The sequence below is a fragment of the Hydra viridissima genome, unplaced genomic scaffold (genome assembly GCF_058129835.1).
Source record: "Hydra viridissima isolate aposymbiotic clone 2 unplaced genomic scaffold, HvirCarnegie_v1 scaffold_6, whole genome shotgun sequence".
NCBI lineage: Eukaryota > Metazoa > Cnidaria > Hydrozoa > Anthoathecata > Hydridae > Hydra > Hydra viridissima.
The window spans coordinates 5,550,784-5,602,222 of NW_028324305.1; the positions used below are offsets into that span (position 1 = coordinate 5,550,784).

General features: G+C 28.5%; 2 protein-coding genes across 3 annotated transcripts; both read left to right on the forward strand.

Annotated features, from left to right (window-relative positions):
* The first annotated feature begins 4,720 nt into the window (after positions 1-4,720).
* Positions 4,721-34,974, forward strand: LOC145190505 (integrin alpha-9-like). Of its 2 annotated transcripts, none has more exons than XM_090090779.1 (35): positions 4,721-4,972; positions 7,209-7,354; positions 7,633-7,712; positions 8,949-9,075; positions 9,335-9,411; positions 9,815-9,869; positions 10,186-10,214; positions 11,032-11,086; positions 13,780-13,824; positions 14,437-14,477; positions 14,649-14,714; positions 14,865-14,923; positions 15,070-15,166; positions 15,248-15,365; positions 18,765-18,859; positions 19,288-19,405; positions 19,491-19,536; positions 19,628-19,729; positions 24,392-24,462; positions 24,694-24,839; positions 25,301-25,480; positions 25,653-25,717; positions 25,913-26,048; positions 26,239-26,301; positions 26,400-26,476; positions 28,005-28,091; positions 29,764-29,866; positions 30,018-30,125; positions 30,843-30,896; positions 31,265-31,318; positions 31,477-31,581; positions 31,659-31,772; positions 33,177-33,281; positions 33,435-33,560; positions 34,785-34,974. In XM_090090779.1, the coding sequence occupies exons 1-35, from the start codon at positions 4,818-4,820 to the stop codon at positions 34,878-34,880; spliced, it is 3,201 nt and encodes a 1,066-aa protein (XP_089946905.1). In that variant the 5' UTR covers positions 4,721-4,817; the 3' UTR covers positions 34,881-34,974. The 2 variants fall into 2 exon arrangements, with proteins under 2 accessions (XP_089946905.1, XP_089946906.1); XM_090090780.1 differs by having other exon boundaries at positions 31,265-31,315.
* An 11,228-nt stretch (positions 34,975-46,202) lies between these two features.
* On the forward strand, positions 46,203-48,469 carry LOC149886760 (uncharacterized). Its single transcript, XM_090089515.1, has 2 exons — positions 46,203-46,580; positions 48,255-48,469. Exons 1-2 carry the CDS (start codon positions 46,284-46,286, stop codon positions 48,405-48,407), a joined length of 450 nt encoding a protein of 149 aa, XP_089945641.1. The 5' UTR covers positions 46,203-46,283; the 3' UTR covers positions 48,408-48,469.
* The last annotated feature ends 2,970 nt before the right edge of the window (positions 48,470-51,439 follow it).

Below are 51,439 nucleotides of genomic sequence, written 5' to 3' on the forward strand. Positions count from 1 at the left end.
ATCAATCATTATCTATTATGTTCAATAATCTACAATAAAGAAATTTATAATAATAAATTTTTGTGAAATTATAAAGTTGAATATGTATTCGCTTTAATAAAAATGAACATACTGAACAACATATCTATGGTTTTGGAAATTGAGTAGAACTTAAAATAATAGAAATTGAAGCTGTAGATATAAAAAAACAACGTTTACTTTATTACAGAAATTGGAAAAAAATTTTCAAGATGTTATATCTGTCAAATTTCAAAAAAGTTATGTTAGCAAAAGTTATATCAATATTGAGTTATGAAACCCGCAGCGTTTTCGATTATTGAAAATCAGCGCTAAGTTTCCACTAAGGTTTTAGATCACTGGAAATAAAATGACGTTTTTCGTTAAACTTCCAGTGAACTTCCAGCGAAGTCGTAAAATTTGCGGAAAGCCCAGCGAACTCGGTGAATTTCTAGTGATCTTTTACATTTCCAGTGAACTTTCACTGGAAGTTCGCTGGGTTTTTTTGTAAGGGCAGCACTAACAAAACGAATTAAAAGTAAAAGTAAATCGTAAATGAATGGTAAGATGAAAGTGAAAACTACATGCCATAGCGGGAAGTCCCATATAATTACAGAAATTAAAAGGTTGTTAAATCAACGAGTTTTTGATATTTTTTGAAAACATGTTGACATTGTATGTTGCATGTTAAAGCATGTTTGTTGACATTTCCTCAACAAACAAAAAAACCTTTTAACTACTTTAGTTCCTAAGAAATTTAGCACCAAATTTTGAAATTGCTTAGAAATTGGCCTATAAAAACGTTAAAATCGATAACTCAAGAACGGTTTGACCAATTTCGACGGTCGACCCCGGAGAGGTTGTTGGAGAGGTATTAACAAATTGGAAAAATTTTTCGAGGTCCCCAGAGGACGTCATTTTTTTTAGTTTTTGTAAAAAATGAGCGATTTCTGTATCAAATATTTAGTCGGTAAAAATTGCATTGAAAAGTTCCCAAGTGTCCCCTAAATGCTGCCAAAAAGTCTTTCTAGTTCATGCTCCCATGTAGAAATGACAGCAATTTTGGTTGACCAAGTCCTAAAAATTCATACTTATAATTTTATATAACTTATATAACTTTTACATAACTTATAATTACACGACCTGGACAACCAAAATTGTTGCCATTTCTGCATGGGTGGATGAACCGGAAATTTTATTTAACATTTTTGAGATAATTTTAATCCCAGAGTTCAAAATAGATGTAAAGATAATCTTTACACTAAAAAAATGTTTAGGCAGATCAACTTTCATTGGGACTAATTCTGCCATTTTCTTTTCTATGTCTGCTTTTGTTCTAAGAACGACTTCCTCACATTGTTTAACAAACTCCAAAATGATTGGTCTGCAAAACCTCACACTTTGAGCCATTGAATTCCAGAAAATATTGTTGCTACTATCGTATGCTGCTCATTGGAGTGGTGTTGTTGTTGTAGCCAATAAGTAGGAATCCTGTTTACCATTTTGTGAAGTTTTCAGACTGTACTGTGATTGACTGGAACTTCCATCTAATCCCCAACTACTAGTCAGTACTAAATTTTCAAACTTCTTGTTTTCAGTATCCAAATGTTCCATAATTTCTGCACTTTTCATCTCAACAATACGTTTTGCTGTGTGTTTCATCAAACATTGCAATTTTACTTTAACTCTTATTTCACTAAATTCGATGTCTTTTTTGGGTGGTAAGCAATTACCCATCTCTATTGTAGCGGTTGATCAATTTGGAAAGCGATAAGGGTCTGCTTGCTAAAATGCTTCATACTGGTCTCTGGAAACATTCGTGCTAACAATATATTCCAAAGCTTCTCCAGCTGGCATCTGTGTAGTTCTTCTGTGAAGTGTTTTTGACAGTTTGTAGAATAATTCTTTTGAATTTCTTTGTTTTTTGAAAACTTTTGATAAAACTTTCATCAAACTAAGTTCTCTTTTTTTAAAAGTTTTTCTGCGTGCAGCAAAACCTTCTCCGCAGATTCATGTTTAAGATCACTTTCTTCTTCGTCTTTTCTGACATTCCGTCATTTGCTGTCATTATGTAGGTATGTGTGCAAAATTTTTAAACTGTTCAACTATTTAATTATTTTACATCATTGTAAAGAGCTTTAAATCAGTATTACGATGGTGAAAAATTCATAAAAAACTAATGATTCTACTAAAAGTTATACCCATTTAAGTGACAAAAATTCATTATAAGGAATGCTTAAGAAAACTGCAACCAACTTAAAAAATTAGCGTTCGGCTTACGGTGGTTTTATAATAGAACTTCATTGTTTAGTTTTTAGCGCATCACTTTGCCTCGGTTATATTTTTATTCAACTAATAACAGAATATGGTTTTTTTGTGTGTGTGTTTGTGTGTAAATCATGTTTTGAATATTTTTAAAAAATCACCAATATTTTAAATAAAGTTTCATTTTTCTAAAAAAACAATTTTTTAATGAATAAAAAGTCAAATATACAAAATGCTCATAATCGTGAATCCCCCAACCTCTACTACAGAAGAATATTTGGTACCTTTACTGCGTGCAAAATTAGAATATGAGCGTGTCATTATTTTTTAATAAAATTTTGTAGGTAGATAAAAAATAGATATATAAAATTGATTCAAAAGTTAGAAAAAAAAACTATCATCCCTTCAATGTCAATTCACTTCCAGAACGGGAATGAAGTTTTCAATAGCAATGAAATCACTAAAAACGTTAGTAACTGCAAGAAAAAAAACAAATTGCAATAAACTTACAACACTCTACTTTTAAAATATTATCTAAGTCAATATAAAATTCTAAAAAAAAAGACGAAAAAAATCCATCCTTACGACACCTACCTCGAGCATGCGGTCAAAAAATGGTCACAGAATTTATCTTTAAAATTGGTGCCGTAAATCGCAGATACGCACGTACCTACATTATGTAAGCATTCTTTCTTTGGCCGTCCACGCTTCTTAAACGTAGATGTCTCCGTTGATGTCGATATTTTTTTTTCGATGAAATCCTTCACATTGAATTCTCCATCAACCCAAGTTGAGTAATGGCTATATAACTATCTTTTTTGTTGTTAAAACCCCTCATATATGCAGAGTAACGTCCATATAACATCGCAATTTCGTTTGATAGCCTTTTTTGCCTTCATTAGTTTTTCACTACTTTCATCAACTTAGGTACTGGCTGCATTATAAGACTTGACATAGCGATAAGTTATATAGAAACAGGTGGTAAATTTATTTTTTCAAGTACTTTAAAATTCTTAATGGCTTGAAACATAGCTTTATATACAGGGTATCAACATTGGTATAAGTACTGTATTATAAGATTTAATATGGCAGAAAAAAGGCGCACAAAGGTGAATGAGAATGTTTGAGATTTTGATTACAGACACATAGATAATATCAGCAAAAAAATGGGCTATATGATATTTGATAATTTTTTTTAAAAAAGTCCATTAAAGTGGAAATTTAGTGACTTTGGAATAAGTTTTTGGGAAAATTGTTAGATTTTGAATTTCGAGTAAAATTTTTCAAAATTTTAGAAATGATTTTTAAAAAGTAGGTTTAAAGTCCTTTTCAACGATATATATATATATATATATATATATATATATATATATATATATATATATATATATATATATATATATATATATATATATATATATATATCGTTGAAAAGGACTTTAAGCCTACTTTTTAAAAATCATTTCTGAAATTTGTCTGGGAAGCGTCAACTTAAAAAGCTAAGGTCAAATTCGTATGTCGGAGTTTACAAAAGATCAGTTTTTAAAATGCTATTTTAAAAACTGATCTTTTGTTAACTCCGACATACTTAATTTCACCTTAAGTTTTGACGTTGATGCTTCATATCTTTATAACGGTATGTCCAAGAAACTTTACATTTTGGATTATCCTATTTTAAAGTGTTCTTAATCAAATAAAAATTTCAAATACAAATTTAGAAGACATGACTTTTCTGATTTTTGTCTGTGTAATTTCCCACTGTGCATGCAGCTAAAACAGACTTAAACAGACTAGAATAATGTCAGGATTCAAATTCAAATCAAAATGAAAAAAATAAGCGAAGCAAGAATAGTAGAAGAAAGATATAAAAAAAAAAATTTTTTTTTCTAAATGTATTTGTTAGGGTTATGATTTTCGTTTTTCTATAAAAGTATACTGGCAGAAAAAGAATTTCTCAATAAACTGACGCGGTGACGATCCTGAGCCAATATTTGAAATTAACCTAAAAATGTTTTAGGAACAATCTAAAAAAAAGTTTTACTTTAAAATGAAGCCTTTATTTTTTAAGGAAAGTAATAAGCTAAGCACTACGGTAATGAAATGGGATGGTCACATTTGAGGAGCGAGCGGTACTACCGCGTCCTGAACTGAAATACATGAAATGGCGTTACCAACCAATATATATATACGCAGACACACACACACACACACACACACACACACACACACACACACACACACACACACACACACACACACACACACATACACAGATTATAAATTTATATGTATAATATATAATATTATATATATATATATATATATATATATATATATATATATATATATATATATATATATATATATATATATATATATATATATATATATATATATATATATATATATATAATATAATACGGTATAATATAGTTAAGATTATACCATCAAATATTTTGTTGTTTAGCAATTTAGTTTAAATAGTGTTTCCGGTGTAATTGTAAATAGAACTCAATGCAAATATAACAATTTTTGGCAAGCATTGAATATCTAAAATGTGGAGAAATTTTTTTGGCATGGTTTTAGTTTGGGCATGCAAATATATTGTTTGTTTCAATTTGGACTATGAGTACACTGTTTCCAAACGTGGTCCTGCTAATAGCTATTTCGGATTCTCTGTTACTGAATATTTAGATGGAAGTAAACCATGGTAAGTTTCTAATAATATTAGCTGAATTTTAATGCATGTTTCTTTTTTTTCTTTTTCTTTTTTCGACATTCTAAATGCTTTAAAAGAAAGTCTTTTACTGCATATGGTATAATTGATTAAATTTAAACTGAATTTTATAAAGTTCTAGCTACTATTAGTTATTAGGTTACTATTATAATTACTATTACTATTCTATTCCACTATTCTAATTCTAGTTACTTGTCTACTGCTATTCATACTTCTACTTGATTTATTTATGCTTCTAGATTTGTAAAATCATAACAATTTTTTTATTTTTTTATTAATTTTTTTTAGCAATTTATTTTTTTCAATTTTTATTATTTTTTTATTTTTCATTAATTTTTTTCTAGTTTTTAAGTAAATGCATATTTATCCATTTCATTATAGATGAAATATACTTTAGTCCTATGGAATATAACCTATGGAATTTTATTTAGTATTTAAACTGTTTTGTATTACATGTTTGTCATTTAACAGCTAAACAAAAGAATTTCAAAAAATTATTTATCTGATAAAATCCAAGAATTAATATGTTAAATATCTTGTTATTGGTAAATTTATTAAAAATATCTTGTTATTGATAAATTAAAACTTGAGTTTTATCTGGTTTAAGATAACCTTAATTTTTTTATAAAAGTAAACATTTTAGTGAAGAGTAACAGCAACTGGAGTATTGTTATTTAAAGTGTTTAGTAAACTTAGGCAAAAATTGAAATAACTCAAACTTTATCTATCTTTATCTCTGTGAGTCAACTTGTTATCTCATTAATTAAACAGGTAAAGTTGCTTTTGAGAATTACTTTAAAAAGTTGCTTTGAAAAGTTACTTTGAAAAGTTGCTTTTAAATATTGAATTTAATGAATGTATATTTAAAACTGTTAAAGATCAATAGGATATGATGATCAATAAGGTATGATGACGCCTTTGTCTTAAAAAACTGAAATTGAAAAAAATCTGAAGGAGTTCTTTTTTGTTACATAAACAATAAATAGATTCTATCAAAGGACCGACTATCATACATCAGCATGATAATGCTATTGAATGGCATAAAAGAATATTAATCCAGTGGCCTGTCATGCCATATGCTCTGGCTTTTTACAGACCATGCATTTGTTATTGTACATATATAGACAGATTTGTGTTTTCATTCAGAAATTCAATCATAAACTTGCATTGTTCAGTGACCTGCTCAGAAAATAATTTACAATACATTAGATTTTTTCCAGAAGTGTGTTCAACCATGACCTTAAATGAAAGTTTCATTTTCAACAGTAATCGAATTTTAGACAAGATCAATTTCAAATTATGAAACAGCTTTGAGGTTGTTAGTATACTAGATGATGCTTTGCTACTGATGATGCTTTGCTACTGATGATGCTTGTTTAGAATGCTACTTGTTTTATGTCTTCTATTCAAAATCATTTTGATGTCGTTTTTTGAGAGTACATTTATAATCTTCTTAAGATTTAAAGACTTTAGTTTGAAAATAAAATCAGAGATATTATGATTTGTAAATGATTTAAAACAGATGACAAACTCTATCTATGCAAAATGGCTTGATTTTGATTCTAAACAACATTGGTGTGTAGACTTTACCAAACTATGCTGTTAATAGAACCAGACTTGCTGGTAGATCATTAGTTGAAATATATAAAGCATAGCATGTGGTTAGCAGTAGTTAACCAACCTAATTGAGAGAGTGCTTGTGGATTCTGTTTTGATAGTGGTACTGAATAAAGACCTTTCAAATCTGTATAATTTCAAATATATATATATATATATATATATATATATATATATATATATATATATATATATATATATATATATATATATATATATATATGTATATATATATATATATATATATATATATATATATATATATATATATATATATATATATATATATATATATATATATATATATGTATATATATATTCACCTTAATGATTATATGAAGTTGATGTCAATTAATGTCAATACACCCTGTACTGATTATTGGCCAAACATTGTGTCATTTTTCATTTCAATAAAATGTTTTCAAAATATCTGTTTTATCTATTAACAAAAAATGATAGAAAATTTACAAATATTAGCAATTTAACAATAATTAGTATATAGTAGTTATTGAATATGCTCAACCCTGTTAAGTTTAATGCTAAATGCTTTTTTGTGTATTTTAAAAAACTTTTTTTTTCCTTTTAATATCAGGATTGTTGTTGGTGCTCCTTTAGCAAATAGCAGTTACTTAAAAGGCTCAGATAGTTTGAAATCAGGAGCTGTTTATAAATGTGATGTAACTAGTCCAAGTAGTGACTGTAGTCAACCATCAGATCAAATTAGGTTTGATGAACTTGGTAAGTAAATTTTTGGAGAAAAGATTTGTTTTTAGAAAACAAAAAATTTTTTAAAAGACTTAAAAATGCTTGAGATCAATAAAGAGAAGTTAAAATCTACTAAAATTACTCTTTGTGTGAATGTTGTTAAAAGTTAACTTTTCATCCTTTTCCATCCTTTTTTATCCTTATTCTTTTGATTCCAAAAAGACTAGAAGAATTTCACATCTGCTCAAATGTTTTTAAATCTTGAATTCTTGTTAAATGCTGTTTAACTACTGAATACTATTTTGCTTTAGATAATACAGGCCGAGAAACAAAGTCTGGTCAATGGTTTGGGGTTTCCTTAGATACCAGTGGAGTTGGCCAGCCAATTATAGTTAGATATACTATTTTCATTATGTTGATCAACAAAAATATATTATTTCAGTGCTTGGAAGACTAAAGAAAAGACAGTAATTATGGAGGCCTGAAGTCCTACATTTTAGTTGGGTGGTGGAGGGTTCCAAGATGGCCCAAAAAACTCCAGTCCTTCATGCTTTTTATTAATTGCTAATTTGATAAATTCCAACTAAAACATTCTCATCCTTCTTATGTTATAAAAGTTTATATACTTTTAAAAAAGTATCTTAATAGTAAACCTGAGTAGGTCTATAAGCTTTAGTGAAAACTTTGTTAATAGTTGATTTATGAAATAATTAAAACCAAGCACTAGAAAATTTGATCATGCTTTTTCTAATTATCTCCTGTTGAAGAGATTCAACCCAACCTTATAAAGGTAGTTGATAGGTAAGAAACAGAATAAGGTTTATCATTTATGAACATACTTTGAATAGTTACAAAACAAATTCTTTTGTCTGATTTGCGGAAATTCAGATTTTGCTCATGAATCTGTTTTATTTGTGTTTCGGAACTTTATTAGACATATTTCTGTTATATGCTGGAGGCTTGAAGGCCACAACATATAGAGGTCCAAAATATCTTGAGTCTTTCCAAGCCCTGTTTATTATTACTATGAAAAGCTTTAGATACCTATGAAAAGTAATTTTGTCCCAGATACTCATTAACACATATATAATTGACTCAGGTTTTATCAGTATTATGATAGTATCTTACACCATTGTTAAGGTATTGTCTTAGCCATGTTTGATGGTATTAGGTTGGGAGTTTTTTTTTTGTTTTTAACAGTTCTACACAAATTGTTCCCATAAAAAAAATATATTTTAAGTACACTACTTATACTGTGTAACTTTTGGATCACATACTTTTAATTATGTGTGCAATTCATGTAGTATTTATGTGATGTATGCAACTTAACTTGTCTAGCTCTATTATGTATCTTAAACAGATTAAAGTATATGTATGTCACAATATATATAATTGTAAGTGGTCATTTACTAAGAATTGTATTTCTGGTTGGTTCTTTCTATTTACATAAAATAAGGAAAACAAAATATGAATCCAAACAAATATATATTTGTAATAGAGTAATATATAAATGAAAAGCCTTAAGTTTCTATATGTGCATTAACAATATATTTATTACAGAGAGCTTATTGTTAATTGTTGTCTAATAATTTTCTAGTTGTAATATAGTTGTAGTTTTTATTTACAGAGTTGCGCTCATAGGTATATCAATCACTTCAATGGCCGGTACAGGTTATTGGAAGGAAAATGTTGGAGAGTTGATGAGAAGTTTTCATCAATAGGTGCGATTAGTCCATGTCAAAAGAAAAATCAAGGTTGGTACTAATTATTAACTCTTTAAAATGTGAATATATTTTTTAACAAAATACATTAATGTTCTAAAAAGGTTTTCTTTGTAAAATTTAATTTTTTTTGATTTTTAAACTAGTTTTATTTTGTTAAATAAATTTTTTAAAACTACTGTTAAGTTAACTATAATTTTTCTTTTTTTAAATTATTTTTTGTCTAAAATGTGGTGTTAGGTTATGTTCATTACAACTAAACACTTCAGCTACAATTAGAGTTTATTTTTAGAGGAAAAAAGTTCACTTTTAAACTATGAAGTGTATGGTTGGTGTCAAGCTGGAGTCGGACTTAAAGCTTTGCCTGAGGTTAATTACAAATTATTTTGTGAAATAATAAAAATCTAAGAGAGTTCATTATTAAAAAAAAATAATAAAACTAAAAATAAAAATGAAGGAAATTAAATTAAAATGTAACAATTAAAATAAAATGTAACACTAGTTTTAACTTGGTCATTTTAGCATAGGTAAAGATAAACCCATAGTAAACATATTTTTTGGACCTTTTATCCATTATATTTTTAGTGCCATTTTAGCACTGATATTAAGAATAGTGAAATCTTGTAACAGATTGTTTTGTAATTTATTTTTTTTATCCATTTCTGAAAAAGTGAAATAAAATAAAAAGTTAGGGCAAAGCATTTGATTTTTTAAGTTTTATTCATAAATTTAGTTTAACTCTAACTTAGATTTTTCCTAATAATTTTTATAGGCAGATGATGAAAATCGTTATTTGATAGGTGCAATTGGGTCAAAGAATTTTATAGGTGAGATGCTGTGAACCTCTTGCTTTTTATTCTAACTCTAAAGAAAGTGGTCAGAGGTGGAAAATGTGGTATTACTCTGATCATACTTATTATTCATTTTAGTAAATTTTTAAATGGCTGATTCAATATACAAGATTATTGAAAAGTATTTAAAACTTGATAACTTAATCTTTTTAAGAAAGTATTTCAATAAAATGCTAAAATATTATTTTTAAAGAAAACTTTACCTTTTTTATCTGCTCTACTTTAAAGCAATTTTAATTAACTCAATTTTTAATACTTTATAGTATTAAAGTTTTTGATTGGTTTTATTTAGGAACTGTCTTTGTTGAAGGAGATGAAAGTGTAAGTGTTTTGCCAGAGATGATTTGTTTTTTTTGTTAAAAATTAAAACATTTTTTAAGTTTTTACTTTGGTTAAGATACTTTGCAACACACTGCTAAGTTATTCAGTCCTCTTATTCTAATATTTAGATACTTGAGTGAGTTTTGTATACTTTAAACTTGAAATGAATTCTAAAACAAATCAGGGAAAGAATAGGGAAAATGTCTATAGGAATATTATCAACACAAAACTATTTTCTCACAATCACACATTGTTTTACAATGTTAAACAGTCCATTTTTTGTTTGATAAACTCTGTACCGTCCTTCAAGGATTCAGTTGTAATAAAAACATCTAAATTTTTTGTTTCTGCAGTTTTACACTTTTACTATACAATAATTCACACTATTTAATATTGCTTGTTTAGCGTTTATCTAAAAATGCTGTATCTTGCATCTTATTCATAAGATAGTTTAGATTTCCTGACTCACTACGTTACTTCTCAAATAAAAAAGCATAAACTTCAGATTCTTCTTTATTTCCTTTACTTTCAGAGCTTAATATTTTGTCTTAATGACTATCAGGATTTATTGGTATTTTATCACTAATATTTTGATCAAAAAAATTATTTAAAATTAGATCATTTTACTTCAAAAACGTTTCCGATATGAATTACAAGTTTTGGTTTTGTTGCTCTTCTTTGATTTCCATGTGAAACATAACAATACATATTGTTTCTGTAAAGTATTTATAAAAAAGAGCAAATGTTTTAAAAATTTGTTTGCTAATTAACTTGTAGTTGGTATGAAACATTCTTTAACAAAAATATCTTTCTTTAGGTATCTGAGACATATGTCAACGTCAGTAGTTCTGCATGGTCTGATAGTTATTTCGGTAAATGTTTGTTAAATATATTAATTTTTTTCTCTCTTTTTTTACTGGGTCAAACTATACTTTTATTAGGCATTCTAGACTGAACAGAAAGAATAAAAACATTTTAAAGACAAATTGAAAGCTCAAAATAATGTATAAAATTATTTAACTTGTGTTGCAAAAAGAGTATATTATACTTTCTAAGATGCAGTATGTTGCAATAATTTATTTTTAAATTCTTTTGCCGAATGAAATACATCCTTTTTTTTTTAAGGATGATTTTAATAGTTTTGAAATTATTGAACCACTTTTGAAACTTATGAACTTTAAAATCCACATGGTGATGATAGTTGGTTGTTATTGGTGACAATTTCACTAGGGTAATTCAAAAATATGAACTTTGGGATATATTGTGGGGCACTCTTAAAATGTTCCAATAAGTAAATTTTTCAGTTAATTTGGATGGCCATTAGGTGCTGGTATCTCTGTGAATTTAATGTATTTCTTGTATTTTACCATGAGTCTGTTAATTACACTTGCAGCACTGAAGGCGTAATCTAACTTTCATTTAATTATTTACTTGCTTACTGAAATACTTGACTGGTTCTTATAAAAGCAATTTAGTAAATAGATAGTAATACCAAACACCAACTTTTTAAAAATTTTTTTTAGATCCTGTTTTTTAATTGTTGTAACCCTTATGATAACCCCCTTCGCTATCTCAGTCACTGGCAGTCTGTGGTTGAAATCCTAAAAATTGATTTCAACTCAAACGTACTGTTAACTATCCACTGGGAGGGAAAGAACTATTACATTTTATAAACAATATTTTTTAAACAGTAATTTAGTGAGACTCCTTCCTCAACAAAAAAAAACCCTATTTTTCTGCCATGTAAATGACTAATATTTTTACCTTATTTACTTTTCTAAAATGTGTGTGATAAAATTCTTCTGCATTTGAACATCACATTGCACATACTCCATTCTTTTTTTCTTGTATATAGCTGCTATAGAGAATTTAATTGTTCTACTTTAAATCACTATTTTTTTGTCGAGAAATATATTTTTAAAAAAATATCCTTTTACTTTAAGTTTTACACGCATATGATACACCATTAGATCTGTATTGGATGTATGAAATGGAAAATTTTTTAATCATTTAGTGTTCCTAAATTCTGTCATTATACACAGCTAAATTTATAAGTTAAAGTGTTTTAGAAGCAAAATAAACAAAAAGACATTGAAACATGAATTTTAAAATCTTTTCAACAAACATATTGTAAAAGGAGTTAAAGTTTTCAGATAAAAAAAAGATGCAATTTACATGGAGTCAATAGTTTAGTTAATTTAGTTCTATCTAATAAGTTTGAAATAGGTAGGTAAACACAAGTTTTCAATGTTGCAACAGAGAGTTTAACCTTTTTCCAGTGATCTTTGTAAGCTTTTTAATACGGTTTTGTGTTTTTTTTCTCCTGATCCTACTTTTTTTTTCTAAAAGAAAAATACATATAAAATAATAGATACCTATCTCTTTTCCAAAAGTTTGTGTGATTTACCAAAAAAAAAAAAAAAAAAAAAAAAAAAGAAAGAAGCTGGTTTCATTTTGAAAGCACAAAAAACTTGTTTAATTTCAAGCATAAGGACGCAAAAATTTATTTTTGAAGCATTCCTTACAATCCTCAACAAATTTATATGGTGATCTTAAGACACTTTAATTGAATGACAATGTTGATTAACTGCAGCACATTATTACAATAAACCATATTTTGCCACTAAATCATATTTCTTTGATGTCAAAGAAACTTTCTAAAAAACTGTCCTTACTTCTCAATTTTTCACAAAGTTCAGACTAAAAGGTTTCTACCTCCCCAGCTTCTTGTATTACTGCAAGTACTCTCTGCTTTTTGTCATTTTCATCTAAAGTATTTTTGAACTTGTTTGCTTCTGAATTTGGAAAATTGTCATTTAAAAATAAACTTCTACCACATTTTGGTTTTTCAATATAGAGTGAAAATTTGGTTTTTCTTTTTTGTTCTATTTTAGGTAGGTATTTCAGAAGCTGATTCACTTGAGTTTTTATTTAAGGTGTTTGAAGAAAGAATTTCTTCAAACACCTTAAAAGAAAAATTGAATTATGAGTTTGAAAAAGATGAGCCTTGTTCTTTCTCTTCTAACTCCAAAGTAAATTTTTCACTGCAACTTATATTTTATGTACAAGTAAAACTTTGACTGGATCAAAAGAGGGTTTCAAAGACTGTCATTTTGGGTCTTGCTGATTTATAGCTTGATAGAATAACTTTCTGGCCAGAAATCTTGCTATTCTATCAAGCTATAAAATAATCACACGTTCTATGCAACAAGTAAATAATAACAAAAATTTAAGTTTCTAGTAAGGATGAGATTCCTTCTAGAAACTTTTTTTCATTCTGTTTGAGAGCTGATTACAAGTAAAGGTTTTTGTCTATTATCTTTGAATTAAAATTTGAAAGTGCTAACACTAAACCAATAAAAGACTAACACAAAAAGTTATTAGTGGCTGGCTGCTTGTTTTCTTTTTTCTTCTTTTCAAAACAAATTTACTTTTAATATGGGATTAATGTAATAAATATAAAATGTAAAATATTAGTAAATTTTAGATTGGGTTCAAACTTTTTCTCATTGTTAAATATAATAGAAATTTTTAATAAACTTTTTTTTTTTTTTTTTTTTTACAGGTTTTTCTGTTGTTTATGGTAACTTCTTTTCATCAGATGTGAAAGGTAATTTTTACTTCATGATAACAGTTAGTATATAGCTACAATTATAGTATTTAGCTACAATTTAGTATTAGAGCTCTGTTAATTTTAATGGGTCTTGAAACAATGGTCATGAATCAACAAATCTGGTCATGAAAACAATGGTCATGACTCAAAAATTAAAAAAAAAAATTGTTATTTTGCATTTATATCAGATGGCTCCTTTTATATATATATATATATATATATATATATATATATATATATATATATATATATATATATATATATATATATATATATATATAGCTGTAAAAGCTCTCCTTTGCATTGAGTTTTCCCTTTTTTGTTTGTGTATGGTTTATAACACATTTCTAAGTTATTCAGTTAATAACTCTCTTTTGCTCAGGCAGTTATTCAATTATCTGGCAACTACTTATTTTTTTGCTGCCAAATAAAAGTAGTAATAAAAAAAACTGTTAACAATATAATTAAATTTAGTAAATAGTAAGTCATAAAAATTATATTGGTTATTTAAAAAACTAAAATACATAAACATTAAAAAAAAAAGAGAGAAGTTTTTAAAGTGGTGTAAATATATTAGTGAAAAACTTGTAAAAAAACCATTTTTTTAAGCTTTTGCATCTGGTGGGCCTCGGCACCAAAGTTTTGGAAAGGTAAATAATTAACTAAAAAACATTTTTTTCTTGTTTTTTGTTTGTTTGTTTATTTGCTTATTTTTTTCAAGTTTGTTTTGTTCTTTATTTTCCTGAAAACATAAAAGTTAAAAAATATAAATAAAATTAAAATTTATATCTTCAGTTAAATTTTTAAAGATTCATTTTTAGGTGCTAATCTACAAAGATGTTATCAATCAAAACCCCTTTCAAGAACTACCTGAAACTTTTGATAAGGTAGATTTTATTTTGATAAGGTAGACTGCACAGCACTAAAGATGATTTTCACAAAGAATTTCTCATCTGAGAGAGACATTTGTAAAAATTGTAAAAATCAGTTTTTTGCTATTTTTTAAAAAAGTCTTACTTAAATCCTGTTCTTTATAGTTCCAAATTGCATCTGGCTTTGGAATTGCTATATGTGCTATTGATTCAAACAACAATGGGTAAGTAAACCATAAGATGGATAAGTATACCATAACCATAAGATATATAAGTAACTATATTATGGGAAGTTTCACAAATGATAAAACAAAGCCAACTGTTTGTTTTCAAAGTTTCCCATAGCTTTTTATGGCAAAACAATCTTTAGACTTTCAGAGTTAATTATTGGTGCGCCATTCTATGCTGATTCAATATCAATATACAACCATGGAAAAGTTTATGTCTATGAAAAAAATCTGAAGGGTGTATGTTTTTTTCTTATTATACTTAATGGAGAATAAAAAAATTAATTCATTTTACACCGTTTATATTGATGTTTTTTCTAGAATAAACTTGAACTAATAAAAGAGCTTTTTGGCAAAAGAGATGGTGTTATTGAACTCAATGCCCATTTTGGTTATGCACTTGCAAATGCAGGCGATCTAAATAAAGATGGTTTTCCAGGTAATATTTTGTGCAGAAAATAAATTTACAGCCTAATTAAAAAATTTTATCAAAATTTTTATACTACATATATATATTGCTTATATATTAGGGGTACCCATAAGTAATCAATTATTTAAGTGACAACAAAAAAAAGTAATTTAATTACATTTAATTTTATTTTTAATCAATTATATAATTTCCAATTTTTTGGTAGAGTTTCAATTCCCTGTTTGTAAAACTTAGTTTCTTTTGAAGAAAAATATTCTTCTAGGTGAAATCGAACATCATTAACATTTTTGAAATTTTTATTCTTCCGGTAATGTTTCACGGAACGGAATAAATGAAAATTGAATGGTGCTATGTCTGGAGAATATGGAAGATGTGGTAAAACCTCCCAGTTTAGCTGCCTTATTTTTTCTTGGGTTAATTTTGCTCTGTGCGGCTGGACATTATCATGTTGCAATATTGCTCCTTTTCGGTTGACCAGACCTGGTTGGTTTACCAACAATTGGTTGTGCAATCTATCCAATTGTTGGCAATACAATTCAGCTGTAATTATTTCTCCCAGTTTCAATAGTTCAAAATGGATTATGCCTCTACAGTCCCACTAAATGCACAATAACACTTTTTTTAAAGTAAGGGATGGTTTAGGAGTGGGTATAGCTCATTGATTTGGAGAAAGCCAATGTTTGGTGCGCTTGTTGGTGTTGTACAAAACCCATTTCTCATCATCAGTAACAATCCTTCGTAAAAATGGCTCACTTCTTTGTCTGCACAAAAGAGATGTGCAAGTTGTACGCCGTTGATCTTTATTTATCTCAGACAATAGATGTGGGATCCATATACCCTCCCTGTAAACTTTCCCGATTTCTTGAAGATTTCTTTGAACTGTTGACCAATTAGGTTGAAGAGAGTTTGCTATTTCCTGGATAATCAGTTTGGGATTTGTTTCCACCAATGTTTTTAAAGCGCCATTATCAAAACCTACTGGACGCCCATTTTGATCGCCATCAGAAAAGTCAAAATTACCATTGGAAAATTTTCTAAACCAATGTTGACACTTATTGACCTTCAATATGTCTCCATACACATCACAAATTTTTTTTGTTACAACTGTTACACTAACACCTGATCGAAAATGAAACAGCATGCAATGACATTAATGTTCTTCAGTTGGTTAATTGTCTGCCATTTTATACCAGAGTAATAAAAACGTTTAAATTCACTTTAGTCACTAAATTCAAGGTCACAGATTTTAGATTGTGCAATAAAACATGTCTCTGTCTTCATGTTCTGAGCATGAATGCATAGAGACATGTTTTATTGCGCAATCTAATATCTGTGACCTTGAATTTATTCCACACTAAAAATAATTGGTTATTTATGGGGACCCCTAATACATAGTTTGGTTAAATCCTGTTATAATCTTTTAAAATTATTTTTAAAATTAAATATAAATAATAAACTTTTAAAATTACTTACATTTGTTGAAAAAAAATTAAGTTCATTCAAGTTTTTATTTACAAATTTTTATTTTATTTAATTTTAAAAGGATTTCATAGTTAGTTTTTTGTCTTTTAGACTATCATCTAGTTTTTTATGATACATACAGGGTGTATACTTAATTTCTGACCCCCTATATCTCAGTTTAAGAATACGGTATTTCAACACATACCATTTTATTACTGTCATATCAATTTAATTAGACAAAGAATATATGTTAATAGTCAGTAATCAGTATTTTGTCCATTTCTTTCTATGCATTGGGTATTCTCCTTGGCAGGCTTTCTACTAGGTGAAAACACTCTTCTTGCATAATGGCAGCCCACTCCTGTTCAACACGTCTGATCAACTGTTCACGATTACGAGGTCGAGGATTGTGTAAAACACTGTCCTGGAGTCTTGACCAAATATGTTCGATGACATTTAAGTCGGGCGAGTTGCCAGGCCAGTCGGTCCACACTGCTGGAAAGTCTCTGTTGATCACATTCATTGTTGCTCTTGCCGTGTGGCAAGTTGCTCCATCTTGCATCAGAATAACTTTATTTCTCACAGGAAAGATGGTCTTATCATCAGCTGCACGTTTGTACACAGGTAGAATAATATCACGGTAATATTTTCCATCAACAGTTTTATTTTGCTCAACAACAACCAGATCAGTTTTGCCATATCGAGAAATGCCGCCGGCTATCATAATCTTGAGACCGAATTTCGGACGTCGAACATAAGGTATTGACTCTGGTGTTGCTGTACGTACTCTTTGATTTTGACGGTTTGGAGCCGGATATAATTCAATTGGACTCTCATCAGTCCACAATACGTGAGCTCGTTTCACTTTACCATCCGGTGAATCATCTGCGAATCCCTCTTCTTGCAAACGAGCACAAAAATTTACGCGATCAGTGATGTTTTTCTGCGACAACATGGGTTTCACATTCTGTGTATAGGCATGCTTTCCCCATGTGGTCTTGCACAAGTATTTACTGATAGCACTGTGTGAAATTGTTTTTCCTCTTTCTTTGTAACTGTCTGAAAAATTCAGTTTCTTAGCTACAGTTCTCGTTCCAACTCCGACTTTGTCTTTGACCCACTTTCTGACCTTGTCCTTGGTTCTTGGTGAAAACTTTGTTGGCTTTCCAGGTCGCTGAGCATCTGTGACGTCACCCTCTTGTTTTCTTGCCCACTTCCTTACAGTATTTCGAGAAACTTTACACTGTCTAGTGATTTCTTTAATGCTTAATCCTTGACTACATAAAACTTGAATTCAGTGACGAAGTAACTGTTTATCAGAACTCATTTTCAGAGTAAATTGCTAAAAAACACATGTTATATAATACATGTTAGTAACATATACATATAATACATATAAATACACACAGAGTAATTAATGTAAATCATAAACAGACACCAAGTATCACTGATATAAATAAGGCAAATAAAAATAATGCTGATTATTTCTTGTAGCCAAAATGCTAAACATTAAAAAAGTGTAAACTTAATTTCTGACCCCGGTTTCGAAGAGTAGCAATACGTCATAAACAGTGAAGAAAAAATGTGTTATTAATTGGCAAACTAAGATCACATATTAAGGAGTAATAAGGACAATTTACTTAAAAATCGTGCTAAAACTATAGTCATAATGCCAAAGGCTGTGGAAGACAAGGAGAATGAAAATATCATTTTTATGTATGTTGACAAAATGGCTCCCATAAACATTTTCTGAGGTCATATCCTATCTGAAGTGAGCAATTTACGTGCAGAAAGTATAGTTACACCAAAATACATACTAAAGTATTTTTCGGGCTAAAGTAGCATTTAAGAGAGCAACTCAAAATCTTGTGTTTGTAACATGTGGGGGGTCAGAAATTAAGTATACACCCTGTACTATCTTTACATTTTTTATTGTTTTAAATATAGACTTGGTTGTGGGTGCCCCATATGAAGATGGTGGTCAAGGAGCAGTGTATGTGTTTCAAGGTTCCAACAATGGTCTTATTAATAAATACTCACAAGTAAAAAATGTTTTTTAATGTTTTTTTTTAAGTTTGTTTTATGGGTGCATTTTAAAAGTGCAAAAAAAAAAGTTTTAAAGCTGCATTAATAGTGAAATTTCTAGATCAGATTAATTGCAGATAATGAAACGAAATTAAAATGAATTATTATTGTTATGTAAGATCCAATACAAAGATTTATTTAGTTTTTCAATCAATAATGAAAGATAAAAACAATTTTTCTATTCAAATATTGTAGAAAAAAATTTCTGTTGAGCAACTGCTGTTGAAGCTAGTGAAAAAAACTCCATTTCTATTATATACTACAGCTGACCATGTGGATGCATATCCTTTATGTGAAAATAAATAATTAATAGCAGTCAGCTTTATATGTAAACTTGTATTCAATCCTCAAAAATATATTTGTTCATTGTTTTTATGCTCACCAGTATATCAAGGCATCCTCGGTTATGTCAGGTTTAACAAAGAGGTCTCTTATTGCTCCTTTAAAAGCTTTTGGACGTTCATTGGCAACCGGATCAGATCTAGATGACAACAGTTACAATGGTAAAACTTGTAGATAGTTTTAAAAAGAATTTTTTGAATACAGAACTTTTTGAAATAAATTTAGTTTACTTATAATTTTTCCTAGATGTTCTTGTCGGTGCTTATGCTTCAGATCAAGTTGTTCTTCTCAGGTTGATCTTTTTAAATAATGCTTTTGTTTATTTGTTAAATTCAAATAAATTCACATCCTTTTTTTTTAATAAAACAGTTTAATGTGTTTAGAAGTCGCCCAGTGATCCAAATTGATGTTAAAATTACCTTTTCACCTGAAAAAATCAACATTAGTGATCGTCAATGCATAATCAATGGAAAGCTTACACCCTGGTAAACTGATTTAAATCATTTTAAATATTTGTTTGATTTTACTTTTAAATAAAAGAAAGTTAAACTAAAAAATATAGAGTAAAACAGGGTAGAATGAAATAGAGGGTAGAATGAAATAGAGGGTAGAATGAAATAGATGGTAGAATGAAATAGAGGGTAGAATGAAAAGATGGTAGAATGAAATAGATGGTAGAATGAAATAGATGGTAGAATGAAAAGATGGTAGAATGAAATAGATGGTAGAATGAAAAAGAGGGTAGAATGAAAAAGAGGCTAGAATGAAACAGTTATGACAATGTTTATTCTTTTACTCTTAATTAATTATTGAATAAACTTTTTGCAAATGTTTTTTTGGATCATGTTGTAGAGAATTTTTTCTGAATAAGGTGATATAAAATTTTGATTTAAAAAAAAAAAAAAAAAAAAAAAAGATTTTTATAAATTGTTAAGTTTTAGGATGTGAAATGATAATTTACACTGGTCAAGAATCTTAAATTAGATCTAAAGTGACTAATCTCTATAAATTTTTTGTATGAATTTTAAATTGATTATTATTAAATCTATTCTAATGTAAAATATGCCTCAAAACAACTTGCTCTCAAATAAAAAAGAAAAACTGTTCACTGAAGAGCAAGAAATTTCACCACTTTTTACTTTTGCACTTGCAGTGGCAAAAGTACAAAGCGGTGAATTTTCACTTAACAAAACTGCTCAGTCATACAGCATACCAGTAGCAGTTTGGGAGTAGTTCAAGCACAAGATTGTCGCAACAACTTGAATCAATTCTGGTAGATATGTTCATCAAATTATCCAATTGTGGCTTTGTTAGAACTTACAATGATGTCATCATACTAGTTACCAACTACTAGGGCAACACCAAGGTCAATCTCATTTATTTGCTAATGGTACACCAGGGAGAGATTGGTATAAGCTTTTCATAAACCAGTGGAGTTGAGCATCAGAACCATAGGCAATATTTCATCACTCAAAGCTGCTTCTTGCATGCAAAAAATATTAGTATTTCAACACAGTGCAAAGAGAATTCAATGAAGCATGTATCAAAGAAAATACTTCATGTCATTTATGGAATTTTGATGAAATTGGCTTCTCTGGTGATCAAGGCAAGCAACACATAGTTTGCTGTATACACCATATCTCCATCAGATGGATGGAAGATAAGTAATTCATCAAGAGGCTCACTGGCCTGTACGTTCCTGCCATTAAAAAAATTTGAGGTAATTAGTTTAATTTTTACTTTAATCAATTAACAGTTTAATGAAATAAATCTAATTATAGTTATCCAACTATAGACATTCATATTTTACTCATAGATGGGCATGTGACACATGTCACCTAACAGGTTGTATTTATTTGCATCAAAAACAATATCTTGTTAATTTGCTTACCAGCTTATTCGTCACACATTCTGCAGCCACTAGATGTTGGAGCCATATCAAAGTCTTCCCGTACATCCCCCCCTCCTCTCAGCAGATATGAGCTTACAAGTTTTGCGCAAATTACTTCAACAGTTTTATGCAGAGACAAAGTTCAGCATCTTGTCAAAAGAGCGTTTTAGTCAACTGCAAGCAAAATTTTTCAGCTTTGGTGAAGTTTTAACATGCACCTAAACAGTCACTGGATTTCAGAATGCTGGCTTGTTTCCACTTGAAATCAATAAAATTGATCAGTCAATATTGCAAATTGCTAATACGTTTGAAACACTATCGTCTCAACCTGAGCCTTCAACATCAACCACCAGAATCTATGGTAGTACCACCACCACTACTAGCACCAGGAACTATATCATCTCAGCCACTGCCTTCAAAATCTACACCAATATCATCTTGCATCAGCATATGTCACATAGCATCAACTACAAAGTCACCTCCAAATTCAACTCGCGTGCAAACAATCTTCAATATTGTAGTAACTCAGGCTATTTAAAAGGAAATTCAAAAAGAGGTTGAAAAACAATTGTGATCAGCCCAATCGCTTGCAGCAGTTTTGTAACAAATGTTTTGCATTCAACACATTGACACACAAAAATGAAAAAATGTAGATGTGCCAAAGCAATATGTAAAAGATGCTAAGTTTTATTATACCAAAAATTGTTGCACAAGTAATAACTCAACTCAACCTCTAGCACCTCTCATTGACTCAACATCATCACAAGAATGAAAAAGTTTTTTATTTGGTTGTTTTTTTTAATTGTTACTATTGATTGTTTTTTGCTTTTTTTTTAGTTAAGTGTTGTTCTAATTACACATAGATTTGCTTATTTCATTCTCCCCGAATGTGATGGTAGAATGAAAAAACTTTTTTTTCAATTAAATAAAGTTTCTTAATAAACTAAAAACTTTTTTTATTTGATTTGTATATATTTAAATACAGTTCAAAGTTCTCTACAACTTTAAGAAAAAAAAAATCAAAAACTTTTTTCCTGTAAAAAAAAAAAAGTAATTAAAATTCTTAACTATTCCATTTGACCCAATTTTACTCTATTTTTTTTTAACACTGAAATTAAAATCAGAAATTATATTATTGTTAACAATATAGTTTCTGCTTTTTTTATCTTTGCAATTAAAAAAAAAAAATTTCTTTTAAATTAAAGTTTGTTTGACTAAAGTTAAAAGTTTTTTGGTTGTCAATTTAATTGACTAATTTTCTATACATTTTTTTTATTTGCTAGTTTATCAAAATGGTAATTTTTTGCTTACTAATTTTGTTGAGTTTTTACAAATTTTCCAATAGATTAGTTAGGATTTATAAAAAGTTATTTCATATCTAGGTTTTATATTTAGTAGAACCAAAAAACAATAAAAAGATTTTTAAAAAAGTTTAAAGTTATGAATTTACTTCAGAGCGATAATTTAAACAAATTGTTCATTTAGATTTTGGATTAACAAGTAGTGGATTAAATTTTCTTTTATTTCCTTGCTAATGGTTTTAACTATACAGTTGCCATTTCTAGAATATGCTTTTAGATTTGTCATATTTGTTGCCAAATGTGACTTATCTAAAGCATGATGTTCTGATGTGTTAATTTATCCTCACATTCCAAAAGGCAAGGATAAATTGCCACACTTGGTAATAGGTTTACCCAACATATTATGATGATGTTAGATAAATTAATTAATTATGAGGATTTATAATTGTGTTGGAGACCATAATACTGATTAAACTACAGGGGTGCAGCAAAAGTTTCCTTGTAAAAATATATAATTACTTTGTTCATCTAAGTAAATTTATCTGAAAAAATAAAATTCTCATACTTTCACAAATTTGTGTTGTTAATTTTTTGTTGGAGAGGTGCCACAATAAAAAAATAGCAAAACAAATCAGAAATGTTTTCTAATTTTGGTTTAGCTTAGATGAAACTTCCATCAGATGTTCCTGCGTTTGACCTTGTAATTTTGTTATCTTGAAAGAAAATGATATCTAGGAACAAAATAGCAGAGTTTTTTTTTTTTTTTTCTTTTTTCTTTTTTTTTTTCTGCTCCAGTTTCCTTAACATTTTAACTTTTTCTTTAATCATTATTTTAAATAATAGTCACAAGGGAAACCAAATAAAAACCTAAACAAAATTATTTCCTGGAAAAGCTGAAGCAGTTTTTAGAAATGGAATTAAATTTGTAGAGTTAATCAAGATTTTTTGAAAACTACTTTTCTTTGTGGTATAAATTTTCCTTGTCAAATATGGTTTTTTTGAAAGAAGTTTAATTATATCCTGTCAGTTTATCTTGTGATTGATATTAACAATATTTATTCCTTATGAATGATGTTTTCATTATCTAAAAAATATCACTGGGAAAGAATTCTTGTTGAGTATCTAATACCCTTACTTTTTCTGCATTTAGCTTTTTTTTTTTTTTTTTTTTTTTTGTACAAATTTGCATACAGAAATAAAATTTTCAATCAAATCAATCAATGCAATTTACAATTAAAAAAAAAAAAAGTTGTGCATTTCATGAGAGAAATTGTTATACAAATTTATTTTGTTTATAAAATGAATATTGTCACTTAAATTTAAATTATATGCAAGCTGTTCAATTAAAAACTGACAGTGATTTATGGAGATAGTTGTTTATAGAGATTCTAACCTGCAAACAACCCTGCTTGATGCTCCTTCAATAATACAAACAGTAGTCACCCATAAAATTATTTTAATTCTCTGAATACTACATTCTAAATTTAAACTCTGAATACTACATTCTAAATTTAAACTGTGAAAATTAATTTTTACATAACTAAAATCTTTCTAATTCAGACTAGTATAAATTAACAAAGGTAAAATGGGTAAAGTGTTCCTTTAAATAGCTAATTTACCTTTTATCCTTCAAGTGTTTATGACTAACAAATCAATATGATCAGTTCTATCACATATCACATATGGAAAAACTATAATTTTGCCCTTTCAGTGGTGAGCTCTAAAGAATATATTTATGTGTTGGAAATCAACTCACTAAATTTTTGAGATTAAATGTATTTTTGAGGTAAAAATCACAGAAAATAAATTTAAGTTGTTTCTCTGTAATAGAATGTTATAAATTCTATAAAAATAATATTTATAAAGCTGTTAGTTTATTAATAATTGTACAGATACACCATATGTAATATTGCTTAGATGTGTTTTAAATGTGGTGTGGTAATGTTTTGATTTAGTTTCAACATGACCTTTTGCTACAACTTCTCTGAGAAAAATGCCAATGTTTACAAAAGTTCAGACCAAATCCGTAAGTTCCTTAAGGTTTGCTTAAGTGTGATTTTTAACTAAACTATTGCTATTTATCAATTTTTTTTAAGAATTTTTTTTGAAAATTAACAATTACTTTTTTAACTAATTTTTTTATGGTTTTCTTTACAAATGTTTTGGTGTTTTTTTGCAAAAGAAATCTGTAAAAAAAAATTTTCAGTGGATATTATTTTCAGTTTCAGAATTTAGAAAATGATATTTTAAATTACAGCTGTAAAATACATTATAATTGCCGATGCAATGCAAAGGTCAAGAATCAACTTTTCTCCTGGAAAAAGCCAGATAGAATTAACAAAGTTGACATCAAAGAATACAAACTGCATTACTCTTTACAAAGTTTATTTTGTTTATAATAAGGTAACATTGCAATTATTCATTTTAGATATCAGCACTTATTTATCTTGAGCTGATCTGTGTTTAAAAAAAAGTGTTTCAATTGTGTAAAAAGCAACTTGTATTTTTAAGGATGATGAAAATGTTTTATGTTATTTTTGATGGAATAGAATTAAATCTATTTATATATGTTCAATAAAAAAAAATGTAGATCAATGTTAATCAGTGGAGCTGTAATTAAAAAGTATTTATGGAGTTGCTTAATAGTAAAATCTTATCTAACTTCAAAGATTACTATTGTGTTAGTGAAACATGCTCTCATTTTTTGGGTTAATTGATTGAATGCTTAAAAAGTTAGAATAATGGTTCAAGTCATCATTTATACATGAAAGCAGATGTTAAACTTGCTTGCAGAAGTTTGTTTTAAATTGAGGCTCATTCCTTGTGCATAATAAAACTTAAATTTTCAATTTTGTTTTACAAAGGATGGCATTATTCAAATTTATCCTGATATTACTTTTGATGTAAAGTTCTCTATTCCTTATGGTGAAAATGAGTTTCCTAAACCAGCTGTTAGTGATACAAAAATTGTGAGCTTAGACAAATATCCGTGTCTTGATGAAAGCTTGTTAGGTGAAAAAGCTGAGCACATAAAAAGAATGAAGGTAAGCATTTTTTCTTTTGAGACAACTTTTTTAGTAAAATTTTGATGTTTATTACAAATGAATTTTATACATGTAATTTTTAATTTAGCTAAATCTTTTTGAATTTAATTTTTATTTTTAAGTCAGTTTAGTTCCTTAAATATAAATTTGATTTTCTGTTCTTTTTTTTTAGCTCGCTTTTCAGAGAGAATGCTCTGACTGTATTCCAGATTTGTCTCTACACGCACAAGAACGCCAGTAACACTTTTTTTTCTACGAAAATCTTTGTTTATTTGCTTTATTCAGTTCTCTGATTTATTTTAAACTTTGATACTTTTTATTTGGTTTATTATTTCTCATTTGGTTTAAATGAAATTTAAATGTTTGAATGAAATAGTTATATAATTATAGATATATAAGAACTAAATATTTAATAGAGTTTATTTTATTTAGAACATTTCGTTTGGGGCGAAAAACTTTTACAATAAATGTAACCTTAGAAAACAGAGGACGAGATCCAGCCTTTGATGTTGTACTAAGATTTAATTTTCCTAAAGATATCTCACTAGATAAAATCCTTATTAGTAATGTAAGTTGTTTTTGTCCATTTTTTTAAACAGGAACTGTAGTTTTTATAGGCATCAAATTGATTCTTTAAAACTGCTGCCATCGCTGCAGGTTATGCTTATAATAAATTAGTTGTTTTTATTTTATTGTAGAAAAATTCTTAAATAATTAAAAACCTTCAATAAGTTAAAAATGTCTTTGAATATTTTTAGGTACCAATATATTGTCAAAATGACCTCTGTGAGATTACTAATAAATTTGAAAAAGGGAATAAGGTATGTTTTTAACAAGATGAGAATTTAAACTTTTTATATATGTATATTAACTTACTCTTTAGAAAAAATTATATTTAGTCTAAAAAGATTTCTTTTAGATTGTCGTCAGCGTAGAATTAAACATGAAGAACTTTGGACCAGCGAGTCAAAACAAAATGCAGATGAATGTTTCTTGGTGAGTTTTTAATCATGTTATTTGATTTTTTTTTTTTTTTTTTTTTTCTTACACAGTTAAAAGAAAAATTAAATCAAGATAATTATTTTCCATTTTAGGTCTTTTAGGCATTTTCATATTCTTTAAAAGAATTTCTAATATTCAATGTTCTTTTATCTATTTAACATTGATCCGTTGATTTCTTTATGTCAGTTATATAAATTTCCTCATCATGGTCTCGAGTTTAACAATCTCTCAGAATATGTAAAGACTGTTTCTTTATCTGTTACATTAGTTTTTCAAAGTACTGCAATAGTTGCTTATTTTACAGCTTTTATTATTATCACAAACACACCACCAAGGTATGGTCCAAAAGACACATTGAAATACAACTGGTGGCTGTTAATCTTATTTTTTATCTAACTTGTTAACAAGTTCTTTTATTTTGCTATTTCCATTAACATAATGTCCTTGTTATCTGACTACTTCTATTGGTAATCATTAGGGAAGTTTTTTTCTTTACTTCAACAGATGCTTCTTTTGTTATTTCAATACAATTGAGTGGTGGCCATTTTTCATCCAAAGAGTTCAAATAACTCTACCTAAGCCACCATGTTTTGTTACTCAACATATCTTTCACTTTTTTTTAAATTGGTAAATCAGCTCCATTAATTTTTGTTGTCATATACCTCCATTGTTTTAGTTTGTTTTTCAACAAATCCAATGCATTTGCCAACAATTTGCTTCAATTTGATTTCTTTTCTTCAATTTTCAATTTGATTTCTGATCCACCGTAGAACATTCAAGCTATCATGCCATAAGGTGACATCTTTTAGTTTAATATTCATGGCTTCAGTTGCCTTCAAAGCAAGTTTCAAACAAAGGCCAACTCCAAGTAACTCAAGTCTTGGGATACTGATTTCAAAGGACTTACTCTAGCTTTAGATAAAATGATTGTGCAAGTAACTTTTCCTTTGTTGTATAAACGTTGGTAAACAACAGCCCCATATGCTTCACTAGATATATCTTTGAAAATGTGAATTGGTTTCTTTTTCTTGTTTGATATTCTCTGTAAGCATGTAGAAATCTTCACTTTTGGTAATTTCCTAGAATCTAAATTGATATGTTCATTACAATTAGTTTCCAGTATAACCTTTAAGACTTCTACTGAATTTGATACGCATTTTTTTGTGAACATTTCAGTTGATTGCTGCAGCATTTATAACTCCTTGTGTAATTAAATATTTTTCTTTTCATCAACAATAGATCATATTGTATTGTCTGTGTAAGTTAATTCAAAAAGCACTTCTGAAGCCATAGGATATTTTTCTAAGTACTTCTTTATGTGTTCTTATGTTATTAATTGTGCCATGAAAAACAAAAAGTTGATTCCAAATTGCCATTTGATTAAATTGACTCTCAATCATGATTTATTTATTCATTATTATGAGATTACCAATTTATCAGACTTTGTATTTATTTAGTAATGTTTAAATTTGTTGAAAAGTCTAATTATTTTTTCTTTTTAATTACTTTAAAAACTTTTTAGTGCAAATCAAGAAAATGGTACACTTGGCGACAACTCAGTAGATATTTTTTTCAATGTTAAAGTAGAAGCAGATGTTGAAATACTTGGGTAAGTTAGCAAAAAACGAAAACCAAAGTTATGATTTTACCATTTAAAAAATTTAAATTAGGTGGCCAGTTCTTCTAAAATCTTCTAGAATTTCCTAGAATTTAGCTTTCCTCATAGAAATTTCTTTGTACGATTTCTACCTCAACTTTTATCATGAAATTCCATGCTAAAAACAACAAAGAATTTTCTTCAGAAACAAGAAATTTTTTAGAAAATATTATTAGAAGGGTCTCATCTAATACCCTAAATTATAAAACTTTATTCAACCTAGATTTTTTTAAAAGAGTATAAATTTACTGCTTATCAAGTTGATGAAGAGTAATTGAAAATAGTTTTGGCATTTTAGCTCATAGATTTTGGATATTTATACATCCAATAGTTTTTCCATTCAAATTATAGAATTATAAAAATCTCTGTGGTACTGCATGATACAAGAATCAATATGTTGATAATTTCTACTGCTGAAAAGAATTTACAGATGTTGAATGCAATCAACATATTTAAAAATAGTCTGTGGAGATATCAGTTAAAAATGACTCAGTCACCCAAAAATTTTAACTACTTGTTGCGAGAAATATGGCCAAGGTTGAAAAAATATGTGATCTTGTGAATGTTTCAATTCAAAAGGGTCAGAAATCTTTTCACTAAAAAGTATCAAGTTTTTGATTAAGTTTATTATGCTCTTGAAGCAAAAACAATTACCTAAATTTATTGAAAAAGTCTAATGGTCTAATGGTGTCTGCAATGGTATCTAAATGTCTAATGGTGTGTGCATCTGAAAAAGAAATATAATCAGATCAATGCACCAAAAAGTGATAAAAACTAGAACATATGTTTAAATCTGTTTTGAGGCCAATATTAACTTTTTTTTTTTTTTTTTTTTTTTTTTTTTGCATTTTTAAATGGTTGAAAGAGCACACTATCATCAGTTTGCAATTTTTCTTTTTGCATGATTCTTTTTGTTTTGTTTTTTTTAAAAAAAAGTTCTAGTTTTGTTTGTTTAATGACAAATGGTTAATGTAAATTTGAGTTCACTTTGTTGATTTAATGGGTTTACACAAAGAGTGAACATGATGTTAAGTATAAAAGAAATCTCAGAGATAATCAATAAATATATTATATTAAGATTAAAAACATGATACTGAACAAATTATGAATGACAAGAGTGAGAAAGTATCTTACGCAATAAAACAAGCATCTAAGTTTGTTAAAATTTTGCTCCAACATTTACTATCAATTTATGTAAAATGGTTTTTTTTAAATGCCTCTGCTAAAGAATAGTTTAAAAGTTTCTCTTAGAATCTTCCAAAATTTTAAAAAACCTTCTAGAATCTCAAAGAATTTCCAAAATGTTTTGAACAGCCCTGTAACATTAAATTAGATTTATAGAAATAAGTAAATAGCTAGTTTCTATTTAGATGTGATTTGGATAACAAAAAGTTGTTCTTAAACTTTTTAAACTTAGATAATATAATATAAAAACAGACCTCAACAGTAGGTAAGAAGGGTTATAATTTACTAGTGGAATAGATAGAACAAATCTTAGTAACAGGATAGGTAGGCAAAAAATAGAAAAGGATCTTGTTAGTAGATCTTGTTGGCAAAGATTTCAGTAGCAGAATAGTAAAGCTTATTTCCCTTAATAAATGTAAAAACTTTTGATTTGTAATAGTGGAAAATCAACACAACAAGTTACCTATGGCGGAAAAATTATGGGAGAAAGTGCAATGAGAAATGTGGATGATATTGGAGAAACTGTTGAACATAAATTTGTTGTGAGGAACAAATTTTTTCACATTCCTGTTGTAATATTTTTACAATTATAGTTAATTATTCTAAATAAAGTAAATAATTATGATCTAATAATAACGACTTCTTTTTTTGATTTTTTATTGTTTTACTAATGTTTTTGTTTGTTTACCTTAGATTCACAATATTGGACCTGATACTGTTCCAAGTGTTAATGTAACTATTTCCTGGCCCACTGAAGTTGTTTCTGGAAAACACCTGCTATACTTAACAGAAGTTATAACTGTATGATGAGTTAAAGATTTTTTTATCAATTTCAAAATTACGGGTTGTTCACAGTATTGTAAGAAAATACTTTTAACATTTTGTTCATTTTCTTCTCAAAGTTTGAAAATAAAGACCATTTAAAAGCTTTCTCTCTTCAAGATTTTTTCATTATTATTATTATAATTTTTGATTGATTTTTCATCAAAATATGAGAAAGCGTGAAAAAGTATTACTAAGGCTATAATAAACTTCATTAAGGTTATGACTATTTTTGGATGAGTTTCTTTTTCTTAGTTTAATTCTTGAAAGAAAATTTAAAAGAAAACTGTATACATGGGGTTTCACATTTCATTGCAATTTTCTAAAACAAATTAAAACTTCTTATGCCATGCTTAAGGTGAATCTTGTGTTTTAAATTAAATTTAATGGCATTTTGTTAGATTTAATGTTGTTTTACTTAGGTAGAACTAAAACCAAATTTTATGAAAGCTTCACTATAGTTAATTTTATAGTAATATTATTCTGTTAAACTTTAATATAGTAAGTTCTTGCTAAATTTTTTAATGCAATTTTATAACTTCATTTGTCTAGTTATACAAATTATTTTAAATCAGATTTTTTCCAAATGATTGATAAAAGTTAGTAATTTTTTATTAACAGAAAAACTAAATATTGATGCTTAGCTTATAAAATTTAACCAATCAAAAAACTAAAAAGTTATATACATTATTTTAGGCACCTAGTACTGTTCAATGCGTTGTCTCTTCTCTAAATCTTCTAAATCTACAGGTAAAAACTTTTTAAATGTTAGTTCCAAAGAATTTAATTTATTTTTTATCAGTTCAAAAATGTTTTTTTTTTACATTTTAGTAAAAACTAGGAAATGATGACATTACATTTTTTTTTTTTTTTTTTTAACTATAATTTGCATTTAAATGGCAATTAAGAATCTTTAAAGGTGTTGGATTTTTTTAAACTATAATCAGATTTCTTTGTCACATATTTTGTTTTTTCTTTTTTTTTTTTCTTTCTTTTTATTTTTTTATCTATTAATTCTTTTTATTTCAACTTTTATTGAAATAAACCTAAACATAGCAATTTCAGAGTTGACTTTAAAGAGGAACTTTTAGAGGTGTTTTTACTTCTTTTTTTTCAAGGGTGTGTCAAGATTTGCTGGTGGCAGTGAAAGTCGTGGAAATAGCAATGCAGGAGTAAATTGTTTATTTATTTTGATTTACTTTGTATAATTGTATGTTAATTTTGTTTGTAATAAACAATAAAAAACAATTTTTATTCAAGTTTTTTTTTTTCTAGGGAATCGATGAAATAAGTAAAATAAAACATTTTTAAAAATGATTTTATTTTTTAGATCTCGAATGCAGATATATCGCGAAAGCGTCGTGATCTTAGCGATACAACCTCCAGCAACAGTACAACAGATAAAGAAAACAGAAAGAAAGATGGCAGAATACTAGTAAAACTTTTTTTTTTTTTTCTATATCATTCAGAATTAAGATAAAGCTGTAAGGTTTTAAATCTTTTTTAATTTAGAATTGTAATTCGGCCAGATGTATACCAATTAGATGTACAATTGAGAATTTTTCTGTTACCCAAACTGTGTCTGTAACTGTTCGATCCAAGCTATGGCGATCATCTTTGCTTATTGTAAGAAACCTTTTACTTTCATTATTTCTTCTTCTTCTGTTAGTGCTACAGCTATTATTATTAACTTTAGTGTATAAAAGTAGCAAAAGAAAGAAAACTGATTTGGGAGCAATAATTATAATTACTTATTTAACAATTTTAAAAATTGTTGCTACTTTTTAAAAGATTATATCCAAGTTGGTGCCGGTAAATTAGTGCTAATGCATCATGAAGTAAAAAAAAGTCATCTCATAAAACAAATGTTTAATATTTATAACTTTAAATGTGAAACAAAAGTCCTGTAATTAGTTTACTCATCATTCAATATGACCACATGGATTTTAATGCACCACAGACCTTGAAAATTATTGTCCTTGTTCATATGTTCATTACCTCAGTAACAGCTACCTTGACAGCATTTATGTACTATGGGGGGCTTTGTTGTCCTCTATCGCAAATGCATCCCACATTTAGTAGTTAAGTGGGTTACAGTATGGTGAGCTAGGGGGCTAAAAATCAGGTGAACAGTAGAATGACATATTCTTTGTATACCAGGTCTTAGTTTTTCTTAGAGTCCATCTAGGGTTTAACAGTATCCTTCAAAAATTCAATGTAGCTGTTTGCATTAACCCTGAATCCCATCTTGAAAATTGTGTTACCATGACATCACCCTCTTTGCTAGCAACACCCGGGACCATGAAAGAATTGGTAACTTAGTGTGGAAGATGATAAGTACATCCTCTGGCCTTCTACATATCCAAAAGTTTTTCTTCTGTTTAACTTCTGCTTCTGGTTGAGGTTCTTCTCATCAGAAAAGAACCTTATCAAGCTTGAAGTTCCACCAAAATCTAGATTTTAAAATGATGCTGATGATACATTTCCTGTATTCACATGTATATGCCAGCCAACATATTTTGTTTCAAGTTCTTCTAACATCTCTTCTCCATGCACCAGGTATTAGATGACAGAAAAAATATATCAAAAAAATTATAGGCCTGTCTGTTCTTGCTGGCTGGCTGGAATTAAAATTTAAAAAGATTTTAAAATAAAAAGTTGTTTCAACACATTACAAATAAGTCATGCTTGTATTCACAAAGTTTATTTAAAAAAATAGCAAATTCAACTATGAAAGATATTAAAGCTGGATTGTTTTTCCCAATCTATCTTTTAACAACTGTTTTTTTGTTTATTTAATGTAGTCTATTGTAATTAAGTAGTGATAAAAAATATGATACAGCTCAGTTATGATCACTGTTATTATTTATTTGTAAGTTGAAGATGAAAATTTTTTATAGTTCACTTGACATTATTTTTAATGATCTGTTCACCACTTTATGTGGTGAATACTACTGAGTTGTTTTTTCTAAGATCTTTGGTTTTTGTTTTGAAAGTCATCATTTATTATTTATTTTATTTATCATTGAGGATTATTATGGTGAAGTTCTAACAGTTGTTTCTTATGCTGAAGTCACCGTAGGTGTTAATGTCTCATATCTTGCTGATACAAATACTCAAAATAACGCTGTAGAGGTTAGTAGATAAAGACTATTGATTTTTTTAACACTTAAAATGCCAGAGGGTATTTAAACATAATTAGTAGCAGTTCTTATGTTAAGCAATGCAACTATTTAGTGTATTAGATTATATTTTTTATAGGTGTTTGTTTTTTATATATGGTTTTAGATATTTACAAATATCCAACCAGTTTTTGCACCTGTTTCTAAAGAGAAGATAGCGACTTGGATGATTGCACTTGCTGTTATTGCTGGTGTAATTCTACTTGCTCTGCTTGTTTTTGGATTTTACAAGGTTTTTTTTTTTTTTAAAGAGTTTTTTATAAACAAGTATGAGATATTTAACAGGTGGGCTAATCACTGGATGTATGCTAAAGCAATAAAATTGTTATTAAATTTCTTCAAAATTGCTTATGTCAGTTAGAATTAGTCAAATAAAAGTCATGAAAGAGTTTTCAGTAGAGCCCAAGCTTCTGTTCTGGGTCTAATTTGATACTAAGAATTTTTTTATTATCTTATTTTGTCCTCCCTAAAGGGTCACACATGAATTTCCACTCAATTTGTATTTATTAACCAATGAAGATTGTCGCTGTGATATTTAAACCATTTACAGTCTGTGAACATAATTCATGTAACCATAATGGCGTGTTCTGGTTTAATTCCTTAACAGCAGTTAAATGTGTTTTTTAGTTCACTTCTGGAATTATAGCAATGATAGTTTAAGACAATAAATTGTTTACAGTTACATGGAACTGTTTGGATGTTGAAATTCCATATCTATGGAGAATAACCACAAAGCCCTCTCCTTAGTTTCTAATTTGATGCTTAGCAAAAATGTAATTAATTTGAGGACTCGTTTGGATTGTTTTGAAATTCCTATCGATTTGAATATATACACAATTGAATATCGATTTGAATATATATACAATTGAATATCGACTTGAATATATATACAATTAAAAAAAAAAAAAAAAAAAGAGATGGCATACATCAATAGTATTTTTGAACGGTTCCTAGGTGCAGAGTTAAGTTCTATTACCCCAACACAGACATGTTTTTAAATTTAACGTTAGTTTTAACATTTGTTTTGGTATTAACACGGTAAGTATTGTTTAAATTTAAAATGTTAATTACAAAAACTTGAATATTTCAAGTTTTTGACATCTTCATTTCTGAGCCAAATACCTTTGTAAAGTTTCTTCGTAAAAAAAAGACCCCATTCCCCGTTATCCTTTTAAATTATCAAACATAAGGCAATAAAAAAACATGGTAAAATAAAAAGTTCAGAATTGGTTAAGCTTTAGGGTTTCTACAAACCACTAAAAAAAACCACCTAAAAATGATACAAATTGAATTGAAAGTTGATCTTTTTAGTCCATGTATGACCTTTGAAGGAGTTTGAAAAAAGAAAAAAAATCTTTATACCAAATAAGGGTATTCCTCAGTAAATAAGCTTGGGCTCAAAACTTTTTTCATGGTCTACTTGATTAATTTTAATATGTGAATATATAACTTTTAGCTTGGATTTTTCAAACGAAAACGAACAATCGAAGGTAAATATGGAAAGAAACAAGAAGATAAATCAGATAAATTACTTCTTAACAACAAGCGATAAATATATCGATGCGGTGCTGTTCATTATATATTGAGTGCAATATTTCGTTTTAAAGTACGAGTTGGTGAAAAGCACTTTAAAAATGCAACTGTATTATGGTTGCACATATATATATATATATATATATATATATATATATATATATATATATATATATATATATATATATTAGCATTCAATTTGAATCAAAAATTGATTCTGTGAGGAAACGTTGATTAACAGGGCTTGTTGAGTATTTGCATTTTACTATAAAACCAAAATAGCCTCATGTAACTAAAGCATGGTTTTTTCATTTGGAACATTTTTCTTACAATATTTCAAACAACTTTTATCTGGGTTTTGTATTTTACAAGTATTGTTTTATACTATTTTAAACTTAGTAGTTATTTAAATTTTTTATGAATATTTTTTGTTTTTTTAACATTTTAGCTTTTTTTATTCGATATTTTAATGTGATGTCATTTTTGTTTCAACTATTTGTATTTATATTTTAACGCTTGCGTTTAGTTTCTTTTCTCTGTTGTTAATTATTGATGTTTTGTTGTTATTCCGTCAAGTTAACACTTGATAGGCGATTGTTAGTGTCACGTGACTCTTATTTATATTCTACTTCCTACGTACAAGTTTAACTTTTGAATTTTTTAAGAAAAAATATCAATATTCCTTAAAATTTATTCCTTAATCTTTTTTACCCCTCTCTTCCCATCCCTCTGATGCACAGTGTGAAACTTCAGTAGGTTGTGGTGACCAAAAATGTTTATGGCATTTTTTAAGTTACATTATGATAACTTAACCTCGGTGAAAGTTCCATCGTTCCAGTTTAAATCATTTGTGAAAAACTTTGGGGAAACTTTGAGAAAATCAAAAAAAAACACCAATTTTACTTAAAAAAGAATTAACTTTATTACAAAACTTTAATACCACAGTTTGCATTACAAAAATAGCATAATTGTCTATTTTTTATTAAACCTAATCTGAGTCAGACTTTACATCTAAGTTTTCCTCATCTTCAAATTTTTCTTCAGCTTTGTTGACATTGTTAAAGAAAAAATTAAACTCTCTAAACTTAAAAGCATGATTTTTATCTTCATTTTTTTAAGTGATAAAAAAATAGACCTTACAATTATTAGATTAGGTCTTATTAGATTAGGTCTTAATGTTAAATCATATTTAAACAAAAGAAATTGTTCAATATTTTTGTTCTGTTCAATATTTTCAGGATTAATTTCACTTTTACTTGCTGGGTCTGAGTCATCGAAGGTTAAAATACTTATTACTTTTTAAACCAGGTTCCTAAGTTTATAGAGCTGAGAGGGTTAGATGATTCTATTCTTCATACAACAAATCTCTTTTATATTTGCTTCCCTACTTACTTTACGAGCGTGAAGTTCATGATATTTCCTGTATAACTTTTTTTTTGACTCAGCAGCTTCTTCACACATTAATCCTACTGGAAACTGGAGCCATTAACTAAGAGCCACACAAATCCAACTTCTTTGCATTAATTTCTCATTGGCAGTTAATCGCGATCAATAGATTCTTGAATCTAACAATCAGGTCTTCTGGTATATCTAAAATATACCAGAAGACCTGATTGTTAGATTCAAGAATTTAACTTAATTTCGTTGGATGGGAGAAAACTAATTGACAAAAGTTGCCCGTTGTGCTAGTTCCAGCACGTCCAGCTCTTGGCTGATCAACTTTAAACCCAAACTCTTTTTGAAACCGATTTTGGATTTTGAGCATTCTGCTCATGTGGAAAGGCTTTTGATCCTTTCGAATTCTTCAGACCTTTACCTCAAGTTAATATTAAACATTGAGCAGGCACTGGAAGAGACTCACCAATGCATGAAGAGGACAAATACCATACTACTTGCCTCTGGCTTTGCTTTGAATCCTTTATTGGAATTGTGTTTTCACAAAGTCAAAACCGATAATGATTTATTTGCCATTTGGAATGTTATCCTTGATTGGTTCTGAACCTTCCACTTCATTTTCTACATAAGTGCTCAGAAGTATGAGTTCTTCAAAGTCTTTGCTTTCAGTTTCTAATAACTCAATAGCTTTGGGTTGAATAACTTTCGCGATTTGTTTGGCTTTACCCCTTCATTCAATTACTTCAATCTCTTCGTCCATAGGAACACACCTCTTTCGAGCGTTTGCAATAGTTTCGTAATAGAGAAATTGTTTCTTGTTTTTGTGATGAGTTTTTTTTTGTATAATAATGTACTTACTTCAGTGTCTATAAAAAACTCCAAAGCTTCTTTTAATGTCATTTGTTTGTCCTTCTGTTTTAAATTCATGTGCGTCTTGTTGATTTTTCGCTACGTAAGAAATGAGTTTCGCCAATGTGAAGTTCTTGTCATTACATACTTTCCGTCTTCGTCTCCAATAGTCTGGCATTTGGTAAATTCACTCAAGTCAACAAAATCTTTTTTCGGTCATCCACCGTTTAGATGCTAATGTTAATGGTCCTGAGGATTCAGATGATACCACTTCTTCTTGTACTTTTTTGCAGTCTAAATACACCATTCAAACATTTTCCATGTTTTGACCGAGTCTAGTCACCAAACTCCTGTTACTCCTACAAATATCGTAAATAAACGGCACAAATACTTTTTATACAACTATGTAATACTGCTTCCTGGTTACCTATGAAAGTTTCTATCTTTTTCACATAATCGAACGCTTGAGTAACATTTTCATTTGTACTCAAAGGAATGTCAAAACAGCCAATTATATCTTTGATAAGAATCTTTGTATTTTACTTTGCTTTATTACAGCTGGGAACTTGTAATACCAATTGTTGAACTTGTGCACATTATTTTATAGTGTTTTATAGCAAAAAAAGCAGCTACATATCCACGGCAGGAAATCATACGGCATTCTTAACTACATTTTTACATCACATTATGTTTTTCTACCTGCTAATAAAATTAATCAGGAACACTTTGTACATCGGAGATCATACAATATTTTCAAGTGACTCTTTTGTTGCTGACAAACAATGGAAAAAAAGGAAAGCTTTTCTACTTGCGGCTTGATATGAAACAATTTCTTAAGGTATACACATCACATGGCAATTTTGTACCTTGAACTAAAAAAACCCGAATTGAGACCATTATCAAAACTTACATCTAATGATATTTTTAAACCTAATATTAGAAGTATTACAACTAATCCATTGAAATGTTGCTGTGCAACTTTTCATATTCTAAAAGTGTGAGGAGGGAAAATAAGAAAATTGTAAATAGTTATCTTAAAAATTAAACAACTTAAAAAAGTGAAAAAATGTGGAACTGAATTTTTGGAACATCAAAGACACCCCCCCCCCCCCACCACCACCACCAAAGAGAAGTTTTATTCTTTACCGTACAAAATGCTTTTCTGAAAAATACTGATTTTTTTTTTCTTGAAGTTTTTGTTTTCATCACTAAACATCTTTAAAGCGGTATAACTTACAACATTTATACTTTGGATTTTAAAATGTGACGTTTTTTATTTTTGGCCACATGATTTGACGCCGTGTAATGGGCTCTATTCTTCAAACAATATTTATTTCTGCCAAGAAAATGTTTAAACTATATTAAGTATACAAAATGCAAAACAAAAACATTAAAGTAATATTTTTTTTCAAAATGATAATGAATAAAAGTAAATAAATTTACAACTCATGTACAGTGTTACCGGAAGCAAACTAAATCAATTTTCTAATCCGAGAAGAACATTTTGGAGTACAATGAGTACAAGTATACACTAGGATCACATGTAATTTTTCAAGCCATTCATTGTGGTACGTTGATGAAAATCGATTTTGAAAACTTAATACTTTTCTTTTTCAACCACAAAAAAAAAAAAAAAACAATAGTCAGGACCAATACTATTCTCAAATAACAAACGTTCTCAAGATTATCAGATAATGGAGAAGAAAAACTTATCTAAACAAACTTTGAATAAAAAGTATTAAAAAATTGCTTATTACAGTTTTTCCAAAGGACAAAAAAATATAATTGTACATTTATTCCTTACACAAATAAACCTCAGTGTTTAGCAAAATTAGCAATATCTTCATAAATTTTATAAAAGCTAAACTTTCTTTTAAAGAAGTGCTAGCTGTTACTAATGATTAAGCAGCTCATCAGCTTTACTGGATAATCAGAATGACTACCGGATCTTTTATATCGTTGCCAATGTGCGCTGAAATCATGATACAAAGATTTAGTAAGTTGTTTAGAGAACTTTCCAAGAGATTGGTTACAGCGATTAATGAATTGGTTCACATGAAGAATGGCTGGATGTGCCTTTGGAGTGATTGGTGTGTTAGGATGGTTCATATAGAAACATCTAAGCTCTTCAATTTTTACAGAATAGTTTTTTGACAAATGCTTCAAGTTTTCAAAATTTTAAAGAACATCCTCCGCCATCCAGTCCTACTTTTAAGATTTGATTTTGGCTGTTTGCCCTTAATCTCTGTTACCAAATTGATAAAAATTATATATATATATATATATATATATATATATATATATATATATATATATATATATATATATATATATATATATATATATATATATATATATATAAAGTATGCGATCGTTAAATTCGAAACGATAAATAATTTCAAAAAAAAAAAATTAAACTAAAGCAAAAACTTCAATATTTATTTTAATCTAAGGAACTTGAAGATTATAAAAATTCTTTTTATTTAAATTTTTTTCATTATTTCGAATAAGCGAACATTTACGCTAATCGACGACATCAACTTCTGCACATTGTCTTTGACAATTTTTTCCCCTACAAATGTCCAATCTCAAATCAAATCTTTAGCTGTTTTGCCATTCTTTCGTAAATATCCTTTGACAATACCCCAAAATTTGGAAGCATTCCTTAATGTAAACATCTGAGTTTACACTGTTCCATAATTTAGGGGTGAATCATCAATCAAAACACCCGAAAAAATCCTTTGGAGGGATCAAAGTACATACCCATGGGATATCAAAACAAGTGATTTTAAAATCAACGATTTCCTTCCGTGAGAGAAATTTGCATTTTAAGTTTTTTCCTATACCGGCTAAATTTGAGAGATGGGTTTTGGACAAAATTTCAACTTTGGCTGTAATTCAATACTTTTTATTATTTTAAAAATGTAGTTTTTTTATTTTGATAACAAAAATAACATTATTATTTTACTGGAACTTCTAAGCAATAGTATGCAAAATTAAAAATTTTAATTTAATGCATTTCTCAAACTTAGAGTTGCCACATCCAGTTAATCCTAAACATTTGATAATTTTTACCATTTTTACTTTTTTTTCACATTAGGAGACATAAATATTTCATAAAAAACTTTTAAATTAATTGAAAATGCCGAATTCTGCAAAAACTCATTCTGAATGTCGTAACTCTGTTTGCATTCTCTGCATGTCAAAGAGTAATCGCTGCTTAACATCTTTCCTGATCAACAGATTGACAAAACATAGCCCTATACCCTTAAACTTTGCAGATGATCGCCTTCCATATGGCATGTGTACAAACTGTCGTTTTCACTTGCAAAAAATAGACGAAGGAACATCAACAAAGCCATTTCCCAAGCTCTATGATTTTAACTCAATCATTGTGAAGCAACAAACAAGAAACTCTCTGCCTTGTGATTGCATCATTTGTCAAATTGGCAAAACAAAATGCAAAGCACCATCTCCATTGGCAATTGATACAACTCATAAAAAGTCAACTAAAACTGAAAAAAGATGTGCAAAATGTCTAACATTACTTGGGCTAGGATTACCCCATAAATGCACTGCTGGAGCCAGAAGTCCAAATCTGATTGCCCTAACAAAAGCAAACACAAAACTGCTGAAATTGTGGCATCTTCAGTGTTAGGGACTCAAGATGCATCTCCAAATGGAACAGTTCGACTCAACCAATCAGGTGGAGGTCCTAAATTACCATTAAAACTTGGTAAGTTTCTTATATGTGCCAATATTCATTAAAACTCAAACTTAAATTCTAATTTCAGAAAGAATAAAGTCTTAGATAAGACAGTACTTATTATTTTGTACAAGGTTTACCTATTTGATGATTTCTCCTTGCATTAATGGAATTAATTAAATGCACATGCTTTAAATTATGCACTAAGTCTCTTAAAATTTCAGGCAAAGCTACTCCAACTCGACTGTTCAGAGATCCTCTTCCAGTTGAAAGCCTTCCAACTGTGTAACTTAATACAAGACTGTCCAATAATAAGATGACACAGCTTGTCTCAACTCTCAACTTTTTCCCCTCAAAGACTTGTTGAGCCAAATTTTGGTAAGAAGTTTGCACAACACGGATAGATGCTCAAGGATCACTTTACTGTTTCTAAAATAAAATGTTCAACCAATGAGACTCTAAGAGATGTTGTGCATTGTAAAAATGTTAGTGACCTATTGCAATTTGTTTTATCAGCACGAGCTGTCCCTGAAGAACACATTGTAAAGGATGGATTAGATGGTGGAGGTGACTTTCTAAAGATGAGTTTGGGTGTTCTTCAGATAGCTGCAGCACCAAACAGTCCTGTTTTGAAGTCTCCTAGGCTTTGCAGCTCTTCATTAAAGGATTCTGGAGTAAAGAAACAGCTAATAATAGCTCTATCAGAAGGAATGCCTGAGACATATGAGAATATCAAAAATCTTTTAAAGCTGACAGATGCTATTTTCATTTCTTATATCTTGTCATGTGACATGAAAGTAGCTAACATTGTCTGTGGTCTTCAATCCCATGCCAGTAGACATTCTTGCTGTTGGTGTGATGCTGGCTCCTCAAACCTTGGCACTTGTGGTTCTTTGAGAACTTTTGGAAGTATCAGAAAGGCTCATCAAGCATTTGTTAAGAAAGGAAGTTACTTGAACAGTGTGAAGCATTTTACAAATATCATTAACACACCTCTGCTCAATGCAACAGATGAGACACTAATTTTGAAAGCAATTCCACCTATAGAGCTGCATTTGTTGTTTGATGTTGTCAACCATCTGTACAAGAATCTGATCAACATTTCGCCAGATGGGAATGATTGGCCTATGGAATTAAACATACCTCTTCAACCCTTTCATGGTGGCCATTTTCATGGACAACACTGTCACAAGCTTTTGAAAAATGTTGATATTCTAAAACAAAAAATTCAAAAAGCAGCTGTAGATGCAGCACTTCCATTTGTTGAAGCATTTCAACAATTTGAAAAGGTAGTCACAGCTTGCTCTGGAACAGAACTGGATGACAATTTTCAAAAGCACATTGAAAAATTTAAAGATGCCTATCTGGAACTTCCAATCTCAATCACTCCAAAGGCCCACGCTGTATTCTTTCATGTGTCTCAGTTCATCTCTATCAGCAATCAAGCTCTTGGACTTTATAGTGAGCAGGCCACCGAAGTTCTGCATTTAAACTTCAAGCCTCAATGGCAGCGGTAGAAGAGAGACAGGAATCACCCAGAATATGGATCTCATTAGGCTAACTGCGATGTAGATAATAACAGTAAACATGTTTAGAAATATTTTAAAAAAATGACTTTTTTGCTATTAGAGTAAAGCATTCTAAGAAGTCATCCTTGAAGAAAAATCATTTTTATATCTTGGTCTGTTCTTGTTCCTTTGTTATTTATTCAGAAAATAAACATTTTGAAAGAAAAAATTGTTGTATAGTTGCCAAAGTTAAAAATTAGTCAAAAAGCAATCTCTCAAATTTAGCCGGTATAGGAAAAAAATTAAAATGCGAATTTCTCTCACGAACGGAAATCGTTGATTTTAAAATCACTTGTTCTGATATCTCATGGGTATGTACTTTGATCCCTCCAAAGGATTTTTTCGGGTGTTTTCATTGATGACTCACCCCCAAATTATGGAACAGTGTTTAATATTGACGATGTGACGAAAGCTTAAGATCTCAAATCGCATATAGCTGCATATTGCTTGCCACAAGAGAAGTTTCTTACCAAATTTATCCAATGATATATACTTGAACTTGTTGCTGACACGTTTACGAACAATTGAAGTGTAAAATTTTTGACCTGGAAGCTGTTTGAAGTCAGATTTGATGAACGTTTCGTCATCCATAATTATGCCGCCATTAAATTTTGTAAGTACTTCTTCATAAAGGCATGTTCTCTCTTCGATAAGCCGAGATTTTGCGTGAATGATCTTTGAATACTAATTGCAGTTTTCTTATGCTTAAAGCCGCTCGTTTGATAGATAGAAAGCTCTTGTATCATTTTATGACCATATAAACAGTAGTTTTACTAGTTTAAAATGCTTTAGCGATTGAAAGTAACGATGCAGAAGGATTTTGTAGATAGTACTCTAAATTTACTTTTTAGTGGTTTTAATTGTGTCTTGATTGATAGATCTGTTCCTGGGTATATTTAAGCCTCCAATTCAAAAATTGGCACCAACATTTCTATATTAGGGCACCAAATGGGCTAAACTTCTATCTTACAATTTTTCTCAAATAGTGAGATTTGTTTGAAAAGATCTTTTTTTTTTTTTTTTTAAAAAAAAACCTTTCAAAATTGTTTTTCCTTTTATTTGTAACCTCTTTTTAATTTTCAAAAACCACTACAAAGTATTACAATTTATTTCAAGCAACCTAAGAAGACTAAAAATTTGTACAGAGCCCACAAAACTCATGGGTTAAGTCAGTTTATAAAATCATTTCTAAATTATTTTACTGATTTATTTTCTACATATTTATTACAGTATTAAATAAATAAAATGAATACTTGGTATTCTTGACTATTGACACCAATAGTCAATAATACCAAGTGTTCATTTTACCCATGATGCACCATAAACATGATCCAGAATATCGAGATTTCTCACATTTTAAAGCACCATAATATTTGAGATTTTGGAAATCCTACTTCTTATAATTTGTCTCAAGTTATGTTTAGAGTCAGAGATATTCTCAACGATAGCTAGCACTAATTTATTTTTACTGAACATAGAGACAAGATCTCGCTACATTATCTTGTTTTTGATATCCCAAAAACCACTCTTCATAAAATTTCAGTAGTTGGCAATGGATTCATCTAATAATTTCTCAGTTTACAAGAATACTAGGTTTTGAAGAATAATTCCACTCAAGCCAAAAAAATATTCTTAAACTTAAGAGACAATTTAACTCTTACACTTTTTATCACGAGAAATTTTTATCCTTTCCACGCGTTACTTAAAAAAAGAAGCGTGAAAACTTCATATGGGTCATTTTAGGTGATAATGGTTCATTTTAGGTGATAATGGCTCATTTTAGGTGATAATGGTTCATTTTAGGTGATAATGGCTCATTTTAGGTGATAATGGGTCATTTTAGGTGATAATGGTTCATTTTAGGTGATAATGGGTAATTTTCATAGCAAACTCTGAAAGCTTTTCGGCATTCTGTTTTACAAGGACTTTGTAGAAAATTATTTGTACACAAATATTGAGATACTTCCCCGCACACTTCACCCTGTTGATCCCAGCGTACTTAAGAAAAAATTTACTTTTGTTTGTTGGACTGAAAAAGTCTAATCATCCTTATAACTTTTTTTTTTATTTAATTTACAGTTTTGAAGGAGAAAAACTCCTAATTTAACTTTTAATCTTTTCAGATTAAAAAAATTTTAAAATTTTTTTACTCGTTTCAGAGTAAAAAATTTAATTTTTTAAGCTTTTTACTCGTTTCAGAGTAAAAAATTAAATTTTTTAAAGTTTTCACTTGTTTCAGAGTAAAAAAAAAAAAAAAATTAGAAGTACATTGTAACAAAATCGATTTCATTAGTTGCGCGTGGAAAGGATATCGTAATTTTATCAATTGCGCGTGGAAAGGACTTTCTCTACTTGCTATTAAGCTGGTTTTTGGGAATTTATACAACAATTGTTGTGAATATACACAATCAGGATATTGATAGTTAAGCAACATTTATACATCATACACATTTGGGAATTCACCCAATATATACAGAAAGAGATCGTTGTGTATAGAGAACTGTCAATTTTTCTTGAGTTTTTTTCTGATGTGTTTTTGTTCAGTGTAAACAAGCAATCTGACATCACATCAGTACACAGGCTGGATATTTGCTGATGGCAGTAAATATCCAGCCTGTGCAAAGTTTTACTTTTTTGATAACCATACAATAAAGCCAATAAGGGGCGATGTTGGCTTTGACAGTTTTTTGGAAGTTTCTTTATTTGTATAATAGTATGTTAAATGTATCCAGAAGTGTTTGGGATCTGTGACTGGTGATTTCGTGCTGACCAAATAATAAAAAGTAGTTGGCGCTAATGCAACAACAAAGATAAAAAGTATTTTTAAATCATTCTTTTCAAAATATTTGTTACAATGAGCAATTTTAAACAAAGAATTAATATTAAAATTAAACATTAAAAAAATTATAAAAACAAATAAATCTATTCAATTATTTTCAATGAAACTGTAGTTTCTTTAATTCCACATTTCTACTACAAGCAATTCATATTTTCTGTAATAAAGCTAAAGTTTTTGCTTACTCAGGGCCTGCGCTAATCAGGGCCTGAATTATGCCTTTATCAGCTTTTATGAGAAGTTTTGAAATTTAACAAAAGAGTTCATATAAAATGATATTCTTATCAAATAGTTCTTTAAATAACTAAAATGCCTTAAAGTATGAGAGTAAAAATGCTGGTGACATCATGTCGCGAGCCACAAAAGGTTTATTGGTTCGAAAAGCTGATTCGTTTTGTAACATTCTTTTATTGTACAGTAATTGAATTCTTTTTAAATAGTTAAGGGTTATACAAAACACTCAAGGGAAGCTTAATATAAAAGTCGGATAATATTTTGACGTTACCGCAAAATCTCGTTTTCTTAAAAATCACTTGAAATTTACAAATATGATTCATGTTGCTTGTTTGTTGAAAGAACTGTTTGTTGTTTTAAAAACACACAACAAAAATTCCTTTTTTTTTTTTTGTTTTAAATTTTAAATGTTTTGAAAATTTAAACTGAGGCTCTTTATACTGGAAATTTTAATATGAAATTTAATAACGGGATATATATGTAAAAACTTTTACAATGTATAAACATGCCTTATCTGTCAAAGGCTGCTTTTTAAACCAAAAGAACAAACTCAAAACAAGAAAACAGAAAGGAACAGTAAGAATGGTACAAAATGGTACGATACGAACTGAAATAATGAGTTGCTTAACATATACCTCATGAGAAACTTTATTAGGTTATTTACGATTTGTACATAAATTTAAAATATCTTTGTTTACGAAAATCAAATATTATATTGGTCTGACGGTTTTCATTTTGAATATGTCGAATTTACTAACGGCACTCTTTATGTAAACAAAACAATTCAGTTACCAATCATGTTTAGGTTATCGTGCGAGATAATTATAAGTAAAAATGCCTAACATCAAACTCATATATCTATTACTCTTTGTCCCCTATTCAATAATATTGACATCTGATGATAGTGGTAATGGTATCAGTAACTGGAGTAGTGTAACAGAAAATGACCTTAAAAAGGAATTGTTTTCAAAAGTTCTAAGTTATCTCATAAGAGACTACAACCTGCGATCTAACAGCATGTATACGTATCAGTTTCTGAAAATAAAAAAAGCTGAAAAGCAAGTAGTTGCTGATGGATTAAAAGTTTTTTTTACTTTAGAATTTGCATTAACTGGTTGTCGTAAAAATGGGGTAATATATTTAGTACAATTATATAAGTTATAATAAACATCATTTTGTTAAAAAAAATTTATTCTTCTGTTATATCTGCCTTATAGAAGTATGGTCAAACTGGAATCTGTGCAGTTTATTCTTTTTCAAAAAAAAAAAAAAAGATGTGCAGTATGGTTGAAAAAACTCTGTATTCACGGACTGTTTTTATAAGCCTGTAAATACAGGCCTATGTTAAACATTCCTATAATTTAGAAAATTCCCTCTGTAATTGTAGAAATGGACTTTTTCTGTAAATATGACATCTAATTTTTCAATTTTTTAAGTTATATTTTTTCATTTTAACATAAACAAATGTGATATGAATCATCTTTAACATTCTTTGATAAAAGAAAATAAGATTGTTTTAGCTTCTCTTTATGTTTTTTTTTAACTAAATTTTATAGTCTCTATTAGAGTTATATAGGGTTGATAATTTTAGGCCAATTCCATATTAGTGTCCTTATTCCCATTTTCATAACAATTGCAATATTAATTCCAATTCAATCTATACTAAGATATTTTTCCATTTGATTTCCTTACAATCCCATTTCAATCTTAAACTAATTGTTCCTAATGCATACTTTAAAAAAATGCTGTTAATACATCTCAAATGTAATACAAAGTTTGTTTAAAAGATTTTCAAGTTGAACAGTCAAGTTTTAATTTACTTTTTGGTCTTTCAATCTTAAATTATATAACAAAAAAAATTGTTTAAGAGATCTTTATATACAAACTTTTAACTTTCTTCAAGATCAGTCACCAATCCTGATAACAGACCTTGAATAAAAGTTACATAATTATGTTAATTTATCATATGGATATTAATTTATAAAAATTTATCATATGGATATAAAGCTAATATGGCATCACATTAGTCTTTGTTGTTGGCTCATTAAATTTGTCTAAAAACTCCTGTCTACTTTGCAGGTTTGCAGTTTTACAATATTTACACCATATACAATCTTTTCTAATTTTTTCATTTCCAGCTTTTTAACTGATGGTCTTTTGGCTTATTAACTGTAGAATCAGCATGCATTTTTAAACAGTACCTTAGTTATGTGACCAAGGCATCATATTAGTTTCAAGAAAATAGTTAAGATAAATTTTTGACATTTCTGATTTTTTGGTAGCAGAAGTATGACAAATCAGATTTTTAATTACTTTTAATCACTAATCTCAACAGACTCTGTTTTATGCCTCATTTAATACAGAATCTAGTATACAATATGTACAAAAGTATCTGAAAATTGACCCTATTTTTTCTCAAACTGCTCATTTAGTTTAATAGTAAACTTGATAATCAACTGTCAATTGCTTACATGTATATGAATTTGATTTTTTTTTTTTTAACTAGTATTAACATACAATTTGTTTTTTTCTATTTAAGTAACATTTTATACAGCCATGCAGTTTAAATTTTGAAACATATAAGTTGGAATTTAATAATAATCGATAGATTTAATAAAGAATTTAATAAAAAAAATTTTTGGATATAAATTATATTTCTGTACTTAATATGTAAAGAGTTTCACTTTCTTCTTGTTTGTTTTTAAAGTATGAAAAAAAACTTTTTTATTTCTTTACATCTTTAATTTAAAGTTAATCACAGTATTATGCATGATTTGATTTGATTTTTCTGTATTCCATTTGTAGACTTTAAAGGAACAGTTAAAATGCCCCACAGGTGTTTTGATGGAGAATGAAAAACCAACTCATGTTGAGAGTGTTAAAATAGTTGTTTATGTCCCACAGGACCTTTTACATAATTTTGAAGAACACAAATTAAAAGTTACTTATGTAAACTGAGGAACTATTTTTTTGTTCATTTCTTAACCTTTTTCTTGTGGGGTAAAATGTTTTGTATATATTTATTTTACTAATTTTCAAAAAATAAATATAAAAAGAATAATTTATATATTAGATATTCTTTTATTTCTATTTTGATTATTGTTAAGTTGTATTTAATTGAATCATTTTTTTTTACCAGAAAAAAACATAGCTTCATTTCTCTATTGTAACTTTTCTGTTCACTCAACTCTTTTAAGGGTGTGTTTTTGTAATTTTTAAAATAAGGCGAGCATTTGAAGTTTTTTCAAATGTTTGTCAAAAATTCGTCAAACCATTTTCAAACAAGCTGTACTAATACAGTGAAAAAATATTTCTTAATACTTTCTAAATATCTACCCATCCCTCTGTCTTTTTCTATTGATTTGTTGCATGCAGAATATTTTTTATATGAGAAGATAATTTAATACAACAGTGGCATAGTCTTGAAGTGTAAATCAATGTTTGCATAGACCTGATGATCTTTTAACGAAGTAAATAGCGGCGTGATCTGATTTCGAATAAATGAATTTCCTGTACACGTAATATGTATTTTCTGAAAATATAAAATCTTTTTAAATTTTTGAGAAGTTTTAAAAACTTTCCAAAATTTAAGTTCAAGGATAACATCATTTTAATTTTCTTTCGTTAAGTCAACGATTAACTTGATAAAAAAAAAAAAATTGACCTTTTTGTTTTCGTCATTCATTTTGTGACTAACTTACTTAAAGAAAAATATAAAATCTTTTTGATGAAAAGTTTTTATGTTTTGAAATAGCTCAGCTCTTTGTATGCAGCACCTAAATGTTTTTTGTGAGGCCTAATGCTAGGAGCATAAGTATTCAAAGACTATAAACTATACAAACAGATTAAATTGTGTGGAGGGTCAGAATTGTTTCTATGGAACTTTATTGAAGGCCATTAGAAGACTTTTTAGGACTAATTAGCATAGGTAGCAAAAGGTTGCAAAACTCTTCTCATCTAAAAAATAGTAACAGTAAAATATTTGCTTGTAAGATCTAGAATTGCTTACATTTCTCATACATAAAAGAAGATTTTAAAAAAACAGGTGTGTTAAAAATAGTATTATTTTTTCGATATCATGAGCTCAGAACAACAACTTATTTGTTTGAACCCCCTGAAACAGATTTTCAAGGCGTCTTAATTATTTTTTTGATAACTTTGCGCAAAAGTAATTTAAAATCGATTATTTTAAAGTTTAAAATCGAAATAATAAAAAAATTGCAGACAATTAATTCTTTGATGTATGTAATTTTTTGTATGTGATTTTTTAAGAAAATAGAGAAAAAAGCAACACGAAATAAAAAGTTTTGATAAAATGATTAGTTTTGTATTTTTTTAGAGGACGGAAACAAACCTAAAGTTGTTTTGTTTCGGGTTTTTGTAAGAAAAACGATTGGATTCCCCGCCTTTACAAACCCTTTTTTTTAAATTTTATTTTGGTTTTTGATTGGGATTTCTATAAATAATAATTAAATTACAGGTTACATTCTGTTTGTGTGTGTTTTTAAATTTATCATGGTTTCTGATGCGGATTCTTGTAGAAATCATAATTAGTGCTTTTTGCTATTCTTTACTAGAATTTTTGCTAAGAGAGCGGTCCAGTTTTTCTTCTAAATGATGAAACTGGGTTCATGCATTGGCTTTTTTTTTAATGTAGTTTTTAACAAAAATACTGACTTCAAAAGACACATTTGTGCATTTACGGGATACGGAAGAAGTTCGTCCCAATCTTCATGTGTTTTTATAACTCAGATAAATAAAGACAAGATCTTTTGTTATCGATAAATTTTTTCCTGATTTTTGCTTCTAAAAGTTGCTTTTCTTCTCAAAAGTGAAGTTGAAAAATGTATTTCAAACTATTTGTTTACTATTAGATTACAATACCTTTCAAGGTCGGCATAAGATAGAGCAAACTAAACATCAATTTTTTTAGTAAAGAGAAGCTAGCTTAAAGAAATACTGTAAAGAAAATAACAGAGGGACAAAGGTATATCATGGTATTAAGAGTATTTAAAAAGGTTGCACAGAATTCCCTAAGGAAAAAGTTAACCATCTGTAATACAGATTCTGTTTGAACCTTGTACAGTGAGTTTAACATCTATTATTAATAAAGTAGATCATAGAAAACCACGATCCTAGAAAACCACGTCATTCCTTCTCTAGAGCTGAGAAGGAATTTTTCAGGATTATTCTGGCGGACAGAGCAAACCCTCGAATCAGGTTTCTTGGACTTCAAACAGCTCTGAAAGATGGAAAGTTAACAGATAACGGAGACTTTAAATCTTAAAGAACGCGATTTATCTTAAAGAACGCGTTTTGTGCATTCAATCTTAGCCATGTATAAGGGAACAACAAATTTGCCTATAAAGAATCTGCATATATAATAAAAATTGTCGAACAAAACGAAATTTTTCAAACTGTTACCCATCCTAGATACATCAAATTATTTGTACTTTAAAATGTTGTACCATTGTGAATTGTTTTGAATACAATTTTAATGTCAAATGCCATTTAATGCAAAAAAATCTGAAGTCCACAAAAAAAAGATAGTTAATCAAAACTGATAAAATTAAAGGTAGTTAATCAAAATTAATAAAATTTCCAAGTCGATTTTTTTTTTTTTTTCAAATTTCCCCAAAGCAGAATTTTAATTTTGGGGTTAACTGTGTAATATTGGTATGTAGGGGAGACCGGGGCTAGTTGGCTACAGGGGTAAGTTGTCAAGCCGCATGGTGCCTTACTCACCAAGCTCACATAAATGGTGATTCTCCACAAGAGACCTGCGGCTAGTGGTCTAGCGAGAGTCACTGAGCTTCAATGAGAAATAAAATTGGTGTCTACTCCAAAACTTAGACACTAGTCCATTTAAATTAAAATTTTCCACCAGAAACTTCCTAAATTCACATGGAACCTTCCTACTTAACTAATTCATTTTTCAGTATAGTATCAGGGCTAGTTGGCAACATGTGCCAACTTACGACTTTTCGCAT

Coding starts and splice junctions, on each gene's coding strand:
- LOC145190505 (XM_090090779.1), top strand. CDS start 4,818: ATGTGGAGAAATTTTTTTGGCATGGTTTTAGTTTGGGCATGCAAATAT. Junction 19,406..19,490: donor AGATGACAACAGTTACAATG/GTAAAACTTGTA, acceptor AATTTTTCCTAG/ATGTTCTTGTCGGTGCTTAT. Junction 19,537..19,627: donor GATCAAGTTGTTCTTCTCAG/GTTGATCTTTTT, acceptor TAATGTGTTTAG/AAGTCGCCCAGTGATCCAAA.
- LOC149886760 (XM_090089515.1), top strand. CDS start 46,284: ATGCCTAACATCAAACTCATATATCTATTACTCTTTGTCCCCTATTCA. Junction 46,581..48,254: donor CTGGTTGTCGTAAAAATGGG/GTAATATATTTA, acceptor TTCCATTTGTAG/ACTTTAAAGGAACAGTTAAA.